At 38.2% G+C, this 72,089-nt stretch overlaps 3 protein-coding genes and 1 non-coding gene across 4 annotated transcripts; 2 read left to right on the top strand and 2 right to left on the bottom strand.

Moving 5' to 3' along the window:
* Window positions 1–7,634: 7,634 nt before the first annotated feature.
* Window positions 7,635–7,706, bottom strand: TRNAH-GUG (transfer RNA histidin (anticodon GUG)). The gene has a single exon. It is a non-coding gene; the product is annotated as a tRNA-His (tRNA).
* Window positions 7,707–10,877: 3,171 nt separating this feature from the next.
* Window positions 10,878–15,494, top strand: LOC145066273 (ABC transporter B family member 20-like). Its single transcript, XM_079013481.1, has 5 exons — window positions 10,878–11,209; window positions 11,290–11,831; window positions 11,910–12,232; window positions 12,788–13,352; window positions 13,424–15,494. Exons 1-5 carry the CDS (start codon window positions 10,898–10,900, stop codon window positions 15,366–15,368), a joined length of 3,687 nt encoding a protein of 1,228 aa, XP_078869607.1. The 5' UTR covers window positions 10,878–10,897; the 3' UTR covers window positions 15,369–15,494.
* An 18,278-nt stretch (window positions 15,495–33,772) lies between these two features.
* On the top strand, window positions 33,773–34,946 carry TIP1;3 (tonoplast intrinsic protein 1;3). The gene is made up of 3 exons (XM_079012445.1): window positions 33,773–33,968; window positions 34,085–34,335; window positions 34,413–34,946. The coding sequence occupies exons 1-3, from the start codon at window positions 33,836–33,838 to the stop codon at window positions 34,785–34,787; spliced, it is 759 nt and encodes a 252-aa protein (XP_078868571.1). The 5' UTR covers window positions 33,773–33,835; the 3' UTR covers window positions 34,788–34,946.
* Window positions 34,947–35,028: 82 nt separating this feature from the next.
* On the bottom strand, window positions 35,029–37,090 carry LOC145065464 (Protein-tyrosine phosphatase-like, PTPLA). Its single transcript, XM_079012446.1, has 10 exons — window positions 36,853–37,090; window positions 36,688–36,773; window positions 36,312–36,359; window positions 36,130–36,218; window positions 35,982–36,035; window positions 35,805–35,872; window positions 35,670–35,716; window positions 35,487–35,584; window positions 35,254–35,393; window positions 35,029–35,159 (listed from the first exon to the last, which is right to left on the bottom strand). Exons 1-9 carry the CDS (start codon window positions 36,909–36,911, stop codon window positions 35,283–35,285), a joined length of 660 nt encoding a protein of 219 aa, XP_078868572.1. The 5' UTR covers window positions 36,912–37,090; the 3' UTR covers window positions 35,029–35,159; window positions 35,254–35,282.
* Between the last annotated feature and the right edge of the window lie 34,999 nt (window positions 37,091–72,089).

Below are 72,089 nucleotides of genomic sequence, written 5' to 3'. Positions count from 1 at the left end.
GCGACACATGAAAAAAATATCATGGATTTGTCTCAAATCCGTGGGCAACTCCAACCGTTAGGCCACCCGGCCTACCCCCGCAATCACATGAAAAGGCCCAATGTACCGGGGCCCCAACTTGCCCCTCTTCTTGAATCGAATCACTCCTCTCCAAGGAGAGGCCTTCAGGAGTACGAAGTCACCGACCTGAAACTCAATCTCGGACCGGCGTCTGTCCGCATAACTTTCCTGTTGGCTCTGGGCGGTCAATAACCTCTGTCTCATCTGCTGAATCTGCTCTGTCTACTGAAGCCCGATCTCTGTACTGTCCATCGCTCTCTGTAACCGAAAATTACCCAAGATGCAACTCTGCTCTAAATCTCAACAATCACCCGACCCATGAGGGTTAGGAAACCATGAACCACCAGATCCCCGATCCAAAGCCCACTTTGTCCATTCCGGACTGACTGAGAGATCCATTCTCACCCTCAGAGCAACTCTCACAAGTTCCCCTCTTGCAATCACATACACCTGCTGATCGAGCCCCAACGCCCGCAGGTTGGAGGACCCGATACACTGATGGTATTCTCGAACATCTCCCAAGATGAACCATTACATCCATCCTACACTCTGATCAGAATCACACGGAGAATTTAAGATTCTCTCTCCCCCTGCATCCCTTCTGAGCCTCAACAGACATCTCCAACCCAGATGGGTTCCTACTTCGCTGCCGCGAACACGATGCTCAAAGTCATACTCGAAATACTCTAATCCTAATTCTGCTCTGTAGCTTTCATTCCTGTGAACTTGCACTCCCCTTCGGAGTTACACACCTTTCTCTTTTCCTTTCAAGGGACCCTCTTGGCCATAATGCCACTCCCACCGGTGCCACGGTGCTTGCCCCAAGCGACACCACCGTTTTTGCGTCACTGCTATTCACATACTCTGGTTCTCATTGCAAGGGCTCTCAATCCCATGCACTCTCTCCACTCATCAAAATCACTGCCTCAGCTAAACAAGATCACTAACCCGGGGCCAGACCTTCCAATGCAATCACACTGCAACATACACGATCCGCAATCTCAAACTGATCCAGCAATACCAACAGAGTCTCCAGCATGGCTGGACCGACTCTCATAACACATACTAGCCACTCGAGGCTATATCTCTGTGGGTCCGTACACCCAAACTCTGCGAACCCTCAGGTTCTAACTCTGGGAACCTTCCGGTTCCAACTCTAGAAACATGCACAACATAAATCCCATGGGATTAATGCAGTACAACCCATCACGTACATCAAGAATACAAATACCCTGATCGCATAACCCTGGTTACTTACTCAAGCTTGATCCCGGCCTTCTCTCAGGCCTCCACAATCAACTGCCCTAGGTCTGTATCCCGCCCCGCGTACCCGACACTCGCTTTCGTCGGCCTAAACTCTGAGCTGGCATACACTGCTGAATCCCAACAGCTATGCACCCTCACATATCCATCGATCTCCCGGAGAATTCTCCAATTCTCCCCCACTAAAGCACTGACTAACTGCCACCGATCGTCATTAACGACCTTTCAGAACAATCTTGCACAAAGAGAACATTTACCCACTGACTGCTCCCCACAAGCATAAGCAACCCTCAGCAAAACACATCTCCTCCCTGATCAATCCACTCAAAAGAATCCGGTCTTTCAATTGTCCACTCTACGACTGCAGATGCTACCCGACATTCAACCCAGTGCCGCATCTCCACTAACAACCCTCACGAACGATAACCAACGGAATTCCCAACAATAACCCGTAACCAAACCCACAACCTGCCAAAGGATGAATACCACATCGAAAACCGCACAAGGCTACCGGCACCAAAACACCAAACTATAACCATACCAACCCATCAGGGAACAACGAATGCCAAAGCGAAAATCTGAAGCACCAATCCATAACCATGCCCAACCCGCGAAATAACGAATACCGCATCGAAATCCACACAAGATACCAGCACGAACAATACGCCACAATCAACGCAAGGCAATCAAGACATCAAGAAAGCCTCATACCCGCAGCTGCCTCCGGCACCGCTTCGTCTCTCTCTGCCGCAAGCTAATAAGCACGACCCTGAGCCCTTGGGGCTCCACTCCATCCTATCCTCCTCCTGAACTCCTCAAGGTGGCCGGTGCTAGAGCCTGCACCGGTCCTGCAGAAAGTTGTGGACAGTTGACCCTCAAATGTTCAATCTGCCGACACTGATAACAAATCCTCAAATCCCGAATTGGCACTGACTGCCGACAACCCCGTGCACCGTGCCCCTCCTTTCCGCACTTGCGGCATGCACCACCGGACCAACAAGCTCCGGTGCCATCCCTCCCACACTTCCCACAAGTGTGACCGCTCCGATCCCCCATTCTAACGTCTACGGTCCTGGACCGTTTCGGCGCCGACTGCGACTGCATCGGGGCCTGCCTCAGCTCACGCAACTGCAACTCAACCTCTAACTCACGCCACATGGCGGCCTCCTGCAACTCCAACAAGGTCTCACACCTCTGCGCAGACACGAACTGTCTGATATCCCTCTTGAGCATACTCAGATATCAGGACATCTGAGCCTGCTCCGAAGCGAACGCAGGGCAAAACATCGCCCTCTCAATAAACATCCTGGTGATCTCAGTCACTGACTCCGAATCCTGCTTCAGCTCAAGGAACTCCCGAGCAAATCTATCCCTCTCATCTCGCGGAACATAGCGAGTACTGAACATCTCTCTAACTGATCCCCTGAAACCGCAGCCCTCTGCGCGTCGAAAAATGACCTCGTAGTCAATCTCCATCAATCCTTCGCTCCTAGCCTCAACAGGTTCAGAGCACACCTCACCCTCTGATCAGCAGGGCATAAACTCGTGGAGAAATACCCCTCCACGTTTGATAACCATCTCATAGCAACAATCGGGTCCTGAACCCTATCGAATGTGGGAGGCTTCGTATGACAGAAGTCCCGATACTGAAACCCCCGACTAGCTCCTCTCTTTGCCGTTGCTACAGCCGCTGTAACTGCTGCGGCAGCCGTCTCTGCGAGAGCCGCATATCGCTCATCAAACTACTCAATCATAGCGGTCCTGATCGACCCAAACAATTCTGGCGACTCAGCCCGCAACAATGCAGCAACTTCATCCCGCAGGATCTCGCGAACCCTCGCATCCCGCTCGCTCGTGCTCATCCGATCGATAATCTCTGACGGCACCGATCCACCCGGAACTCGCTCTCCAGCTCCCGATCCTGATCCGGATCCACTATCGTCATGCCTCGAGATCTCCATAATGAAGACACCCTACCAATCTCAGACACTTCCCAAAATCCTGGGATCCAACTCTCGCAACCCTACCCTAGAGACCATGGTTTCCCTGATACGCGTATGGGTCCTGTGCTTTCAGTAGTACGGGCCCATACCACCTTCCACACCTACCCATATTTGTATGAAGTACTACCACAATACCCTAGGAAACATGCATAACAACTATCAACCCTCACCACTAGAGGAACACTGAGAACATCCCATAAGGGACCCTAGGCTACAGGCATCACATATCAGGCAACATTATCATGAATTCCTGAAGATCCCTAGCCTAACTCTAGCATGCTGTTCTATCAAGCTCAAATAAACAAATATCATGTATGGTGTCTTGGGGTTACTTACTGGCTCCGGCTGATCGTACCTCCGCGTCCTCCTTTTACTAAATTTGAAAACCATTTTAATTTCTCATTTTAATTTTTTTTTTAAAATCCTCCTCGATTTGAGACTGGAGTCACACGAATGTTTCCCCAATTCACTCAAACCAAGGCTCTGATACCAACTTGTAACATCCAAAATTTCAAAACAATTAAAACTTTTCAAAATCACCCATTTTATTAACGTTGTTACAAAAAGGTTTTCAATACATTATTAAATAGAGTAATTTCCCAGGTTCATATCATAAAACACCAACGCGAGGAACAGTACGATCACGCCTTTGCCTTGCCACAGACTCTTGAGAACCTGAAACATAAAACCACAACTGTAAGCCCGAAAGCTTAGTGAGATACCCCCAGAATACCAACCACATATACGCCTTTCCAGGCCCTGACCTTCCGGTCCATGTGTCTCAGGGGACTTCCGTCCCTGCTGGGTAAACCTTCCGGTCCTACCCACGCCGACCTTCCGGTCCATCACACAACATAATCGCCTTCCGGAAAAACAACTTACCAAGTTAACAAAGTTACAATATTTGTAGTTTAAAAACTCTTATTAAACATAGTGTACATACCTTAAATGCATAGACAAATCCCTACAGAGTATATGTGTGTTTATTGTCGATTCTTGGCGCATTTGGGTTTAAATGATCCTCAATCTTATCATACATAATACACATTTGTTTATAAGTGAAATCCAATATCAATCTGCCCCGTGGGTACCTATGTCAAAAAATTATACTTAATAAGTATATGTATCATTTTGATATAATGTGGGTAAAAAAATGTATATCTGTTAAAATCCTATAAATTAGAGACGAATGCCATATGTTCATTAGTAGTTGGTTGTCGAGGGTATTGCTCCAAAAGTCCTTGCTGTAGCATATATAGCAGGGAGACTCTCACCACATCTTCATTGCTTGATTGATGAAGTAAGTTATTGAACACGTTTATAAGGTTAACCATACTCACTAAATGTGAAAGCAACACATATGGAAACACACATTCTCTGAATGCTACAAAACCATAACTGAGATGGAAATAATCCTCGAACCGCAAGTCGATGACCAAGTAGAATGATTTCCTGTCAAAACAAACTCGATAGTCGCCAATTGGAAATAGAAGCTCTTCTAGGTCAACTGGATCAAAAGTAGTTGCTTCCTTGCACATAAGATAATGACATGGTAAAGGGTGACATTCAACACCCATTGGCATGTCACGTAATCAATAAAACATGATTACCTAAACATCACCCCACAAACTGGTCGGTTTCGTAAGCGCACCATGATTTCGTGCCCAAGTTTTGGTCTGCAGGTTGTAATAACAACCGCTTCGTATGTTCAATCGTGATACAATCAAAAGAATTATTTGTAACGCCCACGGATTCAGGCTAGTCAATGTAAAGATAATAAACGTTAAAAATGACTTTTTGATAGGAGATTATTTAGGATAAATAATCTTAAAAAAGTTATAGTATATGTCACAAGGATTCCATACATATAAAGAGCGCTGAAATCCGATTTATAACGAAAAAGTTATGATCCGTCGAAGTTTTTGCGATTAAGCTGTCACGACTCCGCGTATCATAAAAAGTGAATTTTTGACAAAATACTTTTTAGCCTTAGCGATCTAAATGAAAGTCATAGTATGCATTTAAATCGAGAGCGTGCATATAGAGAACATCCAAATCTAACTTCATTTGAGGAAGTTATGATTTTTCTAAGATTCAGCGTAGCAGTATACAGCTCATAATTCGAATTTTAGATCGGTTGATTATTAGCCGATACAACCTAAACGAGAATTGAAGATCCCATTAATAAGATATCAACGATATAAAGACAGTCAAAAACAGACAACGGACGACAAAGTTATGAATTTTTAACGGACTTTAACTGTCTAAGCGTATTAAAATATAACTTTAAAACTAAAGTCAAAATTAGCCGACGAAGTCTAAACAAAAGTTGTAGATCTTGTCGATACCTACGCATGGATATAAAGAATGTCAAAAACGAAGCTCGTATGCGAAAGTTACGAATTTTAGAAGATAATTAGTTTTTGGAGTAACTAGTGAGTGACACGTGACACGATCTGGGCCGCACCTTCTTCCCCACAGCTTGCCACCATATGGTGACACGTTGCCACATTACGCCCAACGTAATGCTGGAGTACGCCCACCGTACGACCTTCTCACAACCTATAAATAGAATGCGCAAATCACTTATTTTCTTACACCTTTCTAACCCATTCTCTCTCAAACACCCCAAACCCTCTAAGCCTTTCCTTAGCACCTCCTAGGTGTTAGTAGCGAGTCTCAAAGCGCCAGAAGGCCCCGAGAAGAAGAGCTTTCGGGTCAGAAGTTCTGTCCGCGCAGAGCCCGGTTTCTCGCTAAACTCCCTTGTAAGTGAGTTATGTTTACCATACTTTAAGTATAACTTATGTTTAAGTTCATTATCGTTATTATGAACCTATAAACAAGATTTATCAGTGATTCCAAGTCGTTATATTGATTGATCTACTTACAGGGATGATGTATAGGCTGTGATTTAATGAGGTGTTTAAAGTGAGATTTCCAAACAGGTTCGTTAGGGACGAAAATGGGGATGGATGCCGATGAATATAGGGGTCTCAATAAGATAATGGTGCTTAAATAGGACTCAAACCCTAAAAATTAGGGTTTGGGCATCAACCACGTACACCCAACGTACCTACAAAAGGTGCGTTTTCCTATTAAGGAGCTAAGGGACCAATTTGCAAACAAATTCATACTAACAGGTAAAAACGGAAAATAACTGGATCAATGGTGTTACAATTCCACTGAGAACCCACATTCACTAATTCATGATTTTTAATAATAATAATAATTGTTTACACATTTATGACTTTTTTTTAATAATAGATTATAAAAGTTAAACAAATCAAAGTGCTTTGGATCAGTTTTGATTGTTTAGTATGTGAAAATATTAAATCCTAGTTATTGATTTTACCAATAATTTATGTTATAAATCGATCAAACTTTACATCAAGTAAAAAAACACTATAATAAAAATAAGGAGCTAAGGGACCAATTTGCAAACAAATTTCATACTAACAGGTAAAAACGGAAAATAATTAGATCAATGGTGTTACAATTTGGCTCATAAGTCATAACCCACATATTCACTAATTCATGATTTTTTTTAAAAATAATAATAATTGTTTACACATTTATGCCTTTTCTTTTTAATAATAGATAATAAAAGTTAAACAAATCAAAGGGCTTTGGATAGTTTTGATTTTTTAGTATGTAAAAATATTAAATCCTAGTTATTGATTTTACCAATAATTTATGTTATAAATCGATCAAATTTTACATCAAGTAAGAGAACACTATCATAAAAATAAGAAATAAAAAATAAAAGATTCATGTTTAGAAGAATTTTAATTTTTTATAAAACTCTAAATAAACAAAGAATCCATATTCTTATTCTTAATCTTCTTTTGACATGTGTCATCATATTAGGCCTTCTAATTAATACATATTTTATTCTTTTTTTGTCGTGTGTCACCCTATTAAACCTCTTAATTAATGCATGTCACTTGTCAACCTATTAATTATCTATTTTAAATTTTAAAATTTTCACTTTAATTACAATAAATTAATTACAATGCAATAAAAATTAAAATAAAATTAATACAAATTATAACGTGATATAATTTCACATATTTATTTAAATTAACGATTATAATTGATTAATAATTTTGTGTTCTAACTATTAAAGTTTAATTAATTTTGTAGCCGTGGTTTCACGGGTTATAAACTAGTAATCTAATAAAATAGTAATATTAGATATGTAACAAAATCATTGGCTATTAGTTAAAAAGAGTTTAAAAATACCATTTAGACGTCATAAAATAAGTTGTAAAGCAAAAAAAATAAACCTGAAATTAAGCAAAAATAGAGTGTGGCTGCTGGGATTCGAGCCCAGGTCTCCACGGCCACAACGTGGAATTCTTACCACTAAACTACAGCCACAATGTTGTCTAATTTATCAGCTATTTATTTAAAAACAACTAAACCATAGATTAGACTTAAAATGAGTTTTAGATAAAAAGATGGGAAAAAGATCATTATTTTCAATTTTTGGGTAAATCTTGCCTCATATTTTCATAATTATATCATTACAAACTGAAATTATTATTATTATTATTTTGTAAAAAAGTGTTTAGAATTAGATAGATAGTTGTTTTTAGTACCTTTTATAGTTTTATCAAGTTTGGATAACAGGATTGTTATTTGTTATTGTTGGGCGAATCTTGCCTCCAATTTATAAAATTATAATCTTCTTTCTTAAAATAATATATGGACAGATAGGTGTTTTTAGGGACAAGAGTAAGCATAAATAAGTTTTGTTTATTCCTGATTTTCAACTTTTCCATAGATGGTCTATGCCAATTGCCAGCCAATTGACATTTCCAATACTTGTCTACTTACTACTTAGAAGAGACTTGTGTTTTCTTGATTTATTTTCAGATAAAATGTAGATATTTAACTTTTAAACTGTAATTAATAGAGATTAGGGACTTTATTACATATTAATTGGATCGATGATCACTGAAATGTTTTTCATATGTCTAGTAATTTCAAAAATTCGATTGGTGAATGTGATGTTAGTTTGTTACAGATTATAATTTGTGAGGTAAGTTTAAGATGACATGGATTTGGTATTCTTTCTTGCAATTTGTTTATGTGACCATCAATTTACGTTTTCAAATTACATATCATTTTGCCGACTTCTTTTTCTGACAAATGTAGTTTGGAACATGAACTAGTTTCTAGATTTCTGTCCTTAATTCTTTATGTTGACAAGATATTTATGTCAACATTAAAAAACGGAACACGACCGACTTCGACATTCTTTGATCCTGTGATGTTTTTGTCCTATAATTGAAAGTTTTTGTAAGCACAGTGTACATACTACATATTATACTATTTAGTTTTGAATTTCTTGAAATACAATTTTCAGAAATTATTCAAAAAAAAAATCAACGTGTGATATATTTAAAGTTCTTTTGCAAACCACAGGATCATGGCATAGGAAGGTGATGTGATGTAGTGCATAACATCATAATGGAGGGACTAGGTTATAAATTTGCTAGCAGATATAGATTATTATGTGTCGATTCATTTGATGGTAACCAAGATGGATGTAGTAGATAGGCACTCCAATTTTTATTACCAACGTCATGGGGTGCATAATTTTATCAAAGATAGTTGATAATTATGATGTAACAGATCTTGTTGGTGTTTCTCGTTTGTTTGTATATAATAATGACATCTTTATGTTTATGTGTTAATATTGTTGTGCAAATAGAATTTATGTTAGATTTTAGTATGGTCTGAATGGAAATCAATCTTATTGGAATTATGCCTATAATAAGGATGTCAAAAACATCCCCTGACCCTACATGACCATGTGGTGCTTATGAAGTCAATTTCACAGCCCATATGATAATTTCCACAAAATTATTGGCTATTTATGTAAAAACCTAATTCTTTTGTCTAAATCTTGCATAAAGACTTATTGGATTAGTTAAATTTGTTTTTTTTTTTTACTCAAATCCTCCCTAATAAATAAAAAACTTTTTGACAGATGTCACACTCTCATTGATTTGGTCATATGTCATTTTATGGTTATTTTCAATTAATTTTTTTTTCCACATGACATTTTGCGGTTTTTTTTTTATTTTATTAATTTCCACATAATATTTAAATGTAATAATTACAATAAATGTAATAATAAATACATATTATTTTCATTAATTGACTTTCTTCAATTTTCAAATTTTCTAAATTAAAGTTTAATTAGTTTTCTTTGTTTATTTATGGGTTTAGGTCATTTTTGGTCACTTAACTTTTGGTTTTGTACTCATTTGGTCATTTAACTCTTTTTAAGTTTTAAAAGGTCATCAAACTTTTGTCTTTGTGCTCATTTAGTCACTTAACTTTTAGTTTGGTCACATTTAGTCACCTAACTTTTAAAATTATGTTCATTTAGTCACTAAACTTTTAAATTTCTTTGAAAGTTTTGTGACTAAATGAGCAAAATTTTAAAAGTTAGGTGACCAAATGAGCACAAATCTAAAAGTTAAGTGACTAAATGTGACCAAACCAAAAGTTAAGTGACTAAATGAGCACAAGGTAAAAAAATTGATAACCTTTTAAAACTTAAAAATAGTTAAGTGACTAAATAAACACAAAACCAAAAGTTAAGTGACCAAAAATGACCTAAACCCTTTATTTATCTAAATGGTTTGTTTAATTTAAAAAAATACAAAACAATTTAATTTTAATAATTCAATATTTTTTTTTTATTTTTTCTTATAAATTCAAATTTCTTAAATATTTAGAATTTCCTTTAAAATAAACTAATATAATACACCTGGTAACTAATAAAATCTTTGGATAATTAATTACTTTTACAGGAGAACTTGATTGGCTAAAAGGTAAAAACTAACCGTTTCTTTCCTCTGCTTTAACGCTTACGAGAGTGACAACCAAAATATGGTGGCGGGAAACTAGAGGGAGAAAACCCATGCATACACATACAGTAAACGGAATCAAGAATCCAAACTACAAACAATCAGTCAAACCTCTTGATTCCACATTTCATGTTTATATCTCCTAACCTCTGATTATTTCTTCTAAGAATCGATATCTCCCTATTTCAATCATTACATTTTTCAAATTACTTTCTACACACCACCCAATCGAGCTTCCATTCTGAACAATGTTCTGGACTCCGCCGGAAGGTGTTGAGCCCCAGCCCCTGACGCCGGTGTTGGAGAAGCCCGAAGTTCCGGACTCCCCGTTGCCTTACTTGGATACAACCACCAGTCGCCGGAAGTTTAATGGAGGGAATGATCATATCGAGGAGGAGGAGGAGGAAGTGATTCCGCCATCGGCTGTACCATTTCTGGCATTGTTTGCCTGTGCAGACGGGCTTGATTTTCTTCTGATTTTGTTGGGTTCGCTGGGTGCTGTTGTTCATGGTGCATCCCTCGTAGTGTTTTTACATTTATTTGGAAAGATTATTCATTTATTGAGCTTACGTAATAATGCAGATCAACTGTTCGACCATTTTTCCCAGGTACTCAGTGTCATATTCTATTCGAATTCTCTAATTTCTTTCAGAATTTCTCACGAACTGTTTGTTGTTTTTCAATATGCAGTATGCTCTGTATATCGTGTATATAGGCTTAACTGTTTTTACTGCTGGATGGATTGGTAAGATAAAAGTTTATTACATTTTAAAATTTACTAAATACCATATGAATCTTTTGATTTACCTTCATCTTACAGAGGTTTGGTGTTGGATTCTTACTGCTGAAAGACAAACTGCTGTAATTAGGACCAAATATGTTCAGGTTATATTAAACCAAAACATGACCTTTTTCGATACGTATGGAAACAATGGGGACATAGTCAACGAAATCTTGACTGATGTTCAAGTCATCCAATCCGTTATTGGTGAAAAGGTATAAAGATTTTCTCTCATATTTGTTCATAATCACTTCTGGTTTTTCCATATTTAATTTAAAGAACAAAATTTAATCAGGTTGGGAATTACATTCAGCACATAGCAACATGCTTGGGTGGACTTATCATTGCATTTCTAAACTGCTGGCAGATTGCATTTGTAGCATTAGCAACAGGCCCAATAATCATTGCTGCAGGTAGAATTTCAAATGTATTTTTCTATAGGTTTCAAGAAAACCTTCAAGATGCTAATGATCATGCTGCAAGTGTTGCTAAAGAGGTGTGTAAATATGTAAATCTTTTGTGGGTTTTCACATATGGAATAAAAAGAAAGGTTGATAACAACTTAATACTTTTTCAGGCACTATTAAACATTAGGACACTATATGCATTCACAAATGAAGCATTAGCCAAGCATTCTTACGCGTCTTCTCTTCAGGATACATTAAAATATGGGATCATAATAAGCCTTGTTCAAGGGCTTGGATTTGGATTCACATATGGATTTGGAATGTGTTCTTGTGCTTTACAACTTTGGGTTGGAAGGTTTTTAGTCACAACTGGAAAATGCACAGGTGCTGAAATCGTGACATCCATTTTCGCTATAATTTTAAGTGGCCTGTAAGCAAGCATCTTTTTCTTTTTAAGTTCTTGGAAAAGGGTATTATTGTCATTTTGTTTACTGATGTTATGTTGTAGTGGGTTGAATCAGGCGTCTAGGAATTTGTGTTCATTTGAGGAAGGGCGTATAGCTGCATACAGACTGTATGAGGTTATAAGACATGCGGGGTCTACTTGTACAGATGATGATGATTCAGATGGAAATAGTTTAGTTTCTGTTCAAGGAAAGATTGAGTTTAGGAATGTTTATTTCAGCTACCCTTCTTGTCCTGGGATTTCTATATTGAATGGAATTTACCTTACTATCCCTGCCAAGAAAACTGTGGCACTTGTGGGAAGAAGTGGATCAGGAAAAAGCAGCTTAATTCCTCTTTTGGAAAGGCATTATGATCCAACTTTGGGTAAACATGATTCTGACTCTACATGGGTTTTACATTCAGCTGTTACAATCTTGATTTTTTTTAATTGTATTACAAAAATAGTGTCTGTACTATCTGAGTTTTACTTTGTTTAGTCCAAAATTGAAATCTTTTTCAGTTTTGGTCCCCCTTACAAGGTTTTATTTTGATTTTGGTCCTAGAATGAAGAGTAAAGTACATTTTTGGTCCCTAACCATTGCTGATTTTTGCAACTTTGGTTAAAAAAAACAGTCATTTTACTTGAAACAAGGACCAAAAATGTTACAAAAACCTTAAACAAGGACTAAATTGCAAGAGAAAACTTTTGAGAACAAAAATTGAAAAACAGATATAGTGTCGAAAATGTGATTTACTCGATAAAGAACAAAATCCATATGCTCATTGAAATAAGGACAAAATTTCTAGTGACCAAATTGATATGAAAACTTGAAATAAGGACTACAACTAATAAAAAATAGAAATCACATGAACCCTAATTCTAATTTACTCTTTCTGTTTTCAGTTCTAATATTTGTCATCATCGTTATATGGGAACAGGTTCTGTTCTTTTGGATGGAGTAAACACTAAAACCCTAAAGCTAGAATGGTTGAGACGCCAAATAGGACTTGTTACAAAAGAACCAGCTTTAGTATCTTTAAGCATAGCAGAAAACATTGCATATGGACGCCCTGACATTACTTCAGAACAGATCAAAAAAGCTGCAAAATTAGCACATGTGCATACATTCATAACCTCCCTTCAAAATGGATATGAAACCCACGTGGATAAACTTGGTTTAGAATTCACAGATGAACACAAGATTAAAATTTCTATTGCTAGAGCTGTTCTTTCAAACCCTCCAATTCTATTGCTTGATGAAGTTACAAGCAATCTTGATTTGGAAGCAGAAAATGGTGTTCATGAAGTTTTAAGGATGATTACACTTGGGAGATCAACGGTCATGATCGCTCGGAGATTAAGTCTTGTAAAAGATGCTGACTTTATTGCTGTTGTGGAAAGTGGTCAATGTGTTGAGATGGGTACACATGATGAACTGATTAACACACGTGGTGTTTATTATGAGCTTCTTAAATGTGAACAAGTAGTCAAACTTCCTGAAAGGTATAATATTCTTTCACAAAAATGCAAGAAATTAACAATAGCAATGTTTATGATTTTTTTATATTTTGTAGATTACCAAGTAAGAATCACAATGAAAGGATAGATGATAATGTCCCTCAGTTAAAAGAGAAAGACAACAGTAAATATCAACATTCACCATCTTTAACAAGAGTTATGAAGCTGAGTTTACCAGAGTGGATGTATGCAGTTTTGGGAAGTGTAGGGGCTTCAATTTATGGATCTTTTAGACCTATTCTTGCTTACATTGTTGGGTTGATAGTGACCGCATATTATAAAGCTGATAAAAGCCATAACATTCAAATTGAAGTTAACAAATGGTGCTTGATAATCGCATGTATGGCTATCGTTATTTTAGTAGCCACAATTTTGCAACATTTTTACTTCGGAATTGTGGGAGAAAAAATAACAGAAAGAATTAGAAGAATGATGTTTTCAGCCATGGTTGAGAGTGAAGTAGGATGGTTTGATAAAGAAGAGAATAATAGTGACAAGTTGTTGACACACTTGGCTAATGATGCCACGTATGTTCGTGCTGCTTTCACTGATCAGCTTCCTATTCTCGCCCAAGACTTTTTCGCTGCTTTTACTGCTGTAATTATTGGGTTGACTCTCGAATGGAGGTTGACCATGGTGGCGTTGACCACCATACCATTTCTCACACTCTCTGCATCTGCACAGGTTTTTGACTTTTTTTTTCACTATTCACAATTTATCTTCACCTTTTTATCGCTTTTAAAACAATTGATCTTAACTTCTCAGAAAACATGGATTTTTGGATTCTCACGTAGCATAGAGAAGCTTCACAAGAAAGCATCCATGGTTCTGCAAGATGTAGTAGGAAACATCTCGACTTTCATGGCGTATTCAGCTGGAAACGAAGCATCAAGACTTTACAGTTTATACCTAAAGAAAGTTTACAGAAAAACTTTCTATCATGGAATGTCTGTAGGATTCATGTTTGGGTTTTCAAGATTCATCCTCTTCGCCTGCAATTCTGTTCTACTTTGGTACACTTGTGTTTCTGTAAAAAACGGGAACATCGATCTTCCAACAGCTCTTAGAGAATACATCGTTCTCTCGTTTGCAACATTCGCACTAGTGGAACCATTTGGGCTCGCGTTTAACATACACAAGACACGAAAAACTCTCACTAGGGTTTTTAAGATCATCGATCATGTTTCTGAGATTGATAAAGCTTCTGCACTTAAACCAGTTAGTGCGTACGGGACGATCGAGTTTAAAAATGTCGATTTCTGTTACCCAAATAGTCCGGAAATCATGGTGTTGAGAGATTTTACCGTGAAAATCGACGGCGGACATACGGTGGGTGTAGTCGGAGTTTCCGGCTCCGGTAAAAGCACGATACTTTCTCTGATTTTAAGATTCTACAATCCGATTTCCGGGGAGATTCTTCTAGATGGAGAAGATTTGAGAAAATTCAATCTACGATGGCTAAGGAACCAGCTAGGGTTTGTCCAACAAGAACCGGTAATCTTCGCGACGACGATTAAACAAAACATAACCTACGCGAGACGTAATGCGAGCGAAACTGAAATCAAAGAGGCGGCAAGAATCGCAAACGCCCACCATTTCATAAGCAGTTTGCCGAACGGATACGACACTCCGGTGGGTCCCGGTGGCGTGGAGTTAACACCAGGACAGAAACTGAGAATTGCGATTGCGCGTGTGGTGTTGAAAAACGCGCCGATTTTGTTGCTTGATGAAGCTGATGGGACGATTGAACATGAATCGAGACGTGTGGTGCAGGAGGCTCTTGATACGCTTTTGATCGGAAGTAAAACGACGATTTTGGTTGCGAGAAGGGCGGCGATGATGAAACGAGTTGATAAGATTTTGGTTGTCAATGGTGGTCAAATTGTGGAGCAAGGGACTCATGATTCGCTTGCGGCGATGAAAGATGGTGTTTATGCGAAGTTGACACAGCCTTGTTTTGTTACAGGACTTCGGCCTCGATTTATTGGTTCTACAAGGTAAGATTTGGAATTTTGGATAGTGTGTATGAATCACGTGTTATTTTATGATTCTTGGCATGTTTTTGTAAATCTTTAATTATATACATTTGAATTTGCACAAAGAGGTAAATGATATATTATTCTTTTATCTTTTGTAAAGGCTATTTATAATACTTTGAGTTGGTGAACTCGTGTGTATATAGAATACGAAGATGATACAATTACACAATGGTTTATGTGAGTGGTTTTGCTATTTGTTATTTGTTGGTTTTAGATTAGCTAAAGTCTCCGTTGTCAAGTGAATGGATGCATTTCCAGACTTTCTAGAAGATCTCGGGACACATAGTACATGTACTTTGTCACTACATGTTCGTGGACTGGAGTGGTGTAGACCAGTACAAATATCACGTTGGATTGAGATGTGTTATGGATGTACAACACCGTTGGTACCAATTTTTGAATGACACCGCTAAATACTTGTGTTTGGTAGAGTCAGAGTAGCGAAATGGGTGTTTCGGATGGAAGTCATGAGTCACTTAGAACACTCAATAATGTTGGCACACGAGTAGGGAATTGGGTAGTTCCCTTGGGATAGGATGCACGTAGAGACTCATACCTTTATAGGACGTTTTTGGGGATATATATTGTTTTTGGTGATATGTGATGCTTTTTGAGATGTGTTGCTTTTGGTGGTAAGTGTTGTTTTTGGTGGTATGGGATGATTTTGGTGATACGTGATGAATTTGTTGTTATATGTGTTGTATATGTGAGTAAGAGGTATTTGTTGCTTAATTTAGTTTTGTTGTAAATTGAATTGTTGGCCCGTGTTGGAATTGTAGTATCCTTACAACTATATGCAACTTTTATTAACTCACTCAGCAGAGTCTTCACCAAGTTTTCTAAACCAACGCCCATTTCACGTGGTCTTTCAATCACTCCTAATCTTTTTAATGAGGAAAAGCTTTTTGATTACTAATCCTCTAATACTTGCTTTGTGTATCTTTTAAAACATCATCCTTAAATCTCCTGATAGCCAGACTCTTCATCCTATGGTTATAGATGCAGTTGGAATCGTTATATTTCTTTTGAATGTCTTTCCATTTTGAGTTTACTTTGGTGTTGTTTGTTTTTCTGAAGCCAAAATGTCTTCAGTCTGCGGACCACATCTGTAAGCCTCTGCAGCAGAAGATGTGGACCAAACATTTGCAGTCTGCAATAAGAAGATTGTTTGTTTTTTAACGTCTGCAAACTGCTGAAATAAACTGAATTTTAAATAAAATGATTTTACAAACTTAAAATGATTTTCAACACCAAATTTTAATAATAATAGTCGTATAACATTGAAAATAAAATTCATACAACTAAATTAGTCATACAATAAAAAAAAAATTGGTTTTACAATAACAATTTCATTTAAAACAATTCAATCTATATTGTCACATTCAACAATGCTTTTAAGCACATTTAACAACAATTTGAGACAATAAATAGTATTTTTAGCAAAATCACAACATTCACATTATTATCTCAGAATTCTAAAACCAAATAACGATTTTAAGCACATTTAACAACAATTTTCAGCAACAATCACAACATTCACACCTGTGCATGGGTTGGTTTGGGTCAGTTTTGGACCCAAACCAACCCAACCCATAAATGGTCGGTTTCTGGTTTTCAGAACCCAATAGGATTGGTTTCTAGTCAGTTCGGTTTATCGGGTTCTGAGGTCGGTTTGGGCAGTTTTTCGGTTTCTTGGGTTCAACTCATACACTCATGGGTTCTGGGTTTAAACCCATGGGTTTTGGGTTTTAACCCATTTTCCATAAACAAAGCAACAAGTTAAATACTTTAAAAAAACACCAATAGAAGTTAAATACTTCAAAAAATATGAGTCTTACAACAAATAATCTATTACAAGTTACAACCAAAGCCCGAAATAGTCTATTACAACCAAAACACAATCAAGTATAGGAGGCTTCTCGGGTTGGATGGGTCGGTTTCTTGGGGCAATTTGTCGGTTTTAAGTATGGGTCGGTTTCTCGGGTTGGATGGGTCAGTTTCTGGGTAAAAACCGAAACCGAACCTGATTTCGGTTTTTAAAAATATCAAACCCAAACCGTCGGTTTCGGTTTCGTCGGTTTCTCGGTTTTTTGGTTAGGGTTTGCTCACCCCTAATTCACAACATTATTTCATGTTTCCTGGACAAATTTTCATATTTTAATCAAGAAAAAAGCTTGATTTCAGTACATTCTAATAACAATTTTAGCAAAAATAGAGTATTTTCAACAAAAATCATAACCATTTCAGCAACAAAAAAAAAAAAAAAAACAATCAAACAACAATTTCAGCAAATAACTATGTTCAACAACATTTAACAAGAATTTGAAGCAAGAAAATCTAGTTTATTCAATATTTTCGGATTTCCAATATCAAAAAACAAGAATTTCAGTGCATTAGAGAGTTTTTCCAGGAATATTAATCCTTAATTTCATGTTTGAAGTGAAAAAAAAAATGATTGCAAACTTGTTCGTCTGGTGGTCGTCGGGACACCTGCGATCGGAGAGGAGGCGACGATCGGAGAAGAGGGCGGCGATTGGAGAGGAGGGCGGCGATGGCCGTTGCTAATCGGAGGTGATCGTAGGTCGACGAGCAGGGCTAGATCGAAGATGAAGCGAGATAGTGGGAAGTTTGGACGATGGAGGCGAAAAAAAATGAATGCGTTTTTTTAGGTTAAATCACTTCGCAGACTTTAGAAGAGGTTGGCCCATGTCTGTGTGGTGAAGACCTTCCGCAAACCTTTTTATGTCTGCGGACTTCAGAAAAACAAACGCACTGCAAACCTTTATGTTTGCGCATGGTCTGCGCCGCGCAGACAGAAGAGATTACGCAGATCTGCGAAGAAAAAACAAACACCCTCTTTGTGTCATGACTGATCCGAACCTCCCATTTGAGCATTAAAATGCTTTAGAACCTGCTCCCAAAATGCATCTGACCTTTGTTGATTTCCACATTGTTTATCTTCAGAAACATCGACATATGCCCTAGCCAAAGCCAACTCTTCACGTTCCACCCATTTCTTTGATTTTTGGCGCTTTTTATAGTTGCGTTTTTACTCAACAATGGGTTGCAACTCGTCGTCTTCTTTGTTTCTTTTGGGAGTTGGGACGTCACTAGAACTGTCATATTTTATGTTCTGAGAATCACAAAAGTGGAAAGTCTTAGGATGAGAATATTGGAATTGAGTTTCTGGAACCCTTTGAGAAAACTGATTACATGGATAATAACCCATATTTTCCTCTGAAAGCCTAATTGTGTTGTAATATAATTGCACAGAGTAATATTGTTGTGGATAGTTTTGGTTTTGTTGGTAGTTTTGGTATTGTTGATAGTTTGAGTTTTGAAATCCTGAAGAAGAAAATGGATAATCTTGATTTGAATCGCCTTACGTGGATTTATGTCTTTGGCTATAACCGATTTGTTTAGCTTTGCCTCAAGAATCCATTGAAGGCAACTGAAGCGGAAAGTTTTTTATATAGAATTTGTAGTTTTGGTTGTAACATCTGGATCCTCGAGGTATGAAATTTGAAGTAAAATATGATTTTAGGTGGCTCACGGCGTGAGGGAAGCACCATCAAGTCGTGACATGGTCGCGATAAACGGGAAAGATCATTTAAGTGTCACGACATGACACTATGTTGGTCACGACGTGACACCTGATGGGGGATAAACCCTAATTTTCAAACATTGGACCGTATTTAAAGGAAGTGAAGGGCTAGGATTTCCTTCACCTTCAGCCTCCATCACCTCCAAAACCCTCTTGAGAAACTTTAATTCCTCTCCTCTATTTTTGAGCTTATTTTGGTGCTTTGGATTGTTTTTGAACGAAGAAGAAGGAATTGAAAGTGTTGAGAGCATCTTGGCAAGCTCGAGACTTCATTTTTGGGCATCTCTGGACCTATGTAAGTGTTCAAGATCCAAACTTTATGCTTCAAGGTTGCTAGATATAAGTCCTTGTCCCTTTATCTTCAAGTTTGAGCAAGTTGAAGTGATGGGATTCCATAAAGTTAGCAACTTTGTGGATCCTTGAAGCTATTTCAGTGTTATATGGTTCAGATCTAGAATTTGATTGTGTATTAGACCCATTCATGAGATCTGTAGCACTCGATTCCTGGTACGCATTTAATTCAAGCATTTTTATGTTTTTCTCTGGGACTCGACGAGTCGGAGGACCCACTCGTCGAGTAGAGTCGAGATCCGCAGACATCTTAAGTGATCTACTCGACGAGTTGGGAGACGGACTCGACGAGTAGGTGTTGTACGAGTAAAACCCTAAATCTGAGGGTTTGCACCTATATAAACACCTTAACTCAGCCTCCCTTGTCCCTAACACTCCCTTAGAGCTGGATATCGAAACCCTAGCCGTTTATGTGTGTGTTAAGGCCATTTTGGTGCTCTTGGTTGGTTTGTAAAGCTTAGAAGGAAGGAAGAAGCTGGGAAATTCGAGTTGGGGCTTGTAGATTCAGAGATCTCACGTCATCTTCAGCTTAAGCAAGGTAAATGCCCCTGTTTTGGTCTTCCTTTTTGGTTGTTCATCTTTAGGGCTTAGATTCATGGTGCAATTAGGGCTTCTTAAGCCATTTTTGGATTTGTAAGGTGATTTATGGGGTTCTACTTCCAGATCTGAGTCATTGGAGGGGTCTCATGGCATAAAGGTGCCAACTCTATGGCCATGAGAGCCCCATGCACATTGTAGAGCACCTTCTATGGAATTTTAAGCTAAAAAACCCATGCATGTGCATCAAGTTTGGAACTTTACGTATAAAATGGACATTAGGAGGCCAGATCTATGGTTTTGGTGTGTTAAATCCCATTTAGATCGACTGTATAGAAATGGTCAAGGTTGGACTCGGCGAGTCGGTGCGCTTTCAGCCATCTTAAACCCTTTTGCGATGGTCAGTTGTTAGAAAAGGGATTCCCATAGCTGTTTAGACGTGTTGGGAGACCTGGAGTTCATAGGACTCGACAAGTGCTAGAACAGACTCGGCGAGTCCAAGGCAATCTCCCAACTCTTGAAGATGAACTCGACGAGTTGTTCATACAACTCGGTGAGTTGAAGATAGGACTGGTTCATAGGATGAGGATGACCTCGATGAGTTGTTCATACAACTCGACGAGTCGGATGAAGGTTCATTCGTTGTTCGCATAAAAAGGGAACTCGTCGAGTCATTTCTAAACTCGACGAGTAGAGTCGTAGATAAGGAAAGTTAAAAGGATAGGGACTCGATGAGTTGGCGGCCCAACTCGGCGAGTCAGGTCAACTGGAAGTTGAATTTGACTTTGACTTTGACTTCGACTTGGTCTTGGTTAGGGGTAAAATAGTCATTTTACCCTAAGAGTAGATATCAGATTCTGACTGAGTGTTTTGTAGGGATTATAGCTGGAGGATTTCCGGAGCAACAACAGACAAAGACTTCCCGCACAGATTATCAGCAGCTACTCGTTTGAGGTGAGTTACCTTCCAGTAGCGGTGGGTCTACGACCACAATGTCGACCCACTAGGAGGAGTTGTATGTTAGATGATTATCTTCGTGATATTCATCTAGGTTTGCTGCTACATGTTATGTTTTATGTGCTAGCATGCTATGATGTTATGTGATAGTGGTAGTAGGAGGGGTGAAATAGTCCCCAGTTACCGGTCGAGAGGACCGAAGGGGTAGTTTAGTAGCCAACCATGCTACCCAGATTAGGATATATGTGATATGATATTATGTGGTAGTAGTAGGGGGTGAAATAGCCCCCAGCATCCGGTCGAGAGGACCGAAGGGGAGACCAGCACCCATATATGCTAGTTAGTATCCGATCGAGAGGACCGAAGGGGAGGCCAGCACCCAGATATGCTATTCAGTATCCGATCGAGAGGCCCGAAGGTGAGGCCAGCACCCAGGTATGCTAGGCAGTATCCGGTCGAGAGGACCGAAGGGGTAGGTCGGGCACCTAGATATGCTTGGCAGTATGTGTATGTTATGTGATTGTATGGTATGTAGTACGGTGGGAGAAACTCACCAAGCTTCGTGCTTACAGTTTATAGTTTTGGTTTCAGGTACCTCTTCAGCGAAGGGGAAGGAGCTGGCACGGTAGCAGCACATCATACGCACACACATTGATTTTCCGCACTTGAGATACTATGGGATTGTACTCTGACATGTTGCTATTATATTATTTGGGTTTTCAGACATGATACATTGATTTACAAAATGATATATATATATATATATATATATATATATATATATATATATATATATATATATATATATATATTTAAGTAGTTTTCTTATGAATGTTTTTATAATCAGTTAATCAAAATGAAATTTTTGGACTCGAAATTTGGGACGTTACAAGATCTTTGATGATATTTCTCCATGTTTGACCTAGTTTGAGCCTTAGACTCACAATGAGCATGCATGGCTAAAAAGCATCAATCTTTAGATAATATTGGATAGACTTCTAGAAAGATTGGATGGATGGCTTAATGAATTGAGAGCTTAACCCATTAAGCTGAGAAAGCTTGTCCTCATGACGTGACGGCTAGAGAACTCTTGATTGTATTGAACGGTTTATGTTACAGTGTGATGGGCTATTTATCATGACGTAACGGTGGCCTAGATTAAGACTGAATTGGATCATGACCTAGTTTGGACTGGGTTGAGTGCGTTCCTTACAACGAAAATAATATATATATATATATATATATATATATATATATATATATATATCCAAATTGATTGAGACAACAAATGTCATAACCAAAGTTGTTTGATTAATAATACTTACAGTTGCTTCCTACAACCATATAATAGATATACATGAACTTCAAGTTACTAATGGTGATATTTTTTTTAAAAATTGAATTGAAAGATTGAATACAAGTGGGATGCTATGTAATGTTAGATTAATGGTATGAGTTATGTCATGTGTGAGATTCCTATGTTTCTTAAAGTGGGAGAAACTTTTGCAAAGCCATAAAAGTAAAATATATTAACAACAAACAAATAACGATTGCTAAAAGGCTGAGGAAATGACTACCTTGTTTGCAGCTTCAACAACAGTCCCCATGAGTCCTTAATGATACTTGCACCATTCCAACCTACTCAAAATTATGGATGATTTCTAAGAAAATAAACATGAGTTTGCAGCTCCAGTGATCCCAAGATGATTAGCATTGAATCCACCACTCAATAAAGCAACCTGCATAAATTATTCATTAATAATTAAACGTCATTGACAAAAAGAAGCTATGGAAAAATAAGTATATTAAAATAAGGCATAGATGAAAAGTCAATGTTAACTTACATGTGCCTTATTTTGTTCAAGTTCTTGTTCAAGATGAAGCAGTTTCAAACGACTAACTTCTACCAAACATATAGGCCTAATAACAAAATGCAAGGTTCACAATAAGTTGTTAAATGAAAGCATACTAAAAATGATAATTTTATGCATATTTTTGTATAAATAGATGAGTGTTTAAACTTCATAACCTAAAGTAAAAGGCAGTTTTAGAATTCTAAATTCAAAAGGAAAGTGATTTCTCTTTTCATATCCCCTACCTTTTTCTGCAAACGGCTTTTATGAGGTTCTTCACTATTTTGTGCAAGACGTCTTTGAATTTGTAAAGTAAAATTTAGTTATTAATTGTAACTAAAAATATAAAATGGTAACTAAAAGTAGAATAACATGACTTCTAATATCGCTCAATAGCAAGGCTAGTCATTAGCATATTGTACCGTATCACATGGTTTACTTGCTTTTTGATCGAAATGATTAGAAGGTCCAATTGTTGTGTGTCAAGCATTCTCCGACTAAAAACACAACAATATATGTTTTTTTCTTCAGAAAATCAATAAAAAATCACAAGAAATAGGAGCATTTTAAATGATTACATGGTTGTCTAGCTTTGCATCCATCTCTATAATCATGGTAGCATATGCATCCTGATAGATGTTGCCTTTGAAATCTCCCCACATGCTAAACTAATGTATAAGAGCATCTATATCTGTCCTCTTTGAGTTGAGATACTGATTACATGAGGAATTCATGGTGTTTTGTTAGTCCACCTAAACATATTAGCTTAAACTTCAACATAACATCTTCACCATTAAAGCAAAAACTATGAGAATGAAAGTAAAAACAATCATACATGTTGGTTACTATAGAATTATGGATTGTAACATCCCCCTATGACATGTATCACAATATTGTCCGCTTTGGGCTCCCAACGAACTTCCCAGGGGGTCACCCATCCCTGGATTGCTCTCGCCCGGGCACGCTTAACTACAGAGTTCTTATGAGATCTGCTGCCAGCACAACTTTAAAACGCGTTGTGTCAATGAAGGTATCCACACCCCTTATAAGGAAATGTTTTGTTCTCCGTCCAAGCTGATGTGGGATCAGGTGTAACCCACCTTCACCACCCCCCCCCCCCCCATTACGACACGCTTGTTTTTCTGTCGTGAACTGTTTTGTACATTATTTTGGTAAAACTTTTTATAACACTTTATACAAATAGTCATCATTAAGTGTGTCTAGTTGTAACATTTGGTACAAACATAACATAATATCTTGAGCTCTAACCATGAAAATAGTGAATACAAGTTTACGACTATTTTATAAATCTAATTGTTTTTAGTAAAATATTAAACTATGTATTTATGTTTTGCACCTTGTCACCGGTTTGAGAGTTTTGAATCAAAATATTTTCATGATGATTTGACTCTAGGGAGTCATAATTTTTATATTATCACAAATGATAAATTTTTCATTTTATCCATATTTTTGTGTGAGTTTTATAAAAAGATAATATGTATATATCCAAGAGTTAAACATGCATGGGTATATACAAGACATATTTTCTAAACTTTTGAGTGTACAACCCATGTCCACAAGTTTTTATGTAACATATATGTTAATAAACACCCTCGTCACGATTTTTTATGAAGATTCACAAGATAAAACCCTTTTTGCACAAATACTTGTTCCATATTCAACACATAACTAAGATTCATGCAATTACCCAAAGGTTAAACACATAACACATAGGTACATGCAATTATCCAATGGTTAAACGAAACTTGACTTGTATTCTCCCCCTGAAAAGCATGAAAAATACAAAAACATGGGGGTATGAAGCTCACCTTGAAGATTTTGAGTGGTAGAAGAAGAAGAAATAAGTTGTTGAGCCTTGATTGGGCCAAAAATTCTGGGACCAAGACCCAAAATGGATTGGGCTTAGCTACTGGATCAAGTTTTAGGCTTGCATGAGGCTATTTTAACTTGATTCTCAATATATGAATGTATGAACTCAAATAACATTGTAGTTTGAATTTCACTAATTTGATGTTGCAAGGTTACATAGAGGAATTTTTGTACATGAATCACCCTCTTAACCCTAATTTTTCTAATTGTGACATCATCCCCCTGTTAGAGGGAATTTCGTCCCGAAATTCGTTCGAGAGTAGCCCTTAGGAACTAGAGATGAGATGGGTGTACTTTTGCATCATCTAGTAAGTATAGTTTGTAAGCCACCGGACCAATCCTAACAAGGATTTCGAATGGTCCGATGTATCTTGGGATCGACTTTCCCCATTTCCCAAAGCGTATCATCCCTTTCCAGGGAGAGACTTTTAGCAGCACACGATCACCCACTTGAAATTCTAAAGGCTTTCGCCTTTTATCTGCGTAGCTCTTTTGTCTGTCCATGGACGCTTTTAGTTGTTTCTTGGATAATTTCAGGAACTGTGAGAGTGTTGTTGGGTACCAGTCCCTTTGCCAATTGTGTGTCTCCTACCTCCGCCTAACAGAGAGGTGATTGGCATTTTCATCCATAAAGAGCCTTAAAGGGAGCGACTTTGATGCTTGTGTGATAGCTATTGCTGTACTAGAATTCAATCAGTGGTAAATGGACGTCCCATGCCTTGCCAAAGTTTATCACATAGACCCTAAGCATATCCTCTAATGTTTGGATGGTCCTCTCACTTTTCCCATCTGTTTGGGGGTGGTAGGCGGTGCTCATATCGAGTTGGGTTCCCAACGACCTCTGTAGTGATTGCCAAAACCGAGAGGTAAACCTACTATCTCTGTCCGAGATAATAGATATTGGCATGCCATGTAATCTCACAACCTCCTTTATGTAGATATGGGTCAGCTTGTCCATTTTATATGTTTCCGTTATTGGCAGGAAATGGTTGGATTTGGTCAATTGATCGACAACACCCAGATGGCATCCAACCCGTCTGTCATCTTGGAAAATTTGGTTATAAATCCATTTTGATTCTCTCCCATTTCCACTCAAGTATCTCCAGTTGTTGTAGGAGACCCGAGGGCTTTTGATACTCTACCTTAACCTTAGCGCAAGTCAGGCGCTTGCCTACGTAGGTAGCAATTTCGGTTTTCATATTCGACCACCAATATTGTTGTTTAAGATCCAAATACATTTTTTCGTAACCCATATGGACGGAGTACTGTGTCTTGTGGGCTTCATTCATGACCATGTCCTTGAACCCACCAAAATTTGGGGTACAGATTCGGTCCATGAGGTAGTAGACTCCGTCCTCTTTAATCATAAGATTCTTATACATCCCACGCAAGGCTTTGTTTGCGATGTTTTCCGGCTTCAAGGCTCCCAGCTGAGCCTCCTTGATTTGTGAAGACAAGTGGGAATGGATGGTCATCGTTAGTGTTCTCACTCGGCGACCCGAGTATTCTTTTCTTCTTAGGGCATCGGCCACCACATTGTCCTTGCCCGGATGGTATCGGATCTCACATTCATAGTTGTTCAGCAGCTCAACCTATTGCTGCTGTCTCATGTTTAGTTCTTTCTTGTTCATGATATGTTGGAGGCTTTTGTGGTCTGTGAAAATGACACACTTCGTCCCGTAGAGGTAGTGCCTCCAAATCTTTAGAGTGAAGACCACAACTCCTAACTCAAGATCGTGAGTGGTATAGTTCACTTCATGGGTTTTTAGCTGCCTTGATGCATAGGCTATAACGTTTTTGCGCTGCATAATCACACAACCTAACCCCTGATTGGATGTGTCACAATACACTACGAAATCTTATGTTCCCTCTGAAAGTAAGAAGGTCGAACGATTCATTTAGGGGCTAATTCCCCCGATTCAGGGGAACATGATTGCTGCAAACCCAACAACATTCGATAGTGCCAAGCGCCTGTCGCAAAAGCTTTACGACCATGGAGAACAAAAGGGCATGAAGACTTCTGTCATTGAACCAAAGAAGGGGGATGATAACAAGAAAAACTGGGAAAGAAGAGGAAGGGGCAGCAAACTCAAGAGTCTGCGAAGAAGCAACAAATCGTAGTAGTTCACACTGCTACCACTCCTGCTACATCAACAACAGCTGCACCAGCACCTGCAAAGCCATATGCAGGCTCTCTCCCAAAATGTGATAAATGTAATTTCCACCATAACGACACATGCCGAGATATGCAGTGCACCAACTGTAACCAGAGAGGGCACACCGCCCGGTATTGCAGAGCACCACCACAACAAAACAACCAACCCAACAACGCCGGGGCAAGTCAATCATGTTATGGGTGCGGGGAGACTATCCACTTCAAAAGAAATTGTCCCAAGGCCAACAATCGTAATGCAGGGGGGACAAGTAGAGTCCTAGCGATGGGAGATGAGGAGGCTGTAAGGGATCCGACGGTAGTCACTGGTACGTTCCACCTCAACAACATCTATGCATGCATATTATTTGATAGTGGGGCAGAACGAAGTTTCGTGAGTCATAAATTTAAACACTTACTAAATCAAAGTCCCCAAAAGTTAAACGAAACCTTCACGGTGGAAATGGCTAATGGGAAAACTGAAACAACCAACGATGTATTTCTAGGGTGCACGTTAACTTTAAATAATCACTCATTTCAAATCAACTTAATGTCGGTTACTATTAGAAGCTTTGATGTGATCATCGGCATGGATTGGTTAAGCCCCCATCGTGTCGATATTATGTACTACGAGAAGACCGTTCACCTTCATCTACCCAACAACGAAACCCTGATTATATATGGCGATAAACCCAGTACGAGCCTCCATCTCATCTTATGCATCAAGGCACAAAAGTGCTTGCACAAAAAGAACCATGCCTTCCTAGCCCACGTGATGGATAAAAAGAAGGAAGAGAAGAGCATTCAGGACATCCCGGAGGTGTGCAAATTTCCAGACGTGTTTCCTGAAGACCACCCGGGAATACCCCCTGAACGGCAGGTCGAATTTCGGATTGACCTAGTACCCTGGGCCACACCAATTGCCAAATCACCATATAGATTGGCTACTGTAGAAATGCAAGAACTCTCCAGCCAATTGAGCGAGTTACTAGATAAATGGTTCATAAGACCAAGCTTCTCTCTTTGGGGAGCTTCGATTTTGTTTGTCAAAAAGAAATATGGTTCTTTTCACATGTGTATCGATTACCGTGAACTCAACAAGCTCACCGTCATGAATCGATACCCTCTTCCTCGGATCAATGATCTATTTGACCAGTTATAAGGAGCCAGTTACTTCTCGAAAAGAGTACCTGATTGAAGTTGAGCGGAGAATAGATGGAGATTCGTTGTTTGGAGTCTACATTTCTAGTGTATAGTGGCAGGTAGTGTCATAGCGGTGTGACGTAGCAGCGATGGTGTTGTGATATTGGAGATGGAAGCAGTGAGCGGTGATGGTGGTATCGAGGTGGTGTTAGGTATGGGAGCTTATGAGAGAGAAAAGAGAGTGACGAGATTGGGGTAAAAAACAATAAGTCTCTACTCTCTAAGAACTATGAAGTAAAAGGGGACAGATATAAGAAATGGGGAAATATCAAATTTCATATATACTTTTTAGCTATAAACACTGATTCATTATTGAAAAGAGGATAAGAATAAGTTCAATCATTTTTGTGGCACAAAAACAAAATAGTAAAATCGCACAATAAAATTTTAGTGGCATATAAAAAATATATGACACAAAATATAAAGTTTTTTAGTGTCATTTTAAATTTTTATGCCATTAATAAATTTTAATATACGTGACATAAATTTTTAAGTGTCATTAAATCTATTAAATTTATAATGGCATATAAAATATGCCATTAAAAACATACTATAGTGGCATAAAAAAGATATGTCATGAAAAATATATGCCACTAAATGTCATTTTATTTGTAGTGTTTCATTAGATTTTAGGCAATTATGAGTTGTGAATTTTGATTTGGAACGTGTTTCATGACTTCAATAATAATCTTCAGATTTGAATTAAATCTATTATGACATGGATGATATTGATTTGTTGCAGATAAAAAAGGAGATTGCCACATTGAAAATCCCCATCTTGTTCCTTTAATGAAGGGTGTATGTATGTCGATCGTGTCCATATCCCTTGTTCTTATTTGAATCAGTTTTTTCTATGTTGGGTAAGTTTTGGTGTTGAGTTTGGTTGGTGGCTATAGACGTGTAGTGGTTCTTGATGGTGGTAGTGGCGATGGTGAGACTGAGTTTGTATGGCAGTGGCGGTGAGTAAATGATGGTTGATATGATCAGAGAACGGAGATGGTGTTGGAAGAGAAAGAGTGAATCGATTCTTCCTTTGCAACCCCTTTCTTTTCTTAGACGTATTTCTCTCCCTCTCTACCGATCGATCTCTCACACAATCTCGTTTCCCTATCAAAGAAGATGATATTCATATGTTTTTGTTTTTAGGTGCATGTTGTGGAGAGGGAGAGATGATGATGAGTGATTCATAAAGAAGATGATGAATAGTGGATCACTGAATCATGTAACGAGAGAGGGGGGGTGACCCTTTATATATATTTAATAATTATAAAATATTTAAGAAAATGAAAGAAAAATAGAAAATAAATACCCCAAAGGTATTAAATCATTTCAGTCTAGTTTTGTCAAAAATAAATAATGAATAACTTATATAGGCTAGTCCTCTTACCATTAGTTTTTGAGAAATTAAATATCTTCTTACTTTTTGTTCCTAAAAATCCTCATACTCAATTAAATTGTGACGTGTAGCTTTGTTTTATCCATTTATCCTTTAGATTCTTACCCCTATCACCCAAAAAATCATCATCCAAATAACTATATTCATTATATTTAACTGGGATGTTGGCTACCACAGCCATAGAAGCCCAAACAACCGACTCTTCCTTATTAATGTCACTATTCTCCATTAAAAGTGCCTTCACTATTTGACTCTGGATCCTTATAATTAGCATCAAAAACCCTCTCCAAATACTCCTCTAGTGCCATATGCTTGGCCTTTTCTTCTAAATCAACGCTTCTTGGTTCTCTCACAATTCGAGAAGCATGCTTACAAAGGTCTTTATAAGTGTATTCTCTACTCTCACGAGAATAAGGACATTTAAAAGTCTTTTCTGGAGACAAGACTTTGACCTTATGTTTTCTTAGTTCCTTGTAATAGTTGGATATATATTCCTCAAATGGATCATCACTAACGAATATCTCTTGCTCTAGTTCAGTCATCATGCAAGTATTCTATATGGAACTCTTTGAAGTTTGTGGAAGGTTAGGAATGATCGGATTTTTAGAGGCGAATCATCAAAACCGACAAATATTGTGGATTCTATCAAAACCACAATGTTTACTTGGAGACGGTATAGAAGTTAATGAGTCAAACAGGTGACAAATGGATTGGGATAAATGGTGTGTATCACCATTGAATTGTACATAATATATGCTCTCTTATTCTCTTTTTGATGCTTAATCTCTGTAACCCTGGCCTTTAGTATCTTGCTAAGGTGCATCATTAATAAAATTGTCGGTTCAAAAAAATGTTGACATGTATAATATTTTATGTCATTTAATGATATTTTAATATACTAATGTGATACCTGTCATCATTTAAATTGATAGAAACAAAAAATAAAAAGATATTTAATTTCTTTAAATTTGTATACATAATAAACATGTTACGTTTCTTATTTAACCTAGTTCGAGAACATTTAATTTTCTGGATCATTGGTTCTATTTATTGTCACCTCCTATGTTCGAGGTTTCAATAAATGTTATACTAATATTTAGAGATATTATATGGTTAAAAGAAACAAAAAGAAGACGGAAAGATTAAAGCGATGATAATATTAATTAAGGACTTTAAATTTACCTTTTTTTTTTTTTTTTTTTTTTTTTTTTAGGAAACATAAAGTCATAAACTCCATGTGACAAACTGAATTCACTTTAGAGATAATGTAATAAAATAGAAAAGTGATCGGATACCTTTCATCATATACGGAGAATACAAGATTCCGACTCTATATGAAAGTTTCTAGCACTTTAAATATTATTGTATCTTATGTACCACATATGACAAATCATTTATAGGAAAAATAACCTTACATCATCAATAAACTTATTTCAGTGCAACATCTGATATCGTCATGTGATTATATAAAATAGATTATCTCAACATCTTCACACAAGAAATTGAAAATCAAATCAAAACTTGCATAATCATCTTGATTAATGGAAATTCTTAGAAAATGGAGTCTTTATCTAATCGAGCGCCTAACCCCATTTTTGCTATATTTTATCATGGCTATCTTTATTACAAACAAATATTCATCAAATGACCACAAAAGGCGCAAGTGGTTGAAAAAAAAATACCAATTTTCATAAAATGACCATTATTTCCACGATGGTCTTTATGGAACTCATTCAGCTTTGAAGAATTGGAAAAGCTCTAAGGAAGTAACGTGACAAGGATAAATTTGTAAAAACACAAAAAATTAACAAAATTGAAAGGGTGTTGTGATAAAATTGTTTTAGAAACGTAGTTTTATAGTTTAATTTGTTATATTGAATCAATGATATGTGTGAAATTGTGAAACCTCTTTAAATTAACAAGAAAACACTTACCAAAATCGTCTTGTGGTCATGGTTATGCGAAGAACAATTCCTCAGAGGCATGTGTTTGAAGAACAATTCCTTAGAGATATTGTTCTTCAAACACATGCCTATGAGGAATTGTTCTTTGTATAATCATCGCCAAAAAGCGATTTTGGTATGTTTTTTCGATTTCAAACACAATTTTCTCAAACAGTTTCAAACACAATACAATTTTTTTGATTTTGGCAAGTTTAAACACAATTTTTTTGATTTCAAACATAATTTTTGTAATGTCCGTGTTTCTAGCTAGACATTAATTAGATGATTAGGATTAACAATTGTATCTTATTTGATATAACAAAGAGAAATTATTTGAATATTATGTGAATTTATGTGTAATTATTTGTAGTATATGTGCTTATGACAATATAATAAAATAAAATTATAATACACGTCCAAAATAGAGTAATAATTAGGCCGAGTACCCTTGATTAAAGTTGAAGTAATCGTAACAAGGATTCTGGGGATATAAGAAGTGCTTAATTCGGACTTATAACAAAGAAATTATAGTCTGTTAAAGTTTCACAATTCAACCCGATTCAGCATCGCGTGTCGTAAATAGTAAAATTTCATTAAATTAGTTTTTAGCCTTAGTAATCTAAACAAAAGTTGTAGTAGTTGTTAAACCAATAGCATGCATATAGAGAACGTCAAAATCTGATTTTATTAGAGGAAATTATGATTTTTCCAAGGTTCATCGTAGCTATAGACAACCTAAATATCAAATTTTAGATCGGTTGATTGTTAGCCGAAACAATCTAAACGAGAATCGAATATCTCGTTAACAGGAAATAAATAAAGTCAAAAATTAGCTGACGAAGTCTAAATGAAAGTTGTAGATCCCGTCAATAGCTACGCTTGGATATAATGATCGTCAAAAAACAGAGCTCATATGAAGAAGTTACGCAATTTTAAAGTTTGAAAAATGTTGCACGCTTCTGCGCCCCGCTCACGACCTTCTAGAAGCCGCCGCGTAGCACCAACCAAATTCCGACACATGGCACTACACTCGGGTAAGCACATCGACCATGTGCGTGGCATGCAAGGCCTTGCACAACGCGCATGCCCAAATCCCAGCCTATAAATAGACACCATAAACTCATTCCTTTCCTTAGTAGTTAGGATATTTTGGAAAGTTTAGAAGTTCCTAGGAGCCTGGTATGTAGTAGCTATCAGCTCGAAGTTTCGTTAGTGTAATTTTCGGACTTTTGTCTAGGGAATCTCTGTAAGTTAAATTACACTCTATATTATTTTAGTGTAATTTTGTTTAAAATTCATAGTCGTTGTTATGAATTTATAAATAAAATTCACTTGATCGGATTAAATTGAACTAATCCATCCAAACGAACATCCCTAATATAAATATAAATATTATTATTATTATTATTATTATTGTTTTTGTTTTATTATATGTGTGAGAGACCAATCATGATTGAAATTGAAGCCATAAAAACCATTCTTGAGGCCATAAAAGAAATTAGAGATTAAACTTGCTCAAAACCATAGAGATTATTTATGAAGATTTATCTTATTTTAATTTTAAATACAATATATTATTTAATTATATATTTACATCACATTATTAATAATTGTGATAAACCAATTAGCTTTTAACGAATTAATAATTGTCTGTTTTAGTTCGACTAAACATGTAAAATAAACCTTGAAATACAGTACAAAATCCAATTAGTTAAGAAAATTGATTATACATGTATAAATTATTCACTTTAATTTATTTTATTTTATTTTGTTTTGTTTTACCTTTATATATACACACTAGGTGAATGGTCTAGTTAAATTTTATATTTATATCTCAAATAGACAAACAAAAAAAATAGAGTTGTTTAAGATCGCGAAAATGTATAAAATAAACTAAACTTCCCGAACCATTTTATATAAAAAATAATAATTTTATTATTAATTTAATAACCATCAACGTATGAATTCTCTTTAATTTAAAAAAATGAAAAAATTATGTATTAACCAAAACCCTAGCGACCGAATCCATTTGAACAAATATTAAAACTAATTTGTTTTGATATATTATTTAATTTAAAACCCAATCCATTTTGCGATTTTATATGTTACCTTTGACACATAATTTTCTAAAACAAAACGACGAATTTTTAGGAGCTGACATTGGGGGTCACGGGTAAGTGCTGCCAGTGCAAATGATTACGATGGTCTAGCACACACCACAAAAAGTTCTCAATGGTCGGTTAAAAAATAAGCTCATCATCATTGGTGACCTCACCTTTGGACGGTTCTAATCCAACGATCTCAATCGCATCTCCATACCACGTGGCACCATCCAAACAACTTGGAGGCGCTTTACAACATATGTTGAAATTTTAAATTTGGGTCCCTACCTAAACCGGTTACCGTCTGGCAACCGGCTATTTTCCTCCCTAAATCGTTGCATACTACACTGCTATATATAACTGCCACTTAAGCAAACTCCAATCCAAGCTTTCACTCCCTCACTTGAATACAAAAAATATATTACACTGAAAGGAAAAAAAATGCCAATTTCCAGTATTGCCATTGGAACCCCAGCGGAAGCAAGCTCGCCGGACGCCCTAAAAGCCGCCCTTGCAGAGTTCATTTCGATGCTCATTTTTGTTTTTGCCGGCGAAGGCGCCGGGATGGCTTTTGGTAAAACTATTGTATTTCTATTAGTGTTAAATAATAAATGCGTTTACCAGGTCCAATTCTGGGACCCACAAAAATATCAGAAAACATGTTTAACAGAGTTCTGATTTTATTTGCAGGAAAGTTAACTGATGGTGGTGCCGCAACACCAGCCGGTCTTATTTCCGCATCAATAGCGCATGCTTTTGCGCTATTTGTGGCGGTGTCGGTTGGTGCTAATATTTCAGGGGGTCATGTGAACCCCGCTGTGACATTCGGCTTGTTTGTTGGTGGTCACATTTCGTTTTTGAGAAGTGTTGTATATTGGATTGCACAGTGTCTCGGGTCCGTTGTTGCTTGCTTGCTTTTAAAATTTGCAACCGGGGGTTTGGTAAGCAAGTGAACAAAATTTTAGTCAAAACAACATAAATCGAAAAAAAAAAGTAAATTTATTTATATTTTGTGTAGGAAACATCGGCTTTTGCACTTTCATCGGGTGTGGGAGAGTGGAATGCGGTGGTGTTTGAGATAGTGATGACTTTTGGACTGGTGTACACGGTGTACGCAACCGCGGTTGATCCTAAAAAGGGCGATTTGGGGATTATTGCACCACTAGCTATTGGGTTCATAGTTGGTGCAAACATCTTAGCTGGCGGTGCGTTCGATGGTGCATCTATGAACCCTGCTGTGTCATTCGGTCCAGCTGTCGTCAGCTGGACCTGGAACAGCCACTGGGTTTACTGGCTAGGCCCATTTGTGGGTGCGGGTATAGCCGCACTTGTATATGAAATTATTTTTATCGGGTCAAATACTCATGAGCCTCTCACAACCGTAGATTACTAAGAATCAATTGGATGGTGAAGTGATGGGTTTTAGCTTTTGAATTGTGTTGATGTTTGTTGGGTGTAATGGAAGTTGATTGTTTTTATTTTCAAGTATTTTTGCTATGTACTCATGTGAATAGTTTTTATCTGTTCTGAATCAAGTTGTGAATTTTATTCATTTTGGTTCATCATTAACTGTCCATTCAATAAAGAATAAAATAGTCATCATGGAGTAGTACAACGGGAATAAAACCAAACCACAGAATGAAAATTTTACTTTAAGGAACGAAATATGCATATACGAAATTTTTTAGTTTACCCTAATGTAAATGTGCAGTTATTTAAATACTAAAAGGTACATAGTTGCATAAACATGCATATATATATATATATATATATATATATATATATATATATATATATATATATATATATATATATATATATATATATATATATATATATATATATATATATATATATATTTATCACCTCAATTTTCTATGGTGAATCTTTACTTTCTCTTTTTTTGTTTCTCATTACGGGTACGTAGTTTTGAACGTCTTTGCTTGAACAGATAAAGATACAGTTGTAACCATAGAAATGGGTAGGAGATAAGGACCACCTGGAACAAAAAAAGTTCGAAAAGTATAAAGTTTATGAGCAAAATTTCCACAAAAAACAAAAAAAGAAAATGAAAAGGGCATATAGTATATACCTTAACAAATGTGTAGTAGGTGAAAGGGAGGGCAGAAAAGTAATTTGCATAAAGATTTTTCTCCATGATAACTGGGAGTGATTGGTACATAATCCACACTAAGAATAAGGAAAAATTGGGTCAGTATTTGCAATGTGTTAAGATTAGAAAACTGTTGAAGAATGTAACAAAGAAACCACTTACTTTCACCCAAAACCCCAATCGGATAAATCACGATGAAGGCTGTATACCTAGCAAAATGGTAAAAAAAAACTTTATTTTCTCAATTTACTATGAAAATTGTATTTCCAAAGTGTTGGTAAAACAAGTAAATCGAACCTGAGGTAGGTAATGAAAGAGGGACATTTACCCAAGCAACTCAAAGCATAGAACGGGTACCTAATTATCTGATTTATGAAAAATTGGTCAAAGTACTTTCATTTAACCATAATTTCATGAAGATAATGGAAGATAATGAATATAGGCAGAGGTTATAGAAAGAGAGAATTTAATTACCTCCATGCAACACCAAGCAACAAATGTAATAAAAACAGCTGGTGATTCTTGAACCTAGCTATGTGAAAACAGAAAAACAAAATGAGCACAAAAAGGTAACCAAATGTTGAAAATATCAAAGTTCATGGTAAATTGGAGAATTATAGACCTCAAGTAGTCTGTGTACAATTGCAATAACAAAATGTGTCCTTCCTCCCCATTGCATTAGAGGGAAGAGAAATCCACTAGGAACAATACCTTGAATACAAAAAAAAAAAAAAAATATAAAAAACATAAATTTTAGATATATTAAGGTTTGGGGAGTTGTGTTATCCTCTTGTATATACCCACCTAAAGCTCCATGTAACACTTCTATGAATCCAAGAGTTTGTAGCAAGCCTGTTAACAACACAATTTTGTCAAGAATGCAACATTATTGTACTTTAATGTTGTAATATAATCTCGGACAAATTATATGAAGTAGTAAACATATGATAATGATATAACCCAGAGTGGTTTAAGACAAAAAAGTTCATGTAATTTTATCTACAGAATAGCCTCTTCTAATACAGTTGACTTTTTTGAACTTTTTCAGAAATCATGAAAATCAGCATTGCTGCCGATACATGATACATTTGATGCATCTCGACAATTATGTGCCAAATTAACTAAAATTAAAAGTTACATTGACGATTTTAACTCCTCAATGTTTGATATAACGACTTACAGATCAGATCTCCAGCAGAAGCATACGCGCCGTTGATTGACTTCGTGGATACGAAGTCAATTACAATTCTAAACAAAGCAATTGCCCTGTAATTCTCGAAAACGCCGAACAATGTCAAAACTGTGTCTGTTAGAAGAGGAGATAGAGGAAGATGAACAATCATACCATCCTAAAGCTTGAACGGAGTTGTAAACGAAGAGATAGAGATTCGAGAGACTCGCCATCAGAAGTGAGAAGCTTTTAAGATTGCTGCAACTCCACCGCCGGGCGGAGTGTTAGACCGGTGGATAAGAAAGATATAGTGTTGAAGTGATTTAACGTGGGGCGAGCGGTTTCCTTCACCGGTGATGTTCTCACCCGTCTTGGTAATGTGATGGTGGTTATGCCACGTCTGGACGGGGACATTTTTACTTTTCAACCTAAACAGTAAACAGCCGTCTTAATATATTTCCAGCAAAGTTGTAAACATCGCTCAAACTCTAGCTGACGGTCTAATATGGTTAAAGGATTAATCGGTATCGACGGAAATTAGTTGAAAATTAATCGGGATTATAAATTATTAATAAAATATTAAAATTAATCAAAGATTAATATATCTTAAGTAAAATATAAGTACTTTAAAATTAAAAAATAAGAAAATTTGTAATTTGAAAATATGAGAATACGAAAATACCAACATTTTGGAATATAATTTTTGAAATTTTGAAAATTTTGGAGTAAATTTTTTTTTTGACTTTTTTTTTCATCTTTTGACTTTTTTTTACTTATTTTGAATTGTTGACTTTTGCTGACCGATTAATCCCGCCAAGACCGATTAATCCATAATTTCCGTCAAACACACTAATCCTAAACAGTTGGAAAACGCCAATGGATTAATCCACGATTAATCCCGATTTTTACAAACTTGATTTTGATGATACCCACATAAAGCTCTTACATTGTTTTTTTAATCATTTACCCAACTCACTTTTTTTTTTTTTCAATTTAACCACGTATTTTAGATTCATTAAAGCTCTTATGTTTAATAGAAATGTTCGATTTTTTTTTTTTAATAAAAGCCCTTAAATTTGGTTTTTTGGTTTATTAAAATCTTAAGTTTGGCGAAAATGTTTGGTTATACCAGGTAAATCTGTAGAAAGGGTAAAATCTAAAAAAATTGCAACTATCTGGTATTAGTGAACTTAAAATTCACAAAATGATAAATTGATATATTTCTATAAAATTTAAGGGCTTTTATGTCATTATCCTATATTTCGAGACCCTACTTTATTCTAGATTTATTCATATTATGTATCAACAAGAACCATAAATCAATATCTTAAAATAGTTTGATTTATTCATATTTACAAGCAAAGTAGGATGTTATAACTAAGAAATCTACAAAAATGATCTATGTCTAAGGTTTTTTTTTTATTTTTTTTTAATTTTTTTTTCTAACTACATGAGCCATATAATTAAGCTTTGATACATCGATAGTCATTTCGTTGTCTTCTATTTGATTTATGTCATTATCCTAAAGCAAGTGTCTCACACAAGAGAACAAAATAGTCTTTTTTCATCTCTTTAATGGAAGCCTCCATATATCATTTTTATTTCATTTCCTCTTCTTCTTGCCAACCATTCTTCTGCAATCTTCATTATTGGCTTTGTTAAAAATCTCATATGCAAAAGAAAAAATGGTGTTGTATTGTTGTGAAAGGACCATAGTGATTAAACTTATTGGACTCCAACATATTATGCAAGAAGATATTGGACTTATCTAACAATAAGGTCTAATTGCTAATTTTTGTCACCCAAATTTTCAATGTAAACTTGTAAAACGTTGAGCTTAGCCATTATTCTCACAAAGTAGTGGGGGGTTTCTCCTAAGTAACATATCTCATGTATTACTACATCAAGTTCTATAACTGATAAAAGATCTACATCAAAGAAATATACCATAATGAATTTACCTATTAAAGTAATTCCTTCATAGTGATTTGCTTAAATACCCACCATGGTGCAGTTTTGTCACACCCCAAAACCGGAACGGCGGAAACGTTCTGGGGTGGATGACGTCATGTCAAATATCACAACATATGCAATATAGTAATCAAAGTACAACAACCATTGCATTAATAGTAATAGTTTTACATAAGTTACATTTTATAGAGACATCAAAGTAATACAGAAACTAGTATAGATGCAGCTCGGTTCTAGGCTGGCTTCACAAAAGCTCCCGGGTGTACCTGTCTATTGCTGACCTAAGAATACAAGTTATTTTGAAAGCGAGTATCAACATTGTTTATAAATGTTGGTGAGTTCATAAGTATTTAGTATCATTTGTGTAAGTAGGCATTTTATTCAAAATAACTTTATAAAAAGTAGTAGTTTAGAATCTATGGTGTATTAGAGTCCTTTCCAGAAAATCCTATATTTTCTAATTAAGAGCAATATTCTACCAAGACTCGACAATGTTATGTTTTAAAGAGAAACTTTCCCTGAAATGCTATCATTACCAAAATACGGTATTTGACTTTAAAGAACGTAGGAGAATATCACCAGTAAAATACTAGGGGAAAATAACATATGCCTCAGCAGAAAATACTACTGACAAAGGCAAACGAAATCATAGACTCCAGGAGAGTATCGAATGAATGATATGCTTGGCTCAGTCTAACAAAAGGGAACACAGACCCAGACGGTATCAAATGTACGATACAACTAGCAAGGTAAAGCAAAGAAACACAGACCCCAGACAGTATCAAATGAACGATACAGCTATCAAGGTCTAAAATAAAGAAACACAGACCCCAGACAGTATCAAATGAACGATACAGCTAGCAAGGTCTAAAACAAAGAAACACAGACCCCAGACAGTATCAAATGAACGATACAGCTAGCAAGGTCTAAAACAAGAGTAATCCTAAGAGTGTTGTTTCAAGAATACAGTGTTATTTCTCGTTACCTTAAGGCCATGAATTATAAGGTAAACATGGAGATACTCGTAACCATACTGATTGACACTAGAGTACTTGACGCCCTGCAAGTGTCGGTGTGACAACCCAAAAATTTCCGTTAGTTTTAACGTCAAAATTAACGTCGAAATTAGTTACATCAAAAATTAGCCAAATTTATCCCGAAAATATTTTTGACTGGAATTAAACCCGTTGGAATATTTTAAATAATATTCTTCAAGCGAACAAAAATTAAGGCGGTATAATTTTAAAATTTGCCGTGATTAAGGAAGTGGTGAAAAACCCGTTCGTGGTTGGTGTCAGGAGAACCCCAGCCAGGCCATAAGCTCCACCCTATATAAGGGAGGAGTGGGTTTCACTCCCACCTTTTTCCCACCTTAGACTCACTCTCTCTACTTTCTCTCTCTACAAACGAGTTTTGGTCAAAAATCACTCATTCAAGCTCCAAATCGGTAAGTAAACCTTCCTAGCTTGTTATCTAACTTACCTAGCTTGCAAATTCGTGACTTAATCATCCGGAAACCCCAAGAACATGAGTTTACGGCCCATGAACACCTTCATGGACCGAAAACACTCATAAAGGGGTTTTAATGCTCAAAAACCCTTCCAAAACACTTCTCATGCTTAGCAATGGCTTAGAGGCTTACCCGAAAGGACTTAAAACACCAAAATCGGACCAAATGGGGAGTAAACATGAGTTTACGGTATAAGGATGTTCTTGGACCGTAAACCCATGCTCATGGACCATAAACACCTTTTAAGGTGTTAAACTACCCCTCCAACAACTCCACGGGCTTCCATGAACTTCCTAGAGTGCATAGAGCCTTATTTTCCTTCATTATATGCACCAAAGCATACAATTATGTGTCAAACTTGAGTTTACGGCCCAAGAAGGTTCTTGGACCGTAAACACCCATTCTTAGACCATAAACACCCCCAAAGGGTGTTAAAGTGCCCTTAACACTTTGTATGGCTTGGAATTGGACCTAGAACTTCGTATGCTTAACCTACAACCACAAAAACTAAAGGAATGGGCTAACATGAGTTTACGACCGTAAACTCATGTGTTTACAGCCGTAAACTCCTCAACGAGTAAACTATGGACCGTAAACTCCATATTATGCCCATTTTGAGCCTCAATCACTTCCTTAGCCCTTGATTTAACTCTAGCATGACTCCATGAGTGAGTTAAGACCTTTAAGCATCCCATGACACTACTACCATGAGTTTACGACCGTAAACTCATGGGGGAAAGGGTCTTGAAACCGTAAACATCCATAAGGGCCTTCATTTGAGGAGTAAACTCCAATGTGAGTCCATACACACCTTCTATGCAACCCGGGACACTTCTAGCACTTGTAGCAAAGTGTTTTTATGTCGTAAGACATCCTTACTTGCTAAATTAGTTATTAAATGACTAATTAGATACTTAAATGTATCATTACATGTTAAATAGGATTCGCGTGTGTGGTCAAGTCCTCACTTGACACTTAGCATCCTATACCGGCACCTTCACCCGATCCACTTACAACAGGTGAGTTTATACCCCCGAATTAACCTTTTCAATTGTTTTACATGCTTTTATGGGGGGGGGGGATACAAGTTAAACATGCCAGTTATCATATCAATCACATGTGACTGATAACCCGCATGCACAAGGATTTACTACACTATTAACTGTTTTACCAAGTATGATACTATAAATGGTTTTCTAAAACGTCTTTACTTGTTCAAAGCTTTCCTCAAATTGACTCTTGCGCTGAATGTTTTATTAAAGTTTCATTTAAAACTCGTTTACGAAAGGTTTTCAAAAGGTTTTCAAAATTATTTTACAAAAGAATACCAAGTCGTGATTTTCTTAAGTATAAAGGTTTCCCAAAGTTTTCATCAAAGCTTTCTTCCATGTTTTTATACTCTTACTTGGTTAAGATACTACTGCTTCACTTATACTTAGTTAATGCTCCTACTTTGTGATACGCTTTTACTTTGTGAAACATTTCTACTTAGTGATACACTTCTACTTCATAATACGCTTCTACTTCACGATACGTGTCACACCCCAAAACCAAGAACGGCGGAAACGTTCTGGGGCGGAGGACGTCATGTAAGGTAATCACAACACAGTAAATGTAAATAGGCAAACAACATCATCCATTGCATTAAATATATAAATTTAATACTTGCGTGTTCTGTACAGTTTTAGACACCAAAAATATAACGTAAATTAAAATAATAAAATGATGAGTCTTGAGTACGCTCCATCATCTCAAAAGATGGCATCGGTACCTGTCTACTGATGACCTGAGAATTCAAGTTATTTTGAAAGAGTTTATCAGCATTAAGCTGGTGAGTTCATAAGTATTTTAGTGTCAATGTTCGTTGTCAAAAACGTTTGAACCTGTCTCAATGTATAAGTTTGTAAAAATGTAAGTAAATGTTTAAAAGTGTTTGCAAAAGTTTGAATCTCTCAGAAAATCCTATATTTTCTACTAGTATAAAAGTAACCTTCTACCGAGGCTTAAATGTTTTGTAAACTCGTCTGTTGTAAAAGTGTGTAATTACCCAAGTATAACTATCATTTGATAAAATATAGTTTGTACATTAATGCTTAAGTGAGATTATCACCAAAATATGTAATGGGTAAATCATTGTAGTACTGTAGTTTTGTATAATAAGAACTACTGTTGTACTAATTACTACTACCTTAAACCGGATTTATATTAAGGTATAATGTGATAATTGCACCATACTATCGACTGATAACAACGACATAAAGAACGGTCGTAATAACGGAATGACGTTTGGCACCCGCAGACCTGCAGGTCCGGCTGTAGCTAGCAGCAAGGTGTAGGATAGTCAATCCAGTATAGATCTATACGCAAACTCAACGCTCTCCCTCCAAGAGAATTCTGGCTACAACTCGGGCCATGACATTTAAGGCATGCTCCGATACAGTGGATCACATTTGTTATCGTATTCTTGCATATGTGATGAAATGTTTCTTGTTCTAGTATAGTTGTATATATTCTCTTCCTAGTATAGACTCATGAATGAACTGACTCATTGATCTAGCAGTTGTAATAGTATGATTCTGTGTTACCCCGATGGTAACTTGTTAACGGTGCGTCTAGTACGTATGGTTATGGAAGTACTTTTATGTCTATATATGTATATTTGATATATACTTAACATGGAAACGACCTTCGGATGGTCACCCAAAATCCCACCAGACCACATCCAAATCGAGGAAAAGGAAATAGGGTGAATGGCCTTCCTAAGCCCTTTAAACATTATTTATACGTCTATACATGTATGGGCATGCAATTTATAATATAAAAACATAAATAAGTATTTATAAGACATTTGAAACATAAGTATTATTTTTAAAGAAAGATTGACTTGATGTCAATCTATAAAACAATTTGAAGGCGTAAATTTGATTAAAACAGATTAAGTATAAGGAACATTTGTTTAAATCACAGTTGCAGTGTAAATTCGAAAAGTAAATGGGTTTGGAAAACATTTACAAGTAAAACAGTTTGATAGATAGTTTGAATAGTGATAAAATCACTGATTTCCCTAGTTATTAATCACATGTGATTAGTGCAATCACATGTGATTGAAACAATAACTATAAGTATTTAACTTGTATTCCCCCCCTTTGGAAGCATATAAAAGCATTTAGAATATTTAACAGGTTGATTAAGGGGTATGAAACTCACTTGATTGATTGAAGAAAGCGAGATGGAAAACCGGGCAGAGTTTCGTCTCGGAAAACGGATTTTTCTCGGGATTCTCGGGAGTAAAATCGACCCTCGGGACTTGAGCAAAAAGACCAGAGCTTCGGGTTATAATGGGCACGGAAAACGAGGCAAGGTTGTGAGAGAGAGGAGAGAAATGAGCAACATTTTCGGAAAGCCTCGCATCCTATTTATAGGAAGGCTGAACCGCCTCCGAACGCGGGGCGTACGCTCGTACGCAGCACGTACGCGTACGTCATGCATGACCGAAGCCTCGACTGCCTCGGTTCGGATGGGACGGGTTGCTGGGTACGCGGGTCGGATGGGACGGCGGGTCGGACGGGACAGCGGGTCGGACGGGTCGGAGCTTCGGACGGGTCGGACGGGTTAGATTCTTCGGATAGTGCGACGTGGACGATCCGAGACCCTCGATCTCAGTACGCGGGGCGTACGAAGGTACGCAGGGCGTACTTCGGTCCTATCCGATGACTCCCCTTCAGATAATACCGGGAATATATAATTAAATTCATATTTATTTTAAATAAACTTTAAAAAAATTCATAACTTCCTCATACGAAGTCAGATTTGGACGTTCTTTTTATGTACGCAAACCTTGATATGATTCCTACTACTTTATTTAGTCCGAATAAGATTTTAGGAAGGTTACATTTTGACCTAAATTTGATCGGTTTTACATTACATTGACTCGAAATATCGGGTTGTCACATCATCCCCCCGTTAGAAGGAATTTCGTCCCGAAATTAAAATTTTAAGCAAGTTAGAAATTTCAAATAACTAAGCAAAAAGGTGAGGGTATTTCAGTTTCATCTGATCCTCACGTTCCCAAGTGAATTCCGGTCCTCGCTTGGCATTCCAACGAACCTTCACGATAGGGGTACGACTTTGCTTTGTCTGCTTGACCTCACGGTCCAAGATCTCTACAGGTTCTTCCACGAAGTTGAGGATCTCGTTGATTTCGACCTCGTCGAGTGGGATTACAAGAGTCTCGTCGGATAGACACTTTTTCAAGTTAGATACGTGGAATGTAGAATGTACGTTACGAAGTGCGTCTGGTAGTTCGAGTTTGTAAGCTACGGGGCCGACTCTTGCAAGAATCTCGAAAGGCCCTATGTATCTCGGATTAAGCTTTCCACGCTTGCCGAAGCGTATCAAGCCCTTCCAGGGTGAGACTTTGAGGAGGACTCGGTCTCCCACCTGAAATTCCAAAGGTTTCCTTCGTTTATCAGCGTAGCTCTTCTGTCGGTCTCTAGAGGCTTTCAATCGTTCACGGATCTAAACGATTTTCTCAGTTGTTTCCCGAATGATCTCCAGACCGGTGAGAGTACTGTCAGAAGTTTTCCCCCTGGCTAATTGGGTATCACCCACCTCAGCCCAGCACAGAGGGGATCTGCACTTACGGCCGTAGAGAGCTTCAAATGGAGCAGCCTTGATGCTCGTGTGATAACTGTTATTATAGGAAAACTTGACAAGGGGTAAATGAGTATCCCATGTCTTCCCAAAGTCAATCACGCAGGCTCGCAACATATCTTCCAGAGTTTGGATGGTCCTCTCACTCTGTCCGTCGGTCTGAGGATGGTAGGCTGTGCTCATGTCCAACCTTGTTCCTAGGGAATGTTGTAGTGATTGCCAAAATCTTGAGGTGAACCTACTATCTCTATCGGAGATAATGGACATAGGTACACCATGTAGCCGTACGATTTCCCTAATGTATGTTCTCGTAAGTTTCTCCATCTTGTCGGTTTCTTTGATAGGCAGGAAGTGTGCAGACTTGGTCAATCTATCAACGATGACCCATATGGTGTCAAGTCCACCCGTTGTCTTGGGCAACTTGGTTATGAAATCCATAGTGATCCGCTCCCACTTCCATTCCGGGATCTCTGGTTGCTGCAATAAACCAGAGGGCTTCTGGTACTCGACCTTAACCTTTGCACAAGTAAGGCATTTACTTACGAAGGTAGCAATCTCTGCTTTCATATTAGGCCACCAGTATAGCTTCTTAAGATCCAGATACATCTTATCTGAACCTGGGTGGACGGAATACCGAGTGTTGTGCGCCTCGGTCATGACCAAGTCATCACTGACTTAGGGCGACCATAATATTCCTTCCGACTTAGGGCGTCTGCTACCACGTTGGCTTTACCCGGATGATAACGAATATCGCATTCGTAATCACTGAGTAGTTCGACCCACCGTCGTTGTCTCATGTTGAGCTCCTTCTGATCGAAAATGTGTTGTAAACTCTTGTGGTCGGTAAAGATAGTGCTCTTCGTTCCATACAAGTAATGTCTCCAGATCTTCAGAGCAAACACCACTGCTCCTAGTTCAAGATCGTGGGTCATGTAGTTAACCTCGTGTGTCTTCAATTGTCTCGAGGCGTAGGCGATGACCTTACCTCGCTGCATCAGAACACATCCGAGCCCTTGATTCGATGCATCGCAATAAACTACGAAGTCTTCTATTCCTTCGGGAAGGGATAGTATTGGTGCGGTGCACAAGGCTCGTTTGAGCGTTTGGAACGCTCTTTCTTGTTTCTCTTCCCAGCCAAAGGCCACGCCTTTCTGGGTTAGGGTTGTAAGAGGCTTCGCTATTCGTGAGAAGTTCTGAATGAACCTGTGGTAGTAGCCAGCGAGACCTAGAAATTGACGAATTTCTGTAGGCGTCTTCGGTGCTGACCAGTTCTCAATGGCCTTAATTTTGGATGGGTCCACGTGGATTCCCTCTTCGCTTACCACGTGTCCTAAGAATTCGACTCTTCGGATCCAAAATTCACATTTCGAGAACTTCGCATAAAGTTTCTCCTTTCGTAATGTCCCTAGAACTTGTCGTAGGTGATCGCCATGTTCTTTCTTACTTCGGGAGTAGATCAGGATGTCGTCAATGAAAACGATGACGAACTGATCCAAGTAAGGTCGGCATACTCTATTCATCAGATCCATGAAGACTGCGGGCGCATTGGTCAATCCGAATGGCATCACCACGAACTCGTAATGTCCGTAACGAGTTCGGAAGGCGGTCTTCGGCACATCCTCCTCTAGCACTCGTAACTGGTGATATCCGGATCTCAGATCAATCTTAGAAAAATAGTTCGCCCCTTGCAGTTGGTCGAATAGATCATCTATGCGTGGTAGAGGATAACGATTCTTGACCGTCAGTTTGTTGAGTTCTCTGTAGTCAATACACATACGGAAGGATCCGTCCTTCTTCTTAACGAACAAGACCGGTGCTCCCCAAGGTGAGAAACTCGGTCTTATAAAGCCCTTGCTGAGCAGTTCGTTAAGTTGACCAGAGAGTTCCTGCATCTCAGCTGGTGCTAAACGGTAGGGCGACTTGGCTACTGGGGTAGCTCCTGGGACTAAGTCGATTCTGAACTGGACTTGTCGTTGCGGAGGTAATCCGGGTAGTTCTTCTGGGAAAATGTCGGGGAAGTCCCTCACTACTGGGAGGTTCTTTAGTTCTTTCGTTTCTAGGTTCGTGTCGACGACGTGAGCAAGGAATGCATGGTATTCCTTACGCAGGTATTTCTGTGCTTGAATACTTGATATGATGCGAAGACTTGCACCGGGTTTGTTGCCATAGACTATAAGAGTTTCGTTAGACGGAAGGTTTAGACGGACTGCTTTCTCGAAGCACATGATGTCGGCACGATGAAGGCTTAACCAGTCCATGCCAATGATGACATCGAAACTTTTTATTGAGACTGGCATGAGGTCGATTGGAAATGAATGATTATCTAGAGTTAGGGTACAACCTAAGTATATGCTACTCGTATTTTCAGTTTTTCCATTAGCCATTTCTACTGTGAATAGTTCTTTGAGTGCGTGCGGTGGTTGATTAAGCATGCGAGCAAATTTATGGTTTACGAAGCTTCGCTCCGCTCCACTATCGAACATAATGCATGCATAGGAGTTATCGAGGAGGAACGTACCGGTCACCACTGTCGGGTCAGCAACTGCTTCCCCGTGGCCTATAGCCAGTACCCTCCCTGCTCCTCCAGCATTCCTCGCTTTGGGGCAGTCCCTCTTAAAGTGGCCTGATTCGCCACATCCATAGCAAGTTGGGCTCGCACCTGAGCCAGGAACTTGGGAGATCGGTTGTGCCGGGAACTTACAGAATCGGACGGTGTGTCCTTTCCTGTTGCAGTTAGAGCACTGCAATTCACGGCAGGGGCCGTTGTGGTGGTAGCTGCATTTGTTGCACTTGGGCGAACTCCCAGCATACCGACTCACCGGAGCAGTAGTAGCAGTAGTAGGGGTTACTGCAGCATGAATTGCCACCAATTGCTGCTTTTTGGCAGCCTGATGCTTCTTCCTTTCATCCCAGAATTTCCGCTTAGTATCGGCGGGTTTGGAGGGTTCCGGGATGGCTAGGGTGGTTGTGGTTGCAGGGGTTTTGACTCCATGGTCAATGAGTCGTTGTGCCAATCGTTTGGCACTGTCGAAGGTAGCGGGGTTTGACGCTAGCACATTCCCCTGATACGGAGGCACTAGTCCCCATATGTACCTCTCGATCTTCTTCCCCTCGGTGGGAACCATATTGGGGCAGAGGGCCACCAGCTCGCTGAAGCGGGCAGTATAAGCGACCACATTGGTGCCCTTCATTGACAGGTTCCAGAGTTCCTGCTCCAGTTTCTGGATCTCGCCCCTCGGGCAGTATTCCTCAGTCATGAGGTCTTTCATTGTTTCCCAGCCCATGTCGTTGGCTACGACGAGAGTTAGGGCTTTGACGTGGCCGTTCCACCACGTTAGGGCTTTACCCTCAAAGGTGCATGCGGCATATTTCACTTTGCACGCAGCAGGGCATGAACAGATTTCGAAGACTGATTCAGTCTTCTCGAACCATTGCGAGAGAGCAATGACTCCGCCGGTGCCATAGAAAGGCTTCGGCTTGCAGTTTGTAAAATCCTTGTAAGAGCACTCCCTTGAGCGCACAGGGATTTCGATCGGAATAGATTCCACAGGGGTTCCACCTCTGCTGGCATCAGAAGAGTGATACTGAGCCATGGCAGTTGCCACTGCTGCAGCTACGACAGCATTCAGGGCTACAATATCGATGACCTGAGGCGGAGGAGGTGGTGGAGGTGCAGGATTATTCCTATTTCTGGGAGACTTGCGAGGAGGCATCCTTCAGCTATAAGTTTATAAAGATAAGAAAGATGGTAAGAATCAATTTGTAAGCAACGTGAGAGTGACACATGGACTAACTAACCATAGTCCAACAGTTGAAAGAGTGTTTGAAACCATAATAAGAAATATTAGTAGGAAAGCACAAGTGTATAGATTTTTCCCAGATAGATAGATCTCAAAAATACTGGTATTACTGATGTAATAAGTTCAGGGAAAATCGACCTAACAGTAGGTCATACATCATACCATATAGAAAAGTTTGACAGTTCTTAGATTTCAAATTTGAGTACGGAAGTTAGAAACATTTTACACACAAGTGCTACTTGGAGCACAGATGTTAAAGGCTATCCTTTAATTAAAAGACGGAGATGTACTAGACATCAACCAACGGCGATGGGAAAATCCCGGGCGAGTACTGCGGTCGGACACTTGACGAAACACCTCTTGAATGGGTCAATCCTGAGTCCTTTGACGAGCTCGAAGCTCCAAGGTTTCAGCTCGTGAGGCAGTCAACTGCTACTGCAGGGTTTTATTCGTCCTCCGGGTCCGTTCCATGTCTTCTTCAAGACGGCGGATGCTGACTGTGTTGACACCTGAGTCGGCATCAATCTTTATGACCCGGTCGACGGCTGCTCCACCTTGCTCGACAATACGAGCTATTCTGCGGATAATGACAGGCAGAGCTCGGTCAGTAGAGCCACCAGCGCTGACGTTGTAAAAGGTTTGGTCCCCAAAGTATGGTAAGGGTTGACCCTGATCATTATTCCAGCGGTTCAGGTTGTTTGCCCACAAGGGAGTAGGACCTGGAAACGCTGGTCGAGGGTTGTTGTTTGGGGCTTGACCTACAATCGGTAGGTTGTTGACTTCAGGCTCGAAGTCGGATCCATCCGAAATGCCTTCTGCGAGGTGATCATCCAAAGGGATTGGATGCTCAACTTCGGGCTCTTCATCGATCCACCCGGCATTGCCTTCATTGGGAAAGTACGGGTCGCCATGATGGATATCTAGCCATCAAGATCTACGCGAGCATAGAGGTATAAGAATATAGTATACGTGTAACTAGTAGCACAAAATACTCCTATAGTATTTTAAGTTTAAGTTCTATTGATCTTCTTGTGGTATTGTTGGTAAGTTTTTTTTTAGACTTGTTAACCTATCACAACCATTCTAAGGCATGTGCTAATCACTCCTAGGATCAGCATAGTTGATCAGGCTATGCCATTCCCAGGACTGACCATACATCCCCGAGCTCACTTGTGATATTTAACAATCGTAATACTTTTGTTCTTGTCATTTGTGACACTTATTTTAGTATGAATGCAGACTAGTATACTTAGTTAAATATTTTATTATTTAAAGTATAGACTCTTGGTCAGAGTTTAATCCCTAATGGGTTTATAGTTTAGTATATCTTTTATGGGTTGATATACTCAATTCACTATAAACAATGCTCTGATACCAATCTGTCACACCCCAAAACCAAGAACGGCGGAAACGTTCTGGGGCGGAGGACGTCATGTAAGGTAATCACAACACAGTAAATGTAAATAGGCAAACAACATCATCCATTGCATTAAATATATAAATTTAATACTTGCATGTTCTGTACAGTTTTAGACACCAAAAATATAACGTAAATTAAAATAATAAAATGATGAGTCTTGAGTACGCTCCATCATCTCAAAAGCTGGCATCGGTACCTGTCTACTGATGACCTGAGAATACAAGTTATTTTGAAAGAGTTTATCAGCATTAAGCTGGTGAGTTCATAAGTATTTTAGTGTCAATGTTCGTTGTCAAAAACGTTTGAACCTGTCTCAATGTATAAGTTTGTAAAAATGTAAGTAAATGTTTAAAAGTGTTTGCAAAAGTTTGAATCTCTCAGAAAATCCTATATTTTCTACTAGTATAAAAGTAACCTTCTACCGAGGCTTAAATGTTTTGTAAACTCGCCTGTTGTAAAAGTGTGTAATTACCCAAGTATAACTATCATTTGATAAAATATAGTTTGTACATTAATGCTTAAGTGAGATTATCACCAAAATATGTAATGGGTAAATCATTGTAGTACTGTAGTTTTGTATAATAAGAACTACTGTTGTACTAATTACTACTACCTTAAACCGGATTTATATTAAGGTATAATGTGATAATTGCACCATACTATCGACTGATAACAACGACATAAAGAACGGTCGTAATAACGGAATGACGTTTGGCACCCGCAGACCTGCAGGTCCGGCTGTAGCTAGCAGCAAGGTGTAGGATAGTCAATCCAGTATAGATCTATACGCAAACTCAACGCTCTCCCTCCAAGAGAATTCTGGCTACAACTCGGGCCATGACATTTAAGGCATGCTCCGATACAGTGGATCACATTTGTTATCGTATTCTTGCATATGTGATGAAATGTTTCTTGTTCTAGTATAGTTGTATATATTCTCTTCCTAGTATAGACTCATGAATGAACTGACTCATTGATCTAGCAGTTGTAATAGTATGATTCTGTGTTACCCCGATGGTAACTTGTTAACGGTGCGTCTAGTACGTATGGTTATGGAAGTACTTTTATGTCTATATATGTATATTTGATATATACTTAACATGGAAACGACCTTCGGATGGTCACCCAAAATCCCACCAGACCACATCCAAATCGAGGAAAAGGAAATAGGGTGAATGGCCTTCCTAAGCCCTTTAAACATTATTTATACGTCTATACATGTATGGGCATGCAATTTATAATATAAAAACATAAATAAGTATTTATAAGACATTTGAAACATAAGTATTATTTTTAAAGAAAGATTGACTTGATGTCAATCTATAAAACAATTTGAAGGCGTAAATTTGATTAAAACAGATTAAGTATAAGGAACATTTGTTTAAATCACAGTTGCAGTGTAAATTCGAAAAGTAAATGGGTTTGGAAAACATTTACAAGTAAAACAGTTTGATAGATAGTTTGAATAGTGATAAAATCACTGATTTCCCTAGTTATTAATCACATGTGATTAGTGCAATCACATGTGATTGAAACAATAACTATAAGTATTTAACTTGTATTCCCCCCCTTTGGAAGCATATAAAAGCATTTAGAATATTTAACAGGTTGATTAAGGGGTATGAAACTCACTTGATTGATTGAAGAAAGCGAGATGGAAAACCGGGCAGAGTTTCGTCTCGGAAAACGGATTTTTCTCGGGATTCTCGGGAGTAAAATCGACCCTCGGGACTTGAGCAAAAAGACCAGAGCTTCGGGTTATAATGGGCACGGAAAACGAGGCAAGGTTGTGAGAGAGAGGAGAGAAATGAGCAACATTTTCGGAAAGCCTCGCATCCTATTTATAGGAAGGCTGAACCGCCTCCGAACGCGGGGCGTACGCTCGTACGCAGCGCGTACGCGTACGTCATGCATGACCGAAGCCTCGACTGCCTCGGTTCGGATGGGACGGGTTGCTGGGTACGCGGGTCGGATGGGACGGCGGGTCGGACGGGACAGCGGGTCGGACGGGTCGGAGCTTCGGACGGGTCGGACGGGTTAGATTCTTCGGATAGTGCGACGTGGACGATCCGAGACCCTCGATCTCAGTACGCGGGGCGTACGAAGGTACGCAGGGCGTACTTCGGTCCTATCCGATGACTCCCCTTCGGATAATACCGGGAATATATAATTAAATTCATATTTATTTTAAATAAACTTCAAAAATTCATATCTCCCTCATACGAACTCCGTTTTTGACGTTCTTTATATCCACGCGAAGGTGAGACCATGATCTACAACTTTCGTTTAGATTTCGTTGGCAAATTCCGAAATTATTTTTATTATTTATTTATTAAAATGACGGGATTTAAGGAATTTCTTTAAAAAAATTCATAACTTCCTCATACGAAGTCAGATTTGGACGTTCTTTTTATGTACGCAAACCTTGATATGATTCCTACTACTTTATTTAGTCCGAATAAGATTTTAGGAAGGTTACATTTTGACCTAAATTTGATCGGTTTTACATTACATTGACTCGAAATATCGGGTTGTCACAATACGCTTCTACTTCACAATACGCTTCTACTTCACGATACGCTTCCACTTAGTTAAACGTACGCCTGTACATGTATAGTTATATAAATAATGATTAAAGGACTTAGGAAGGCTAGTTCGCCCTATTTCCTTTTCTTCGTTGAGATGTGGTCTGGTGGGATCGGATATCCATCCGAAGGTCGTTTGATCATTAATTATATATCATGTATACATGTATAGACATATGGGTTAACATTGATCGGTTTAGTTATAAGTCTCTACCACTAGTTCAACACTTACATCAGAATTCACAGTTTGAGATACATCTTCAGGACACGGCCTTCTCCGTTGTCTAGTTGGTAACCAGAGTCTCTTGTAGGGAGAGCGGACATTGTGTGTATAGATCTATATGGGATTGACACCCCCGCACCCTGACTGTTAGCTACAGTCCACGGCCTACCAAGCCAAGGGGTGACAAATGTCATATTCACACTGACGCTTGCAGGGCGTCAAGTACTCTAGTGTCGATTAGTATGGTTACGAGTATCTCCATGTTTCCTTATAATTCATGGCCTTAAGGTAACGACGTTTAACACTGTATGCTGAAAATACACACCTCGAGTATACACACCTAGAATTACACTATTTTTAGACCTTGCTAGACGTATCATTCAATTGATACTGTCTGGGGTCTGTATCCACTGTTTTAGACCTTGCTAGACGTATCATTCAATTGATACTGTCTGGGGCCTGTGCCTCACTGTTTTAGACCTTGCTAGACGTATCATTCAATTGATACTGTCTGGGGTTTGTGTCTCACTGTTTTAGACCTTGCTAGACGTATCATTCAATTGATACTGTTTGGGGTCTGTGTCTCACTGTTTTAGACCTTGCTAGACGTATCATTCAATTGATACTGTCTGGGGTCTGTGTCTCTCTGTTTTAGACCTTGCTAGACATATGGTTCATTCGATGCCGTCTGGGGTCTGTATCTCCCTTTTGTTAGACTGAGCCAGGCGTGTCGTTCATCCGATACTCTCCTGGAGTCTATGATCTCTTTTGCCTTAGGCAGCAGTCTTCACTGCTGAGGCATACATTATTTTCCCTGATATTTTCCTACTTTCTTTAAAATCAAACACCGTATTTTGGTATTGATAGTGTGTAAGGGAAAATTACTTTTACAACATAACTCTGACAAGTCTTGGTAGAAGACTGCTTTTAATCAGAAAATATAGGATTTTCTGGAAAGGACTCTAATTCACTGTAGACTCTAAACTACTACTTTTATAAAGTTATTTTGAACTTACACAAATGACACTAAAGACTTATGAACTCACCAACATTTATAAAAATGCTGATACTCGCTTTCAAAATAACTTGTATTCTCAGGTCAGCAAGAGACAGGTACATCTCAGGCGCTTTTGGTGAAGACGGTTTTGTACCAAGCTGCAACTATACTAGTTTCTGTAATACTTTAATGTATCTATGAAATGTAAACCATGTAAAACTATTCTATTAATGCAATGGTTGTTGTACTTTGATTACTATACTGCATATGTTGTGATACTTGACATGACGTCATCCACCCCAGAACGTTTCCGCCGTTCCGGTTTTGGGGTGTGACAGATTGGTATCAGAGCATTGTTTATAGTGAGCTAAGTATATCAATTCATAAAGGATATACAACCTATAAATACATAGGGATAAAACACTCTGACCAAGAACTATACTTTAAAATATAACCATATTTTACCAAAGTATAAGAACATCCAGAATCTAAACACTAGAACACAAGTATCACAAGAAGAACAAGAATAAAAGTCTTCGGATGTTGAGCATTACCGTCAAACATGGGCAGTTATGTAATCGTAAGCTGGAATAAATGTAACCTAATCAACTACATTTATTCGAGATGCGATGCACGTGTGCTTGGGAGTGATAGTGGTGTTGCAACAGGTCTGAAACTTACCAACTAGGAATTTTAGAGCCAAACATAAAGTTTAAAATACTATGGGAGTATTTTGGAATACTAAAAGACTCACATTAATCCCAGAATCACATTCAGAAGATAAGAACAAACAAGAAATTAAAATACCATAAGGGTATTTTAGGATCCATAGACAACCTTGTGTGAAGAACTAAAAAGATCCTTATTGATATACCTACAATTACAAAGGGTATACTCCCAAGGTTATATATAATAAGGATCCCATAGGCTAAGATTGTGTGGTTTCGCTCTACTTCCTTTTCCTCGTTGGGATGTGGATATTGAGTAGTATCACAAATTCGAAAGCCTATCGCATCTAAGCTATATATGATTTGTATACCCTATGTAATCGTAGCAGGACTCGATATGGATCCCCCAGTGAAATGTTAATAATCTCTTAGGATTCTTTAGACATTTCCGTTCTCGCACGAACCCTGTAGAAAACCCTGTCCACTTTAGTGCGCGACAGAAGAGTTGATTCAGACCCATAATAGGTTCATTGAGTAGATTTCCAGTTCGGAAATAAATGAACAAGGTCAAGACTATTGAAATCACCAAGTGCCTATATCTTTTTAGGGACATCGGTGAGAAATTCGCCTAAACTTCTTAGATTTCCAGTCATCCATCATGAAGTGATGACACCTAGAGTCGGATTCGGAAGTAAGGCGGAGTAGAAGTTTAATATGTCCATAGGAGAAGAGAACCCTAGGTAACTACCCAAAGGAAACCAACGCCGGCTCCAATCAAATATACGAGGTAGACAGAGGGAGCCAGTGCATGGAACCCGAGAAGTGTCTTTTCCTCGTGTTCGTCATGTTAATACACCCATAAAATAGTACAATTTAGTGAGTTAGTGATCACACTACTCACGCTATGTGTTAGGTAAAACGTCTTTTCCCGTTGCAAGTAACACGATTAGAGCCGATCCCCGCACCTCTATTGAGAGTATTTAGCCATAAGTCTTCATGAGCCTTTCTTCCCGCAGTCTTCATTCCGAACTGTTCTCAAATCTCTCCAAACCGGAGAGTGAAACTTTCCCAGTATAAAGGTAACTTAGTAGGAACGACTCCCATCTTATGGCTTTTTCTGATACTCACACTCCTACCTTGCATACCAGGACTACATCATAGGGATGTAGGTCGACACTCAGAAAACTAATATCCGAGGCGCGGGAAAAACTTATGCCTAATACAGTAAGGACAAATATGTCTAGGGTTAAACATCGTCTCTCATCAGCTTGTGTTCCTTTCCGTGTAGGAAAAACCATGCCTCCGAAGAAGCGTAACCCATCCGCTGGCAAGAAACCGACTCTCCTATTCGATGAAGCTACCTTCTAGGCTGCAGTCTCGACAGCCGTTGCAGCTGTCATGGCTCAACTGAATGCTAACAATGCCAATGTTAGCAAGAGCCCTATCGGGAATTCCGATCCTAGTAGTAGACAGCAGCAGCCAACCTCTGTGTATCCAGCCACCCAAGAACCTCAGTCAACTCCACTGAAGAGAAAGTTCAAGAAGGAGGAGGGAAGTACCTCGGCTCAAGGACCTTCCGGAGGGCAACGAGCTGAGACAGTCAGTACCCCTATCAACCCTTCCATCCCGACTTCAAAAAGACCATACCTAGGAAACGTTCCCCACTGCAGCAAGTGCAGTTACCATCATCATGGTATATGCCGGGAACTCTTATGTGCTAGGTGCAACATGAAGGGGCATACTGCTTGCATTTGCAGAGCCCCGGTTGAGTTCATTTCATCAACCACAAATGTGACGATCAATCTAGTTTGCCGTCTATGTGGTGAGATTGGACACTTCAAAAGGGACTGCCCAACTGAAGGAAACAACAAAGACATAGGAGGAGTCTAACTCTAATGCTTGGGGAGAAGCATCAAGGAACCCGGTAGATTTTTGGTACGTCTCTCAATCTCAGATAACTAACCGAAAACATTAAAAGGCTAATTCTAAATGTAATTACTTCCCCGTTAAGGCGAAAGTCGCAGCACTATTATAAAATTTAAAATTTCATTAGGTAAAACTATAATGGCTAGATATATACGTTACGGCCATGTATAATTAAGATGGAAAGAGCTAGAGTGAGTGAATGCCGCCTCATTTCCTGTTCCTCGTTTGGTTGTGGATTTAGGGCGGAGTCGCTCAGTCAACAGTCCTCCTCACCTTAATTATACATGAGTAGTATATGTTAGGCGATTATAGAAATGCCTCGTGAGAATCCATTGGTGAAAAAAGTACTCTACTCAGAAAAACTCAGGACTCTCTATAGTTCTGCGTCGATTCCATCGGCCCAAGTATCCGCGACAGGGATACATGGGACGAAACTCGAGACGCCTAGAACTTGTGTGCCCGTTCGGCACATGACTCTATCGATCCTCATTCTATACCGTGTCGAAGTGTGCCAACTTCGACGACTCTATCAATCATGGTTCGACTTCGTGCAACCATGTGTAAATCCCTAGTGCTGTGTAAAAAGAACTTTCTCCGTAGCCATCTCGACAATTAAAGGTTCTTCCGAACCTAAACATAATGCAGATAATCAAACCTAATGCGATTCGTCAGTCGTCCCTCTTACCTCGAACCTTCCGAAGTACCCAAGAGAGGGGTACCGCGCGCCGTTAATCAACCTCCTTAGACAGAAAGAAACCAAAGCGAAAGATACTGCAGGCATTCCGGAAGACGATAACCACCCGAAGCATACTCCGTAAACCCCCGGAAAGACCCTTCATACCTCGTAAGTAGGTTTGTGAATCAAGAGAATAGAACTCATAGAACTGACAACTGTAACTGAGTATATGCATAAGGGTGGTATATAATGGAGATCAAAGTTCCGAGTGATGGAACCCTATACCCACTAGATTTGACCTAGACCGAGAAAAACTCAGAACCTTCGGAAGAGTAGTTGCAGAAGATGTTCGCACTACTCAGGCACTTCGTCTACCCCGTTACCGAAAAGTAGTGCCGAGAACCCTTCGCCTTCTTACGTGGAGGAAGTCACCATCGCCATGTAGACGATAGACTGCATTCTCCGAAGCGAACACTAGAATGCCGAGAACCACAGGATAACCTCCGCAGCCAAGAATACTTGTATAAAGTGTGAAAGTAGGTTGCTTTAAGCCTTATAACCCAGATCCCGAAGAGATTATAGACTTGACACCAGTCTAGGTGTTAGTCGATGGGTTATACAAGAGCACGCGCTTTCTGCAACTGAAATGAACCAACGCCTTGGAGATTAGGGCATGTCTTACAAGATTCATTGGACTACTAGGTGTTCCACGAATACTATCTCGCACATAAATAGTAGAACCACCTCCCGAGATAGTCCAACACTCGTCTGGTGAAACCCTATCTCTCCGACCCTAAGGGTTTCCGTTAGAAATATCTCAAGAATTAGAAGTGCAGGTTCATTTTGCACAAGATTGAGATAGCCTCTCTGCAGCAAACAGATACCCGTAGACATGCAATCCATCCGATGATCCGGAAAACCTCTGAAAGCCAAATAGTGGAAACACGAAATCCAAGGACAACCCGAGCTTTCTAGGAACCAACCTGAAGGACTACACTCCCAGTATGAGAGAACGTTTGGAACTTCGGAATGGCGATCACGCCAGTGATGATCTCTCCATAGAAGTGAACTATGTTCTAAATATTGAAAAGCCCTACCTTTCTGAGAGCTTAGGACCATCCGAGATTCTTTACGGAGATTGGTCCAACCCTCGTCAGACCACTACTACTTTTAGATATTCCACAAATTTCACCCCAGATCAATCCACTTCTTCGACTTATTAAGCGTTTTCCTGACGTCACTCTTTATATCCCACTCATCTTGATAGGAACCATTGGAAACCCTAACTTCGTAAACGAACCAGTAAGAATCGCTAACTGCACGAGACGGAGTCCGCATCCCGTAAGTGAAGTTCGTTAGAACGCCAAGTGAAGGCCAAAGTTCACTTGGGTGTGCGAGGACCAACCGAACAGGAAGTATCCTCATACCTCTACTCGGTCATTCATACCTACTTCCTTGCCTAAACCTGAATATCGGGACGAAATTCCCTCTAACGGGGGGATGATGTGACAACACAAAAATTTCCGTTAGTTTTAACGTTAAAGTTAACGTCGAAGTTAACGTCAAAATTAGTTACGTCAAAAATTAGCCAAATTTATCCCGAAAATATTTTTGACCGGAATTAAACCCGTTGGAATATTTTAAATAATATTCGTCAAGCAAACAAAAATTAAGGCGGTATAATTTTAAAATTTGCCGTGATTAAGGAAGTGGTGAAAAACCCGTTCGCGGTTGGTGTCAGGAGAACCCAGCCAGGCCATAAGCTCCACCCTATATAAGGGAGGAGTGGGTTTCACTCCCACCTTTTTCCCACCTTAGACTCTCTCTCTCTCTCTCTCTACTTTCTCTCTCTACAAACGAGTTTTGGTCAAAAATCACTCATTCAAGCACCAAATATGTAAGTAAACCTTCCTAGCTTGTTATCTAACTTACCTAGCTTGCAAATTCGTGACTTAATCATCCGGAAATCCCAAGAAAACGAGTTTACGGCCCATGAACACCTTAATGGACCGTAAACACTCATAAAGGGGTTTTAATGCTCAAAAACCCTTCCAAAACACTTCTCATGCTTAGCAATGGCTTAGAGGCTTACCCGAAAGGACTTAGAACACCAAAATCGGACCAAATGGGGGAGTAAACATGAGTTTACGGTCTAAGGATGTTCTTGGACCATAAACCCATCTTCATGGACCATAAACACCTTTTAAGGTGTTAAACTACCCCTCAAACAACTCCAAGGGCTTCCATGAACTTCCTAGAGTGCATAGAGCCTTATTTTCCTTCATTATATGCACCAAAGCATACAATTATGTGTCAAACTTGAGTTTATGGCCCAAGAAGGTTCTTGGACCTTAAAAACCCATTCTTAGACCATAAACACCCCAAAGGGTGTTAAAGTGCCCTTAACACTTTGTATGGCTTGGAATTGGACCTAGAACTTCATATGCTTAACCTACAACCACAAAAACTAAAGGAATGGGCTAACATGAGTTTACGACCGTAAACTCATGTGTTTATGGCCGTAAACTCCTCAAGGAGTAAACTATGGACCGTAAACTCCATATTGTGCCCATTTTGAGCCCCAATCACTTCCTTAGCCCTTGATTCAACTCTAGCATGACTCCATGAGTGAGTTAAGACCTTTAAGCATCCCATGATACTACTACCATGAGTTTACAGCCGTAAACTCATGGGGGAAAGGGTCTTGAAACCGTAAACACCCATAAGGGCCTTCATTTGAGGAGTAAACTCCAATGTGAGTCCATACACACCTTTTATGCAACCCGGGACACTTCTAGCACTTGTAGCAAAGTGTTTTTATGTCGTAAGACATCCTTACTTGCTAAATTAGTTATTAAATGACTAATTAGATACTTAAATGTATCATTACATGTTAAATAGGATTCGCGTGTGTGGTCAAGTCCTCACTTGACACTTAGCATCCTATACCGGCACCTTCACCCAATCCACTTACAATAGGTGAGTTCATACCCCCAAATTAACCTTTTCAACTGTTTTACATGCTTTTAGGGGGGGGGGGGGAATACAAGTTAAACATGCTAGTTATCATATCAATCACATGTGATTGATAACCCACATGCACAAGGATTTACTACACTATTAACTGTTTTACCAAGTATGATACTGTAAATGGTTTTTCTAAAACGTCTTTACTTGTTCAAAGCTTTCCTCAAATTGAATCTCGCACCGAATGTTTTATTAAAGTTTCATTTAAAACTCGTTTACGAAAGGTTTTCAAAAGGTTTTCAAACTTATTTTACAAAAGAATACCAAGTCGTGATTTTCTTAAGTATAAACGTTTTCCAAAGTTTTCATCAAAGCTTTCTTCCATGTTTTTATACTCTTACTTGGTTAAGATACTACTGCTTCACTTATACTTAGTTAATGCTCCTACTTCGTGATACGCTTTTGCTTTGTGAAACATTTCTACTTAATGATACGCTTCTACTTCACAATACGCTTCTACTTCACGATACGCTTCTACTTCACAATATGCTTCTACTTCATGATACGCTTCTACTTCACGATACGCTTCTACTTCACAATACGCTTTTACTTCACGATATGCTTCCACTTAGTTAAACGTATGCCTGTAGATGTATAGTTGTACATGTATAGTTATATTAATAATGATTAAAGGACCTAGGAAGGCTAGTTCGCCCTATTTCCTTTTCTTCGTTGAGATGTGGTCTGGTGGGATCGGATATCCATCCGAAGGTCGTTTGATCATTAATTATATATCATGTATACATGTATAGACATATGGGTTTACATCTATCGGTTCAGTTATGAGTCTCTACTACTAGTCCAACACTTACATCAGAATTCACAGTTTGAGATACATCTTCAGGACACGGCCTTCTCCGTTGTCTAGTTGGTAACAAGAGTCTCTTGTAGGGAGAGCGGACATTGTGTGTATAGATCTATACGGGATTGACACCCCCGCACCCTGACTGCTAGCTACAGTCCACGGCCTACCAATCCAAGGGGTGAAAAATGTCATATTCACACTGACGCTTGCAGGGCGTCAAGTACTCTAGTGTCGATTAGTATGGTTACGAGTATCTCCATGTTTCCTTATAATTCATGGCCTAAAGGTAACGACGTTTAACACTGTATGCTGAAAATACACACCTAGAAAATACACACCTCAAGTATACACACCTAGAATTACACTGTTTTAGACCTTGCTAGACGTATCATTCAATTGATACTGTCTGGGGTCTGTATCCACTGTTTTAGACCTTGCTAGACGTATCATTCAATTGATACTGTCTAGGGTCTGTGCCTCACTGTTTTAGACCTTGCTAGACGTATCATTCAATCGATACTGTCTGGGGTCTGTGTCTCACTATTTTAGACTTTGCTAGACATATCATTCAATTGATACTGTTTGGGGTCTTTGTTTCACTGTTTTAGACCTTGCTAGACGTATCATTCAATTGATACTGTCTGGGGTCTGTGTCTCTCTGTTTTAGACCTTGCTAGACATATGGTTCATTCGATGCCGTCTGGGGTCTGTATCTCCCTTTTGTTAGACTGAGCCAGGCGTGTCGTTCATCCGATACTCTCCTGGAGTCTATGATCTCTTTTGCCTTAGGCAACAGTCTTCACTGCTGAGGCATACATTATTTTCCCTGATATTCTCCTACTTTCTTTAAAATCAAACACCGTATTTGTTGGATTAGTGTCTAAGTCCATAACTATTTTGGTATGTACTTGACCCGATGGTGCATGGTCCTTTTGGGTTGCCTTCACCAAAGCAACTTGATAGGATGAATTATGGAGAGAAAGGATTAAATATGATTTATTAATATATTATGGGAATAATATATTAAAGGAGAAATCATATTGTTTAATTAATATTAGTCAATAATTAATTGGTAATTAGTTTTGTGACTAAAAGAGATTAGTTAAACTTAAGGGACTGGAATTGTAATTATAGGATAATTGCAATTTGGGCCATGGATTGCCTTGAATCAAGAGGTGGATGAATTCTATGGGGAAACCCATAAGGAAATCGTCCATGGGCTTGATTAAAGGAGTCTATGGGTTGCTTAGGGCTTAAGCAACCAAATTAGGGTTTCCTTGTTAGATAACCCTAATAGCCTCACTATATATAGAACCCTTAAGGCTCAAAAACGTGGGGAACTTCTTTTCTAGGGTTAGAACATGTTTTGGGCAGCCTCCATCCTCTCTCCTCTTCATCCTCTTGCTTATGATGTTTGTGAGCCATTAGAGGAGTGACATTTGTGACTCTAAGCCTTCCACAGTCAATTCAAAGGAGGAATTGGGATTGTTATTACTACATAACAATCAAGGTAACTTTATAAACCTATTCTAATATCTAATATGATTACTTGTATGCTAGAATTAGGGTTTATAGTCTTGGATTCAAAGCATGTACAATACAGAAACCTAGATCCAAGCATTAGGGTTTGTATGAGCACATAGGATGTCTTATGACCAAAACCATCAGTGGTATCTGAGCCTAGCTTGGTTTCAATTGTATTGATGCATTGTATAACTGGAAAATTCGATTTTTTGGATTCTGGAGGTTGGACTCGCCGAGTCCATGGCTGAACTAGCCGAGTCCATGCAGACTCGACGAGTCCAAGGCTGACTCGACGAGTCAACTCGTCAGATGGAGGGTATTTCGCGATTTCTTGCTGTTTTTGCTTATGGATAGTTACCTTATCATGTTAGATCAATATTAATCCGATTATATGATATATTTGACTATAATTTTGATCTAATTGAAGATATTTATCAATTAATAAGATAATTGTTTCCTTATGTGATAATTGATTAATTATTTTGAGTAAATTGATAAATTGTTTTGCAAGAAATCATTAAACAAATCAAATATGGATAATTATGTGATTAAATATTAATTTTGAATTATTTGTTATTTGATCCTTGTTGTTATGAAAAGTTTCATATTTTGCCCTTTAGGTTTTATAGTTTAAATTTGAACCCAAAAGTTTTGTTGTTTTGAAATTTAAATAGTTGAAACCCTAATGTTTTGAAAAAGGTTTCAAAACTTGCCCTAAAGTTTTGGAATTTAAATTTTGATTAATTGTTTAATTTTGTTGTATATTTAAATTCTAAACCCTAATGTGTTGAAATGTTTCTAAACTTGCCCTCAAGTTTTGGAATTTAAAAGTTGATTAAAAGTTTAATTAGGAATGTTAAATTCTAAAACTCTAGTATAGTTTTGAAAAAGTTCAAATCACACCCTTATGGTTTTATTAATTAATTAAGGTGTATAATTAAAAGAGGTTTAATAAATCCATAAAAGTTTTGGTTTACAATTTAATTGAATTAAAAGTATAATTGTTAAATTAGACCACCTAGTATTTTAAAAGTATAAAATACACTCTATACTATATATAACATTAAAGGTCTAACATTTAATATATGTATGAGTAAAAGTCAGTCTTACCGTTAGTAGGCCTCATTCACGAAGCTGGTCTATAAGGGGTGTTTAAGGAAATTGCCTATAAAATGGCGATTGAATGGGTATCCACTCTTACCCACCGCACTCTTGACTAGTGGAGGGTCGTTAGCCGAACGGGTAGGATAGGACAAAACCTTCCATTATAAGTATAATGAAGTATAAAAGTAACTAAATGTTTTCATAAAATTCCCAATCTGTAACAACCCGGAATCTCAGGTATTGTTAAATTATGTTTTTGGGGTGATTTAAGAGGGGACTCGGCGAGTTGGAGCTTAGACTCGCCGAGTAGGATCGCAGACTTGGTCGCGGGTTCGTGACTGGACTCGACGAGTCCAGATATGGACTCGGCGAGTCTACGCTGTTTAGCGAAAACCCTAACCGTTCAGGTTTGGGACGTATAAAGGAGACTTACTGGCCGTCATTATTCATTTTAGCCTTCTGAGAAGAACCCTAAATCGATTGGGTGCATCTGGAGCAAGGATCATAGGCCATTGTTGATTATAGAAGAGTGGTTGTGCAAGGAAGAGAAGAGATTGGCTAAAGGAGCAGCAAGGGGTCACATTCTGAGGATTGGGGATACAGAGAATACATCATCCAGGTAAGAATTCGTGTATGCTCTGCTATATTGATGTATTTAGGGATTTAGGGTTTATGGAACCCTTGTATGATTAGATTGACTGTTACCCTAGTCCCCTAAACGAGTGTAACCCTGTGTTGAGACCTTTGGAGGTCCAGAATGTCCCATGTCTATGCATTTCGGGAATTGATGAAGGTTTTGGATTGGAATCCTTATGCCTTAGGTCAAAATGTAAATTATGAATCACATGGTGTATCATGAGCACTGAAATGAGGACTTCACGTGGTGGATCATCCTAGGAAGGCCAGACCTAGGAATGGTCGAAGCAGTTCTGACCTTAGGATGCAGTTTGAGCGGTTGCATGGCATGGACTCGCCGAGTTCGATGAGCAGACTCGGCGAGTAGCTTGAAGATTAACTGGGACCCGTCGAGTTGTTCTTCAGACTCGGCGAGTTGAGTCGGGGTGGCCCCGCGATTCTTCCAGGAGTAACTCGTCGGGTCAAGGAGGATACTCGACGAGTAGATAGGGAATCCCAGAGAGTTGGAGGACGTCTAGACTCGCCGAGTCGCCATGGTACTCGCCGAGTCCGGTCGAGTTGACCGTTGACCGTTGACCAGAGTTGACCTAAGTCTGACTTCTTAGGGATAGTCACACTTAGAAGATATATGTGTTAATGAGATATGTGATGTTATAGGGAGGTTGTAGCTCGTCGGATTGTGCACGAGTGATTTTAGGATTTGCTAGCTTTCAGCATTCACGAGGTGAGTCTTCTCACTATACTGTACCCGGAAGGGTTTGACTGTGTGACCGGAAGGTCAGATACGATATGTGATATGTATGCTATATGTGGTAAGATATTTGTTATATGTGCTATGTATGTTATGTGGGCCGAAAGGCAATATGTTATGGGCCGGAAGGCGTAGTGTTGATGACCGGAAGGTCAGGGCCTGGAAAGGCGTATGTGCGTAAGTTGTATATTAGGGAACTCACTAAGCATTTATGCTTACAGTTGTTACGTATGTGTTTCAGGTACTAGCGAGAACCGTGGGAAGGCGCCGGCGTGATCGTTACACACTGAAGAATGCTTTTATGATCTTGGGATTTTGAATATTTGTATTTGATAGAATACTTAAACTATCTATGCCTTGTTTTGAATGGAAATAACTATATTTTAAAAATGAAAAATTTGTTTGAAAATTTGCGTTGTTACACAATCTTATTTACTTAGGCAAAAGTGAATTGATGCAATTCCATGAAATTACACTTTGTGCCCTTGCGAAGACGTTAGTGGAGCGTGTGTGGTTAACCGGCACACTAAATGGTTCTAAGCAAAGGTAGCAAAGGGTGACTCAATGTTTGTCATAGTTCGGTGGAGCGTGTGTGGTTTACCGGCACATCGAATAGGTGACTGTAACATGTGAGGGCACCATGTAAGTTTACATGGTTATTCACACCCGCTTTGTGATCCTCGGCATCCCAGTCACAAACAAGAGGGGCATATCGAGATTTAAACATGCCATTGAAATGTTCAATGAATCTCAAAGGATCTAGGAGTTTTCATAGATTTAAAACATAAATTCTTTTTCGTTTTTCGTGGTGGAAATTAGTGAATCGTCATTCACTTACCTTCAAATATTCTGCAATTAGGTTTACGACATCCCTCTCCCGAGTTGTAGAATATTGTGTTGGGTCCTAGACTTAGTATTTCATTTGGGTGATTTACTGAGGACTCAATAAATCAACTAACTTGAATTCGTTTTCTCCCGTATTGTAGATGTCAAAGTTCGACAACTATGGTCTTCCCAAATCCCGTGGAACAAGCATTCCACATGAAGATGATATTCCACGATTCGATCGAGGAACAAGAGATCATGCTTCACTTCCTCCTCTTCCTCCAATTATTCTCCCTAACCCACAAGTTCAAAGGCTTGAAAAGTTCAAGATCACTCAAACCCGTTTGGCAAGTAAACATAATGAAGGAAAGTCGGTGTGTGCACATGTCCTAGGGATGAAGTCACACATTGATAGGTTAAGAATGTTAGGATCTGTTGTTTGTGAGGAAATGGATGTTGATTGGGTTCTTCAGTCACTTCCTAACTCATATAATGAGTTCATAAGAGAGTACTATAAGATGAACTACGACGTGACCCTCATAGATCTCACCTATATGCTTATTGCTGCTGAATCAGAAATGATTTGGCGCAATAGAAAAGCAAAGTTGATTGGTGAATCTACCTTCGAGACCTCTATGGATATAGATAATGGCAACAAAAGACATGCTATGATCGAAAAGTTTGATCACAAGAGAAAGGCAATGTCTGAAGTAGTTCCATGTCATGTTCCAAAAGAGTCAATTTGCTTTCATTGCCAAGAGAAAGGGCATTGGAGACAAAGCTGCCCTATTTACCTAAGAGATCTAAGAGATGGGAGAGTCGAAACGTATGGCTCTAATTTAGGTAAAATCCATTGACTAACTCTTTTAAGCTTCTATTCTAGATTCTTAATACATAATGTGATAAGATTACAATTGATGTTTTGTAGGATCGAAGAAAAGAAAGGAAGCTTAAGGGAAGAAGTGAGCAGAATCTAACCGTGTAGGAATGGATTTCGATCGCATTTCTCGAAGATTAGATTCTTAAGCTACTACTTAGAGTTAGAATTAGATTGCTAAGAAAGATGTATTAACATAAGTTTTTCAATGAGTTGCATTGTAAGGACAAATTTTTTCCGCAATAAAATAAATTTTGATTTTAAATTTTATTTATTTATCCTTGCAATGGCGTATATGAAAAATTGATGTTAAAATGTTTCTATTATTAGCAATAATGGATTTGGTTCTTATATTGTTATTTATGGAAAGTCGAGAATTTACCAAATAGGGAGAGTTTCTCATCGCCCAAGTTTCAATTGGACAGAAATTTGGAATCATGAAAGTTGGTTGCACGATGAATGAGAAATTTCATATTTGTAAATTAGACTAATTCATTGACAATGTGTCAAGTGAAGGACTAGGAGATCGAGTACACAAAGTTGTGTGCTGATCAAGTTCACCATAAGAGTAACAAAGATATTCGTCATGATTTACTAAAAGCTTAGTAAATATGATTATACTTACAAGATTAAATGTAGTTCTGAATTGATTAAAGGGTTTAGATCAATAGCAGAACGAATAAGAAGAATCAAGTAGGCAGAAAGATAAAAGTTTCTCCATTCTAAAAAGAAGGGAGAGTAGCTTTTATGCCTTATGATGGGTCTTAATGATTAAGAACCATATCTCAGTTGATCCTCTAAGTGAGTCTTAGTACAATTGTATGTCTAAGAAGAGGAATCAAGAATTGATGAAATGGTTAAATCAATAAGTCAATCATACTTCGTTCCAATAACAAGTCTTAAAGTTAAGATTGTGACATTGAGTGAAAGGTATTAAGAAGGTTTGTAACTTTCATTAAATGTGGAAAGTTGTGATGTCTTGGATAAGACAAAGACCAACTAGGACCAATTTATGAAGTGTTTTGATAAAAGCTACACTAACTCTTGAATATTTGTTTGTCAAGAAATGGTTTTTGACAAGAGAATCTTATATGTCAAGGAGTCAGTGGGAGTCTTAATGGTCTTGAAAGGTTTCAAGAACAAATCAAATAAACCTTATCGATCATCACTAGCACACGAGTGGAGGTTTACAACCTATTGTGTTGACATTATTTTGATTCTGTGCCAATCCAATCGAGTTAATTATGCATGTGAGTTCTATGAATTCTCATTTTGAACGCATAAAAGGCAAAGCACCTTAATCAATGAAAGGTACATTGATAGGAAAGGGTGAGCTGCTTAACTACTTGGAAGACATGGTGGGCAGCTGTGCTACCATAAAGGCAAGAAATCGAGATCTAGAAAGTTCGATCCTAAGTGTTTGAATTTGTCGTAGACTTTGGTTTTGACAAATTCACATGGATAGGAACAAATACACTGTTTAAATCTAAGTGTCATAAGATTTCCTCCTTCATGAAAATGATTGTGAGGAAATGCTTTCACTAAGACAGATTTTAAGAAGATAGTGATTGTAAAATTGCATTCTCGAATTCAATTATGGTTACGACATCCCTTTCCATAATTTGAATTGTGAGGTTTGGCAATTAGTCTTAATTGTTTAGACACACATATGAACTATCGAAGGCAAATGTGTATAAGTTCAAGAAACCTTGATAAAAGATTATCAAAGCACTAAGTATTAGAAACATGAACTTAAGAAATTCAATAAGCATTGTTTTTCTGAAAGTTAAGATGTTTATGAATACATGTCGAAGCTAGTGGGAGCATAAGTGTTATGTTTTATAATAATCATCAAGATAGTGGGAGCATAAAAGTTATGATTGTATGATTATTAAGGAAAGTATTGCAAGGTTAGCAATATTAATTATAGAAAACAAGAGTCATACTTTGCAAAGTCGCAATAGTTGAAGAGTTGTTTTGCTATAATTAAGGGAGAGAATATTATGCTTCATTTCAAATATAAAGGTTTAGGTTGAGAAATGTTAATAAAATTTAGTCAAAGGTACAAAGTGTGTTCTTAAAATTTCGATTATGATTATGACATCCCTCTTCACAATTCGAATTTTGAGAACATAGCAAATAAAACATTATGCGTCGTGTCCCATACGCTTCGGGTATAGGATCGATTGCAAATGCTTTAATGTTTGACCATTCTAAAATTTTCCAAATGTCGAGCACATTTAGAGGGAAAAAGGACTAGAATCGGTTTAGACTAAAATAATTAAACAACTATCAAAGGACAATCCAAGTTCGACGAGGATTGGTCTCTTGTGAGTAGTTGGAAGTATAGTATTGGAAAATATGGAAATGTTTCCATATTGGATGGATCATATCGACATCATTACGAATAGATAAGATTCTATTAAGAATGAGTTGTCATATGGAACATATGGAAGTGTGTCCATATTGGGAATTGAATATTGAGAAGTCTATGACTAGATTAGAAACTTCTATGCAAAAGGATGTTCAAAGAAAGTACTTTGAGTGAGAGACATCACATCTATGGAATTGTCTTGTAACAATCTCCGATAGAAGACTTTGTAATATCATTGGCAATGGTCTTTGTGACTTTGGTGCAGTGACATTACAAAAGAGATCATTGCATAAAATGTTAGAATCTAGCATATTCTATAAGTAGCAAGAATTTGATATTCTTTCACTTATGAAAAGGATTTGGCGTTGTGAAATGAGAATGATTGGAAATGTTTTCAATGTGATCTATTTCACAAAGTAAGAAATATAGGTAAACATTGTGTGCATGCTAGGAGCATGGGACAAGTGTTGTAATTCAAGTAAGAAGTTGATTACCCGAAACTACAAATAATGAGTAATCAATATGGTGATAAATAAAAGGTGTTTTATTTATGCTCAAAGGGTTGAGGCCATATGAGATTAGTATTATTCTTGTGTTTCACATTTGCATGTTTTGACTTCCAGAATAATTGAGTTTATTAAGAATAATCGAATTATTCAAACGGGCCACAGTCGTTCATATGTTGGAAGTAGATATGAATGAAGACTGTCGTGAATTGGTGTGTGGATTGTCTAAAAGAGTATTAGACATCAGCAAATGTTTGCTGCAACGTTCATGAGTACTTATGAATGTGATTTGAGCATTGGATTAGACCCACGCTCACTTGGATCACTCCATGGATTGTATCACGAGTGATTGGTAAGACGATAACATCTTATATTCTTGAAACCGAGATGTGTGAGTTGTATCTTGCAAATCGGTTGCACATTGATAATATGTAAACGCACTAGTAACTTGGTGTTATAAAAAATATTGTTGTGTGTGATTCGGTGAGTGAGTGCAAGCAAGCATTGTATCAAAGTATATCCGTTCCTTTTATCCAAAGTAGGATAAAAGCGATATCTTTGGGCCCCTCGATGATTTTGTGATGACAAACGTAAATGCTCGGCCGGGCTAGGGCTAATTTGATTTGTTCAATTAGTGAGTCATCATAAATCAGGAATCGAGATATAGTACAAAGAGAATGATTTGAAATCATATCTTATATGATATCTAGAATGGAGGAATATATGATCCCTTATCTAAGGACACGCGTATCTGATAGGATCAGAGTTGACAGCGGCTTTGGAAGCTACGATTGCAGATCGGGATCTGAAGTCATACGCATAATAGTTATTAGACTTATCCAAGTGGGAGACTGTTGGATTAGTGTCTAAGTCCATAACTATTTTGGTATGTACTTGACCCGATGGTGCATGGTCCTTTTGGGTTGCCTTCACCAAAGCAACTTGATAGGATGAATTATGGAGAGAAAGGATTAAATATGATTTATTAATATATTATGGGAATAATATATTAAAGGAGAAATCATATTGTTTAATTAATATTAGTCAATAATTAATTGGTAATTAGTTTTGTGACTAAAAGAGATTAGTTAAACTTAAGGGACTGGAATTGTAATTATAGGATAATTGCAATTTGGGCCATGAATTGCCTTGAATCAAGAGGTGGACGAATTCTATGGGGAAACCCATAAGGAAATCGTCCATGGGCTTGATTAAAGGAGTCTATGGGTTGCTTAGGGCTTAAGCAACCAAATTAGGGTTTCCTTGTTAGATAACCCTAATAGCCTCACTATATAAAGACCCCTTATGCCTCAAAAACGTGTACAAGACTTCTTCTAGGGTTAGAAAACGTTTTGGGAGGCTCCATCCTCTCTCCTCTTCATCCTCTTGCTTATGGTGTTTGTGAGCCATTAGAGGAGTGACACTTGTGACTCTAAGCCTTCCAAAGTCAATTCGAAGGAGGAATTGGGATTGTTATTACTACATAACAATCAAGGTAACTTTATAAACCTATTCTAATATCTAATATGATTACTTGTATGCTAGAATTAGGGTTTATAGTCTTGGATTCAAAGCATGTACAAGAGAGAAACCTAGATCCAAGCATTAGGGTTTGTATGAGCACATAGGATGTCTTATGACCAAAACCCATCAGTATTTTGGTATTGATAGTGTGTAAGGGAAAATTACTTTTACAACATAACTCTGACAAGTCTTGGTAGAAGTCTGCTTTTAATCAGAAAATATAGGATTTTCTGGAAAGGACTCTAATTCACTGTAGACTCTAAACTACTACTTTTATAAAGTTATTTTGAACTTACACAAATGACACTAAAGACTTATGAACTCACCGGCATTTATAAAAGTGCTTATACTCGCTTTCAAAATAACTTGTATTCTTTGGTCAGCAAGAGACAGGTACATCTCAGGCGCTTTTGGTGAAGACAGTTTTGTACCAAGCTGCAACTATACTAGTTTCTGCAATACTTTAATGTCTCTATGAAATGTAAACCATGTAAAACTATTCTATTAATGCAATGGCTGTTGTACTTTGATTACTATACTACATATGTTGTGATACTTGACATGACGTCATCCACCCCAGAACGTTTCCGCCATTCCGGTTTTGGGATGTGACAGTTGGAATAAATGTGAAATTTGTCACCCCTTGGCTTGGTAGGCCGTGGATTGTAGCTTGCAGTCAGGGTGCGGGTGTGTCTGTCCCATATAGATCTATACACACAATGCCCGCTCTCCCTCCAGGAGACTCTGGTTACCAACTTGACGACGGGGAGATCCGTGTTCAGAGGATGCATCTCGTATTCTGAATTCTATTAGAGGCGCTGAAGAAATGATATAGACTCGTGGATGAACTGACTTAATTTGAATTCTTGTACTAGAAAGAGTGAATAGGACCTCCTAACTATTCCTATAATAGTTACTAGTGTCTCTGATCTATGAGTGATGAATGGAAGGATGCCCTTGCTACCCAAGGGGAAATGAACTGGTCAATGTAAACCTTTATGTCTATACGTGTATACATGATATATAACT

Source organism: Lactuca serriola, chromosome 8 (genome assembly GCF_051521515.1).
Source record: "Lactuca serriola cultivar US96UC23 chromosome 8, Lser_US96UC23_V15, whole genome shotgun sequence".
Taxonomy (NCBI): domain Eukaryota; kingdom Viridiplantae; phylum Streptophyta; class Magnoliopsida; order Asterales; family Asteraceae; genus Lactuca; species Lactuca serriola.
Note: the sequence above shows the minus strand (reverse complement) of the source record. Positions and strands in the feature narration are given on the sequence as shown.

Bases quoted from the DNA above. Each gene is read 5' to 3' on its own strand.
- LOC145065464 (XM_079012446.1), bottom strand. From the start codon at position 36,911: ATGGCGAGTCTCTCGAATCTCTATCTCTTCGTTTACAACTCCGTTCAA. The intron at 36,774-36,852 runs GTATGATTGTTC...CGAGAATTACAG, and splicing joins TCCGTTCAAGCTTTAGGATG to GGCAATTGCTTTGTTTAGAA. The intron at 36,036-36,129 runs GTCTATAATTCT...TCACATAGCTAG, and splicing joins TTGTACACAGACTACTTGAG to GTTCAAGAATCACCAGCTGT.
- LOC145066273 (XM_079013481.1), top strand. From the start codon at position 10,898: ATGCAGTATGCTCTGTATATCGTGTATATAGGCTTAACTGTTTTTACT. The intron at 11,210-11,289 runs GTATAAAGATTT...AAATTTAATCAG, and splicing joins AATCCGTTATTGGTGAAAAG to GTTGGGAATTACATTCAGCA. The intron at 11,832-11,909 runs GTAAGCAAGCAT...GTTATGTTGTAG, and splicing joins GCTATAATTTTAAGTGGCCT to TGGGTTGAATCAGGCGTCTA.